Source organism: Centruroides sculpturatus, unplaced genomic scaffold, assembly GCF_000671375.1.
Source record: "Centruroides sculpturatus isolate CEXI.00-Female unplaced genomic scaffold, Cexi_2.0 scaffold465, whole genome shotgun sequence".
In the NCBI taxonomy this organism is placed as follows: Eukaryota; Metazoa; Arthropoda; class Arachnida; order Scorpiones; family Buthidae; genus Centruroides; species Centruroides sculpturatus.
This window is the reverse complement of record NW_019384663.1, coordinates 483729-555817: the sequence shown is the minus strand read 5'-3', so window position 1 is coordinate 555817 and position 72089 is coordinate 483729. Positions and strand designations below refer to the sequence as shown.

Here is a 72089-nt window from a genome sequence, read left to right as displayed (position 1 = left end):
CCCTGCATAAATCATTTGAAGATTTTTGTTCTCTGTTCTACAGAATTTTCAGTCTGTTTTTTTCCCCAGAAATAGTGACATCCTTGCAAAATGTACTGAACTTTTCTCTTTCACAAAATGTTGTGTGCTAACCGAGGGGGCTGAAGCGGAGAGCTTCTCCCCACTTACCGGCTTGGCTGTCAGGAAATGGCTATAGGAGGGCTAAAGGAGTGGGAGGCGTAATGAAGTCATGATGAGATGTTGGTAGTACTTAACAGGAGTCATTAAATTAGGAATAACTTATTTAATATAAACATAAAAATAACACAAATACATTAAAATTACACATTAATTCTAAACAATATGTAAGCGATAATTATAATAAATTCGAGTAGCGACAATATCGGACAACCGATGTCTGTCTATCCCATAAGTGGGACCGCCGAAGGTCCTAGACACAAAATACTTCTAAGACCTATCAAAAGGTACAGAGCAAATAATTTCTAAGTCCCGAGTATACCGAGAGAGAGTGAAGTAAAAACAATCTAAGTATTTACCTCTTTAGGTCGGCGATCAGAAACCTTGAAGACCTTCCAGAGTAGACGCTTGTAGTCTTCTTTCTCCAATGATCGCCTCAAGACCTCCGATCATTCCCCTTTTATACTATTTTAGTGTGGGAAATCTCGGGGACTCCGTTGATGTAATATGTCACTTCTCCCGATTTTATGACAGTCTCCCCCCGTCATGGGTGATGACAATGCAGACATCACTTGACCAATTAATGTTAAATTCGTCATCACCTGGGGAGATGACTGACCATTTTAGGTAATGTTTCTCACCGTAAAGGTGACCCTTGTAGGTGACCTCTTGTCTACTCTCCACGTAGGAACACATGGTTGTCTTTTGCGGTCTAGCCAATTAGTAAAATAGTGCAATATAGTAGTCTCCTGGGGAGAGGGGAGTTCTTCCACGGTCGCCTCAGACGACTTCCCAGGGAAGACCTTCTTGACAGACGAATTACGCAGTTCGTTATCCGGAGTCTATTCCTCCGGTAACGGGGTGAGAACGGGAGAAATAACGGAAATAATGATGAAAGAAGAATTCCATAAGACTCTCTATTAATTAGAATCCTTCTAAGAGAGTCAGATTTTCACAGTTGTTTTACCCATGCAATGAATACATTTATAAAATAAATTTTTGTTATTGTTGAAACACACTATAATTACTGATTTGGAATTTTAATATATGAGAAATTTATAAAAAACATATTAATCATATCAAAAAATATAATTTAAATTGAACCATCTTTAGGAATTACATATTGAAAATGATATCAATCAGTCTGGTACAGATGGTATTTGACACTAATGTAAGGTTGTGTGTGTTGATTCAGGCACAAGTATTTACTATGGCGACTGTCTCCACATTGAACTGACCAGCTTAATGAAAGATTGAAGTTGTATAGGTTCTGAATACTATTTTATGAAAATTTAACTAATATTAAATTCTGAATGAATAAGATTATTACATTCAAGTTCTTTGAGAAAAATTAGCATTTTATATTTAGATTAGATTGCAATGTTCATATACAGAGACTGAGAAGACTATGATTCATGAGATCATAATGAGGTCCAAAAAGATTTAGTTGTTTTTTCCTTGCACTGAGATTTTTTTAAATAGTTTTAACTTTGAATCTAAGAAATCAAAAATATTTTTTTTGTTTTAGAAGTAAGTATTTCAGTAGTTCCATGTTTGTCTTGTTAGTTTTTGTAATAAAGGAAGAGTTATTCTTTTTTATTCTCAGATCCAATGTCTTAGATATCCAAAAAAATTAATCTTTTTAGTGTTGCTGATTCTTTTATTGATTGATTTAGACTAGGAGTCCCAAAGTAGTCTATTGACCACTTGGGGCCGATAAGAGTTCTCCAGGGGTTGATTACTACAGGAGGGTCGATTAATTCCAAAGAGAATCAATTAAACTGTCTAAAAAAGAATAGAATATTCCAATAAAAATTCGAAATACAGATATGATCAGCATTACTGACTACCCTAGTTATAACTTGAGTTTTGCCTTAACCTACACCGCTTTAAGCATGTGTTACTGTTTTCATGCATCTGACAACTGTACTAGAGTTGCAAACATGTTATGAATGCTGGTAGTTCAGAAATACGTTGCACTGTTACTCTAGTAGGGTTGTCACTCTAAGTATTTTATATCTAAATGTAGATATTTTGTCCTTTACAGGGAAAATATCGTAATATATCGAAAATTATTAATATAGTACAGAAGCATTTGTAAGGAAAAACGTTACAATTGTTTAAGCTCGAACAATCATAATGACCTTTCAAGCATGGAAAATGGAGCAATTTAAATCTTCACTGGCACGATCCGATTTTAAATATTTTTCAAACTTGTGAGTACTAAAAAAGAAAAATAAAAAGATTTCCGACTGATTTGCAGACATATATTAAACATCTTGATAAATTAAGAGAAAACTTTAAAACACGTTTCGAAGACTCTGAGAATATGCATGTTCCCAAATGGTTTGCTAATCCATTTGATGTAAAAATAGATAATGAAGGTAGTGAACCTGCTTAGAAGATGAACTGATTGAAATATGTGTAGATCTTGAAGCTAAAGCGTTGTTTAAAAATAAAAACCTCAGTGAATTTTGGAGCAATAACAATATTGCCACTAAATATCCCAAGCTCAGAGCAGAAGCCAAACCTTTCTACTCGCATTCCCAACTTCATACATGGTTGAAGCTGGTTTTAGCCATGTGAACACAATTTTGACAAAACAGAGGAACAGATTGAACTTGGAAAACCATAGTGATTTGCGACTAAAACTTACCAATTTTCATCCGCATATCAATAATCTTGCTGCTTTCCTTCAGACATTCATCCCACTAATATCAACTATTTTAATAAAAATAAAAGGTATGTTAATATATTTTTAAGGCATTCAGTAATAGTTGCAAAATGACAGTAAGATCTTTTTTTCATCCAATATTATGTTTTCAAAGATGATTGTGTATTTTACGTATTATGACCACGTATAGTTTACGAACCATAGGAAAATTTCCATCTATCCATAAGTTTGCTATTATTTTTTAAGATTATAAATCAGTAAAAAATACATCCTTTTCCTGTTAATGTTATTGGGTGGATTTTATAAGATATGGAAACTATAAATTCTTTTGTTGGGTTGTTACAATACAAAAATGATTTAATGTTACAAATGTTACAGCAAGCCATTTATATATTAAAGATTTAATGTTTTTGTTAAATACTTAATCTGGGGGTCGATAAGAAGGCAAATATTCTATAAAAGGGTCGACGGGAAAAAAGTTTGGAGACCCCTAATTTAGACTAAAATTAAAGTTGACAAGGAAAATTAATTTTCCCTTATTTAACTGGTTTTTTAAAAGTCAATTTTCTGTATTTTTTTTACCAGGATTTGAATCAGCCGTTGTTTCTCTTTATGGAAATATTCTAATATTGAAGTTTCTTTTTTATGCTGGATAATCAATATCCACATTTTAAATACAGTAAGACCCCGCTTGATGTTGATTTGATATAACACAATCTGCTCAAAGTCTAAAAAAAGCTCAACATTTATGCTGATTTAAATTATCACGGCATTTCATTGATTCGTATATAATGTGATTATTTACAAACACAAACCAATCAGAAAAGGGTGTACTTTCTTTAAATCTGTGTTTGTTTGGTGCAATTTTGGAAAAAATATAACATCATGGATGCCCATAGGCAATATCGGCTTCGCTTGGCAAGAATTAACCAATAAATGCACAAATGAAGTGTGGACGAAGTTATGGCTGAAGGTATCCAAGAATTCTCAATGAGAATAACCTATCGCTGTATCATTAGGTTGACTAAATTGCCAATCTAATTAATACAGCACGACTAGGAGATGTAGATGAGCAGATATTGAGGAGTTACTGCAGGTTTCTGGCGAGTCTTACAAATGAAAACCTTCAAGAACTGGCAGGACATGGAATTTACGTAGAACTGGAATACAGAGATCTGAAAACGAAGAACCCTACAAATTTCCTTAGTAAAAATTTGGTAACAATAACCGAAATCATTGATCAAATTGTAGCAAATGATCTAGATTTTGAAAGGCGTGCAAAAGCAAAATGAGACATTTTGGATGCAATTTTCTGCTACCGACATTTGCTTAAGGAAAGAAGAAAAATCAATAAATGAAACTTCACGACTTTATTGCAGAAAACAAGAATTTCAGAAAATTCAAAACCTTTATCACAAAAAATGAACTTTACATTTCTGTGTGCATATGTTTGTGTGTTATTTCACATATATTATTATGCATATCAATATAAAAATAACTTAATTAAAATTAAAGTAAAATTTGATTGTTTTTGGTCGCGTGTTCCCCTATTCCTATTTACTATGTTAAAATAACCTTGTTTAACACTGTTTTGTTTAGTGCTTTGTCATCTAGGAACGCATCCCCATGTTAAGCAGGGTCTTACTGTACTTTTACTTCTAGGAAGGGGGAAAAAACTGTTGTTGCATGGAATTGATAAAATTGGAAAGTTTTCATTGTAATGGATGAACAGTTGGAACTTAGAACTTGAAAAAACAGCATTAGGGGATTTGAATCCTCACAAATATCATTACAAAATTTGGTATTAAATATTCAATTGTTTTTTTATTTTTAATTTATTGAATATATGATGATGATGATACACATTTAATAAATGTCACATATAATTTAGACATCTTATAATACTTATGTCAAATACACAATTTTTAAATTATATGTGACAGCTATTTTTTTATTTTATTTTAAGCATTAGTCTTAAAGTTTGCAGTAATGCATGAATATGTGTTGTTCGGGTAATAAATCCTTTAAAATATGAAAACAATTAACTGTAAATTATAATATTTTGTCTGTAAATATAAGAAAATATTAGATAAGACTTAACCTTTAGCAGTTTTTATTACTACTAGAATTCACTTTAAAAAAGGCATTTTTTAGGTTTTTTTAAAATAGTAGACTATATCNAATAGTTTTTATTTAAAAGTAATTAAACATAATAATCTACTTAACAATAGGCACATAATAGGTATATAATAGTAAAATATAACATAATTTATTATTAATAAATAACATTAGATTAATTGTATTATTGCTTTCAGATGATTGATGAATTGGCATCGTGTCGTATACATTGTCAAAGTTCAACTAGCTGCAGAAAAATGATGGAATAAATCTTCCATTTATTCTTTTTCCTATATACAAATACTGTACAGTACAATAAAGATACGTACTATATACAGGATATAACATAATTTATCTTTGAAGTGTGCACAGATATTTGTTAATATTAATTTCATTTTTCTTTATCTAGGTAAAACTTGAGAAAAACCAAGTAGGGAAACCATCTCGCGTAGTTCATATCCGTAACATTCCAAATGATGCTACTGAGACAGATATAATTCATTTGGGTATGCCATTTGGACGTGTAACTAATGTACTTTTATTGAAAGGAAAAAATCAGGTAAATATAAATATTTAGTTCATTATGTTAAAATTATATTAAACAAATACATTAATTTGTTTAAATACAAGCTCAGTTTAGATATTAAAAAGTATACATGCTGTAATACTAACATGGAATATAGAATAGTATTTGATGTATAGTAGAGAATTTAATATTTATGAAAACACAAAATATATACAGTGCAGTGCCATTTATGTCTCTTAAGGATTTGTACCAAAAAGACAAACTAAAAAGGTGCTTTACTGAAAATAAAGTTAACAAGTAGCATAAGACTGTAAAACCAATAGTTTTTTGTTTTTTTTTTTTTTAGACATTTACACATTTAAGACATATGGCATTGGTAATGGTAGCATACTGTCTTTTGTAATTTGTTTTTTAAAAATAATAACCATTATATTAGAATAATTAAGTATTACAGTAGAACCTCTATTATCCGGATTGTTCAAAATAAACAAAAATTTTACGAATTTGCTGATTTGCACTTGGCGAATTACGACACTGTTTATGTACGTGATGGAATGCATAACATTTTTTGTTTCAACAACGTCTCACCCGGCACAGTGGTCGTAAACTCTTAAATATATTTTGCGTCGTAATAAAAATATAACTTGACATACGTATTTATAAATAATTTATATTCAAATTACATCATTTCTATGACCAAGGGCGGCGTAAGGCATGGACGACGTGGGCCACCGCCTATGCCTCGCGGTCCGAAGGGCCTCGCGCCTCGAAGGTTTATGCATTACTTAAAAGCCGCGAACGCGACGAAAAAATTTTACTCGTCATAAAACGATAAATAGTTTGTCAAATTTTTATTCATAAAAATGCAGTTTCAACTGCTTTTTATTTTATAAAATCCGTCTTCTTGCGCCACCAGAGGGCCTTTTAAACAATAGGTAGTCTGTTAGCCTGGTCAGTAGTAGTCCAAATTCAATACGAACGTTTGTTTCTCGAAAATTTGATTACGATTTAAATACAGTATTTATTTTTAATATTACCGATATGTCATCGAAAAGAAAACGTGTTGTATTAACATTAAAAGACAAATTAAAATATTTGTTTCTATTATCCAGATTTTTCTTTATCCGGACTACCTTCATCCCCTATTAGTCCGGATAATCGAGGTTCTACTGTATATGTTGGAATAGCTCCTGAAATAAATCTGTTAAATGAATATTTTACTTATGGATGTTTTTTAGTTATAGGATAATAAAAATATATGAAGTTTTTCCATATTGTGATTACTTCACTATCTGTTGGATGATTGATAAACCAATAATCTGTTGTTTTCTCTCCAAGATACAATACACTTGATGGGATAAGTTTTATTACAGAAATGTGAAGAGTAAAATACAAACTGACAGTTACAATTACCTGATACCAGAATCACAGGAAAGATTAATTGTAAATGCTGCTTATAAATACAAATATGAGAGTATTTATAGTGACAGTCAAGAACAGGCATATTTAACTATGAGCATATGTAAAGAAGGAATCCCTTATAAATTTAATGTTTTGAATAAAATTTGATTTCTTAATTTGGTAAATTTATTCTTTTACTCAGCATGTTGGATAAATTCTAGGACAATGCATTATTTGAAAAAAGCATTACTTTACTTTATTTCCTGAAACAGCTATAAGTTTTCATAATAGTCTGCTTAACTATAAACATTACTCAGAATGTTTAATGAAGTCCTTAAAACACTGACTGTACTGAATATTTCTGAAGTTATTGTCTTTATTTGGCATGTTGCTCTTTTTTGAATGGACATAATATTATCAAAATGATGATCATTCAAAACCTTTTTCATTTAAGAGGGAAAAAATAGTATAGAGTCTGGCAAATAAGAAGGATGCTTCAAAATTAGCACTTATTTTCTATTTAGAAATTCTTTCATCTGAACAATCCTGTGTGCTGAGACATTACACAACCACAATCAGAATAATAAGAGATGGTGCGTAAGAAGGTGTAATTTGGCACTAAATTTAGGTGCCTAACACCTAGTAGAAAGTAATTTGGCACTAGATTTAGGTGCCTAACAAGAAAATCTAGTGCCAAATTACTCTGTATTTAATAATTATTTGTAGCAGTAATGTAGCCTGATTTAATCCAGTAATTGTTGGGCTTTAGCAATCAGATCTTCTGGGAAACAGTATAGATACCTAAATTTTAATTTTATATTGATGAATAATTAAAAGATCTAAATTGATTATATCTGTAATGTAAAAGTATCTCATTTTTATATGTTTTTTTAATTCATTATAATGTAAAAAGTATTACAAAATATTTTCAATAATAATAATTTCAATTTTTACAGGCTTTTTTAGAAATGACAGATGAAGTTTCAGCAACTACAATGGTGAATTATTTTGTAAATTCTGGCTCTCCAGTCGTTCGAAATCGCACTGTTTATGTTCAATTTTCAAATCATAAAGAACTTAAAACAGATAGTTCACATTCAAATTCAGTAAGTGTTTTACAATTAATAAGAAATATTATCATATCAGTAATCAAAGATGGATTTAAAATACATTATCAATAATTTTATTAGAAATACTTAAATTTAAATAAAGAGTAATTTATACATCTTCCTAAATTATAAAAAAAGTGCAAATTTATAAATTCACTAACTTTTTCACAAAAGTATTAAATTAATGTATCTTAATTTTATGTATACTAATACGTTGATTTTTGTGTTGCAAATTTTAAAAATCAATAGTAATTAAGATACATATAGCTAAATATTTTTATGATAGTACTTTTTATGGTTGTACTCTGTAGTTTCTTATTAGTGGATAATAATGTATAGTTCTAGGTATAAAGAACATTTATACCTAGAACTATATGTTCTTTGTGATTTAAAGGGATGAGCAAAAAGAGTTTTGGTTACTAAGAAATATGGCTATTTATGTGAAAATAAAAAATAAATAAAGTAAAATCAAATGAGAGAAAATAATGATGATTGCGATTTAAAGTATTTTCCATTTTTGATGCTGCTTTATTTATCCATTTTGAATTTGATTTAAAATTAATAATACAGTAGAGCCTTAATTATCCAAGGTAATGTGGACCGATGCTATCTCATTACTCATTACTGAAAACTGGAATAAAGCAGACAACCAGTCATTTTTGATTAAAAATTACAAATATAAAAAAAGATTTATCTCTATATATATATATATAAATGGAGATGTATGTCCCTATATTTCACTTTTTCACCAAAACTACACATCGCACGTGAATGGTGTTTGTATGTGGTGGTAGCCCCAAGTCTCCATTCGTGCATAGGGGTGGTTGCGTCTCGATAGCTATAAGGGTGCGGGAGATATGAGGCTGAAAGTGGTTGAAAGTGGCTTTCTATTTCGAATGTTTTGTTCTAATTTATTCGAATTAAATTCGAACATAAAATTCGAATATTGGTTCGATTATAGAATGATCGTAAACATTCCAGAAACGTTGAAAATAGTTCGTTTGACTGGACGTGAACAGGAGACGTTCAGAAATAGAATCGGGACCAGGAGCTGTTAATATGAAGCGGCATGCAAGATTTACAGGCGGTTTTTTGCGCTTTTGCGGGAAATTGAACATATTTTTATGCTCGTGTAAAAATTCTCTGGAAACGGGAGACCTAATTCTTGCATTTTGTGAAAAATGGGTAAGATTGGCTATAATGTAATTATCTTAATCTTCACTATCGTTACTTTTTGCCCACAAATAAAAACCCAGCGAAGCGGGTCCTTGTAGCTAGTATGGTATAATCTTAAGCCTCTTTTTATTCTTTATTGAATTTAATCATACATGAGAACAACATTTTTACATTTTAGTAAAGTTGACCCCCCATAACACGGGTTCCTATAGTTCGGATTCCTGTATCATGGCGAAAAAATTGCAACAGTATTCATACAAACATGCTAAAAAAAACTCTTATAATTCGGTAAAACGTCATCACCGACTCGTGTCACGACAGGATTGGTCAAATCTAGACCAATAGTGGATATTGTACAAACGGTTGAGTTTAAATGAGCAGTGGACCTACTAAAAACCATTTATTATCATAACATCCATAAAAATTATATTTATATTAATGATGTCTCCAAAGTTCAGTGAATTTTTCACAAAAAAAAATAATTTATCAGGAAATACACGCCCGCCGTTCGATGCACTGCTCCGCAACGAAAACAAGCTTAAGCAGTGGCGTAGTCGAACGGTGCAATCTCGGTAAGTAATCTCACAATTTTTTGTTTATAGCATAGTTTATATGGATTATTCCCAAAAAATTATACATATTTTGGAAATGTTGAGTCAAATTAGTCTAGAATCGATTAATTTTATGGAAGAAACATTTCAAACAGCCATAGTATGTAAATTGCATATGTTCTGGGCTGTGATTGGCTGGACTCGTAGAAAATGGATTCATAAAAACTGGAACGTATCTACCGTGTTATAGGGGGGTCAACTGTATTTAAAATATCTACTCAGACTTATTTTATTAACAGGACTTATTATACCAATATCTTTGTTTAGCAAAATTTAAGAAAGCCTATCAGAAAAAACAGTCTTTATTTTATTTTTTTCTGATTGGTTTTCTTAAATTTTGCTAAACAAAGACGTTGATATAATAAGTCCTGTTAATAAATAAGTCAGAGTAGACATTTTAATTACTAAACTATAAGATAAGGACACAGAGGCATATGATTTAACATTTTTACATCATTTATTATATAGATTATAATAAGTACAAAAGCTTTCAGATTAAAAACGTATATTATAGTTACAATTTAAACGTGAATGATTTGTTTCACATTGTTTTAAATTTTCTTTGCAATTTTGAAAACAATTATTTGTATGTATTTTAACAAAATATCTACATAGTTAAAAGTGATTATATCTGTAATGAAATTTTAATTTTTTCAGCATGCAACTACACAAGCAGCTCTTCAAGCTGCTCAAGCATTAATAAATCAGACAGAGACTCAAGGTGGACCAAATACTGTTCTTAGGGTCATAGTGGATAATCAGATCTATCCTGTAACTCTTGACATTCTTTGTCAGGTATGTGAATATTCTCGTGAATTTTATTAATAAAGAACATGGATATTTAATTAACTTGCAATCATACTTGCATATGCAATGCACTTATTTCTTTAATATGCATAAGGCAGTGATTTCCCCATTAGTATTTCACACAGTTATGCTGCACATAATTGCAGTACCTCAAATTGATGATTTTGAAAAATCTTATATGTCTTCTTTGCACATAACACATCTCAACATTATATGCTATTTTGTTTTCAGAACAATATATTGGTGTTTCAAATTTATATAGTGTCCTTAAAGATCATTAGAATCAATAATTGTTTGTTTTTGAACTACATGACAGTAGAGCCTATTATGATTATGTTCAATTCTTTTATTTGGAAGGCTAGAAGTTTTAAGATAATGTGTTTTTTGTTCTAATTACATACATAATTTACTTTAAAAAAACTTTCAAATATAATTAAATTAATAAATTTTTACATTTAATTCAAGTGTAAAATAAGCAAATTAGATTTTATGAAAATGTCCATTATTTAACAAAATTATTTTATAGACTCAAATAATTTAAATATAAATTGGAGTTTTCTGTGTTTGGATCGTACATATAGCTGATTTAAAATGCTGATAATTTAATGACCATTCTTTCCTTACTTAATAATTTAATAAAATTTATCTAATATAAAAATAGTATATATTTGTAATAATAATTGTTTTTATTTTTTTCCAGATATTTTCTAGATTTGGGAAAGTTCTGAAAATAGTTACATTCACAAAAAATAGTAAGTGCTTTCTTTCTTCTAATTGTGTACATTTATATTGGAATAATTTATAATAATTAAAGTTTTATATAAACACAAACACTTTTACTTTCTGATTTCAGTTTAAAAAAAATTGTTATGGGAGAAATGAAAAAAAGGTCTTTATGAACTACACAATATTTTTCAAAGATAAACACAAATACTAACATACAAAATTATCAAGAACAACTTGTTAAAATTTGAATCAATACTAACCTACTTCCAGAACATTCAATTTTTTTTATATTTACTTTGTAAAGGAATTCCTTTATTAATTTTACTTTATAAGTTTTAGTTTTTATATAAAATATAGTAATTTGTAGTTTGAGTGGTGATAAGTCTAGTTAAATTACAAAGGGTTCAGAAAGATAATCATGCTTTGGTTTGGTTTGATAAGATAAAGTAATGCAACACAAGTGCAATCTGCCAAGGAAAAAGTACTTTCCAAGTGGATTTCTATGGCAAGCCAATTCCCATTTAGGTATAAGTCACTTGAAAGAAACTTGAAAAACTCCATGCAGCCAGGTATTGATCAGGTGTGAACCTGAGACCAATTACCATTATTGGTGGATTTATCTACTTGGCCACTGGTGGCTAAGAATATTTGACCCTGTTCATCTTGTTTGCTTTTTATTATTTTGCATATTATAAAAAGCAATAGATATCAGTTCACAACTGAAAAGATTCAGCTGATTTACTAAAATATGAGGAATTTCTAATGAAATTAATTTTTAAAAATGCTTTTGATAAACTTAATTTCTATAAAATGATAGATCACTCACTAAAACTATATAATTACATATTATTTTATCTCAGATATCTCAAAATTTTAGTAAGTAGATTATAAAATAGTTATCCATTTGATTATATTAGCTGTTAAATTCTAGAATTTTTATTAAATTTTTGTAGCTGTTGACTTTTAAATAATCAATGAGATATAAAATATTACACCATTGTTACATGAATTACTGTTAATGAAAATTATTATTCTTAAGTATTCATCCAATTATTTGAAAAGTTAAAATTATATAACCAACAGTAATAATATATGCAATAAATGTAAATATTAGAATGAAATTTGTGAATTTTTTTATTGTAATTAATTTGTAAGTAATAAGAAAAATATATTTGTTATATAAGACAGCATACATATAATTTTTACAAATTCTAAAATTGGACTTTTTATATGGAATTAATTGTAAAATTTTTTAATATTGTTTGATGAAATTTTATTTTTACAATTTTAGACACATTCCAAGCTCTCATACAGTATCCAGATGTTATTACAGCACAAGCAGCAAAATTGGTTAGTCATAATTTACTGTTAAATAATTAAATTGAGTGTTTGTTGGAAATATGATCAGTTGTCTATCTCTGTTTTTACTATCATTTTTAGTTTATAATAATCTATTTTTAGTCCCTAGATGGCCAAAACATATACAATGCCTGTTGTACTTTGAGAATAGAATATTCCAAACTCACAAATTTGAACATTAAATTTAACAATGACAAAAGCAGAGATTTCACCAATAATAATCTTCCTTCTGGTGATGTAACATTAGATTCATTAGGTATCACAGGAATAAAATCAGGTTTGTATATTATTTAATTTTTTAATTTAGCATGCTAAATTGATCTTAACATTAGTGATATATTGATAGGTTCTATGGGTATGCTTGCATCTCCTTTTGGCACACCTGGTTTAGCATCACCACTTTCAGCTTATGCTGCTGGAGGTAATTAGCATTATTAAAATTTATTTTATTAATATCATTTTTAATTTGTTTTTGTTGAGTATTTACTATAAAATCTAGAGAGCATGAAATTTATATTGCAATAAAAAATTATAATAGAATACATCGTATTAAGGATTGTTTTTAACTACATTAATATATTTAGTTTATTGATTTAGAAGAACCTATCCTGTATTTTGGTTTAATTGTTAAGATGTAAGGATATAAAACTAGATAATTGTTTTTTATAAAAATATTGGTTCACTTATTAAAAAAATTGTGTGTTCAGAGAATCTTAGTGTAAAAATTTAAAAATTTGAATTTAATTATATTGTTTTTTATGATTTCTAAAAAAAGTAAGAGAAAAATGTCATTTTAAATAAGATTGCGTAGTTCTATATTCTAAAATTTTTTTGAATTAGTCCAATAGTTTATAAATTGAACAATATTTATTTTTTTCAGTTTATTTTATTTAAAATAATAATAATAATAATGTTACAGTAGAAAATGAGAATTGCTAGACTAGTAAAATTGTACACTTTAAGATAACTTTTAATAGAAAGAAGAATGATATAAGACATTTGAATTGACTGACTCGTGTACTTGTTAGTGAAGTAGATGCTCCATAATATGTATAATTCCATACAAAAGAGATACACACTATATGAAATATTATTTTCTGTATAACTATNTTATCTATACTAATATTATAAAGAGGTAATGTTTGTATGTATGTAAGTTTGTATGCAGCAGGTAATCTCTGAAACTACTCATCCGATTTCAAAAATTCTTTCACCAATATTTAGAATGAAACTTCAGGGTGGACGTAGGCTGTATATTATTCCATTAAACATTCATATAAATTAAAAAATATAATCTAGATTAAGGCTTTTATGTCAACAGATGGCGCTACGAGTACGACACACTAAGTTTGCTTTTCTGTGAAAATGAACTAAAGCAGATCATCTTCTATCTATCTATATAAATAAAAATGTAATGTTCGTTTGTTCCTACCGATTCCTTTGAAATTTTGACACAACGCTGCATTCGAATACGCGCGTGTTTTTATATAATATGCGTGTCGAAATTCAACCCCACTGAAGGGAAATGGTTAGGATTAAGGCTTACGGTAAAGAACTCTGCTTCTATTTATACTATTTTAGATGCGGGTTTTTGCATTTTAATAGGGTACGTCAAGAGAATGTACACTAAGAAGAAATTTTTTGAAAAATTCCCCCCCACGGGGGAAGTGTTATAAATTTATAATAGATACATTTTGAGCCACAACAACGCGTGGCGGGGTCTGCTAGTATATATATATAAAGCAACTTTTTATAATTTGTTATATTTCCTGTCTTTGTTTTTTCAATTAAAATTTTATTATTATTAACACTTTGCATATTCTGTATTAACTTGAAATTTAGAAAAACAAAAATCTATGCTAGGAATCTCAAAAATAAGTGACGGTAACCTTGTTCTGTTATTTTTATTGAATAAATTTTAAAAAATTTAAAAGAAAATAGTTTAAAAGCTATATTAGGGTTGATTTACACACGGTAGTGAAGTGAATGTGCTATCAGTGACTGGTCATGGACTTTTCTGAGGATGAATTGGCTATGATAGCTATATCTTTCGATGAATTCACTGCACTGTGCCGGCACGTCACTGTTCTGTGTAAATCGACCCTTAAAAAGATTAATTGCAAGCAAGTTGTTAAAATCACCAAATTTTTAAGTTTTGTTTGAATAAAAGTAAAAATATAGTATTTTTTTTATTAGTGTTTTTTTAATTATCAAGCTTAAATATATGGGTGATTTGAATGTTAACTATAAATAAAAACCAAGACATTTCAAATTATTTAGTATTTAAATTTATAGCTTAGTCATATTTTGATCATTTTGCTAATACATGGATTAAAATTTACAAAATTAAATTTACTGAAATGTTTAATATTTGAAAAATATATGTAGTATAAAATTTTATTTAAAAAATAAAATATGATATAATTTATTTATTTCACAGCTCTTCCTCTTGGGAGTTTTACACTGCCACCTTCTGCTGCAACAACTGCTGCTGCATTAGGTCTTTCTGGCATTAGACTTCCTGGGCAGTCTTCTGTTGGCAGTGTACTTTTAGTTAGCAATTTAAATGAACAGGTCAGTTATGAATATTAAAGCTTTCAGTTTTTTTTTAATTATAGTGATTCAATAACTTTAGTTAAGTTTAATTTTTGGGATTACATACAGCAAAACTTTAATATCCTGAATTTTATATATGTATATTTATGATTTATAATTCAACTAACAAATGTAAGATTTTTATTAGGTGTTACTATAAATAAATATCAGTTTTATTAAATAAGTTAAATTAAGCTTTTTTATTGTAGCTATGTAATAAATATATATGTGTGTGTTTTTATGTATTTGTCAATAGTTTTTAATTACATTTTGGATAGTGAATGCTTTTATAATGATTTTTTGATTTTTTTTATGTATTTGGTTTTTAGTTGAAAAGTTGGGATTGTATATTCTTTAATTCATAGTCAGTCATACAGCTTAATAAAACATTATTGCAATATTAAAGCTGTTTCATTTTATGTTGTCAAAATGAAATAATATGCATAATTTTTTTAATTACAAGAAGAAAATTCTAATTACAGAGAACTTGCAACTTAAAAAGCTATAAGTGCTCTGTAATTAGAATTTTCTTAGAATGTGTGCTTAATATGTAGATACATATTAAGTACACACTTGGATTAGGCATTGATGTAAATAACATTTCTGTAGGATGATTTATTTTCATGTAATGTTCAGCAAAAATACTTTTTTTCCTTGCACATAACTTTTACTTGATAATTTTACATTTATGTTATAAAGGAAAATACAGTAGTCATGTTAAAAATGTAAATAAAAACAAAATTTATCTTTATAAGTGTTATGACAATTTGATACATAAAGTTTATTAAGTCAAATACTTGTGCTGTACACCTATTTGCCAGTTAAACTAAAAAATAAACAAATTGAACAACATTAAAAATTTCTTTAATCTGTTTTTCTTAACAACAGATTTTACTTGAGAATACTTGCTATTTAAAATTCAATTTCAGTATACTGTTTTTTTATTTTAAGGTTGAGAACTAATACTAACAAATTTAGTGTTGCATTAACTAAGAGAGATATTGTATAAAAGATTTGGATCAGGCAAGAATATCAAAACTTCAAAGCTGTAGTAAAACTGAAAATTTCACTATATTTATTCTTGGAATTGTCAAATTAACAAAAAAAATACACCTAATATTATACACGTATTTTCTTTTAGAAAAGTTTCAAACAATTTATTGGATTGAATGATTTAAAGTTATTTAATGAATAAAATCCAATTTTGTTTTTTCCTACTTTAATTATTAAAATAATTTATTCAGCCATTATTTTATAAGAAAAAAATCAAATGCATTTATTAGAACATAACTATTCTGCTATTGACATGATGAAAAAATAATGCAAGTTAACTATTATAATTCAATTAATTCTTTATTTTATTCCACATCTAGAACATTGAAATTTCATTATGTATATCATTGTATTTGGAGGAAAAAACTCTAAATAGAACAAAATTTCATATTATATGTATATAATAAAAAGAAATTTTTTAAATGAATAAAAAGTTTTATTGGAATGCAATGGATTTTTTAAAATAGGACATTTAAGTGATTACAATACTATACCAATGACAGATTTCGTTTATTTAAAATTATCATCATTAATGTATAATTTATTGCTAATATTATCCTTATAATACATACTTTTGTACATTAACTGTTTTGAACACTTGATCATTTATAAACATTGTGTGTCTTCTCAATTTTAATTTTATAATTTTAACTCTTAATTATAATTTATACTTAATTTTTATTAAGGATTCTTGTTTATTATATTTAATGTTTGGTTGACTGAAATGTTTTGACTTATATAAAAATTACAGTAGACTTCATAATTATAAGTCATTTTGTTTATTACTCATGAATTTCATTTCAGTATAAAAAATGAGATGATGATAATTTATTTAAATTATAATTTGGTTCAAATTTTTAATTGCAAAAATTTATAGAGAAATTTCTGTTAATGTAAAGTATCTTAAACTTTAACATAACAATATAATTTTCCACAGTCAGTCTCTTGTTGACATTAGTATATTGGAAAGTATTTACAGTCGACCCCCGTATAAGATCATTGATTATTCCGTTTTATATGAATTCCATGTTGTACGAGTCACTTAGATTTTACAAATACGTGTACCGGGCTGTGAACGGCTCACGTATTTGTAAAATTTAAGTGATTTGTACAATATGGAATTCATATAAAACGGAATAATCAATGATCTTATACGGGGGTCGACTGTACTATAATTGAAATAATGTTCCTTATCAAAAATTAACAGGAATTTTTCTCCAGGTGTACAAATTAATAATTAGATAAATTTTATAAAGGTATTTAAAGTTTTGCTGTATTTGCATAATATAATGCATGTTTTTTTGATAAAAGTTTTATAGCATGTTAATCAATATGTAATTATTAAAATAATTTTATAAAAAAAGTTTTATAAAGAAATTTTGTTGTTCTAAATCTTTTTCCCTTTACCAATTGCATGTATTTAAAATGCTTTTTTTTATGCATGCAAGAAATTATTAAAATTATTTTGATTTTTAATATTCTGCTCTTAATTAATATTTATTTAAAATTTCAAAATACAAGCTATTTTATATGCAGTTTAGAATATGGACCATATTGCTGGGGAATTCCTATTTTCCTCTAGATTCATCTTATTCAAATAGATCATCAGCTTAAAACTTTTTATCACAATTAAAAACATTTTATTTCTATACTATCATCATATTTTTATTTATTTTTTTTTCTCTTATTAATCATTATAAACACATTATACTTATAAAGTACCATTATTCTTCCCTTGTTTACAAAAATGTACACTTTTTTTAAATAAGTAAATTTATTTTAACTTATTTGTGATGCTTTATTGTTTTGTAAAAATACATTTAAAAAACTGTGTCAGTATGCATAAACGAGTGAAGAAAAATGGTATTTGTAATGTTTCCTTCATTGGCAGTTTTTCACTTAAAATGATTATTATTATTATTATTTTCTCTCTCGTCTGCTGGTGTTTATCCCCATGTTGGACCTCTTTGTTCATTCGTTCGCTCACTCGGGGTCACTGATTCCTTCCATCCTTCTGCTCTGCCGCTCTCCTCCGTACCTGTTGCTCTGAAATTGTAGATGATCACGCCCGATGCTCTCTTTACCCTTTTTGGTATGTTTTGATCAAGCACTCTATTTCAAATTTTTTTTTTTTTTGTTTTTTCCCTGTTAATCTATTTTAACCCCTTTTGGGAATAGTTATATTTACATTTTCTCTTTTGACTCATTTTATCAAAATGATCCATGCAAATTTATACTTCTAATTAACATCATTTATTTATTTATTTTTTATTTTTTTTAGTTATGAAATATAAACTTAACATTTATTTCTTCAGGCTTGATTAATGAAACAGATTTTTGGTATTCCCTGCATTTAAAGAAGTCATTATGATATAGTCATTTAGCATTGTGAAATTTAGCTAGATGATTTTCAGTGAGTTATTAAAAATACAGTGAAATTATATGCCATATTTTATGTTATATTACATGTTGCTTATATATTATTTAGAATTAATTTGAAATGAGTAAATGTATTTTTAATAGTTATTGTTTACAATCAAATTTCATGTGTATAAAAAAAAATTATAATGAAGCTGTAATAGGCAACTGTATTGATATAACAGTTATTTGATTAATAAATACATTTAAATTTTTAATTATAACTTATGTAATTGGTAATTAAATGAATATTTAATAATTGAAGGGGTGTGCGTGCGTTCATGTATGTACTATTATATGATGATATTGTATTTTAGTATGTCTTTATTAATTTCATTTAGAATCTTTGTTTTTTTGTAAATTTTTTATTGTTTTTATATTTTTATTTAATTTGAAGATATTTGTTTTCAGTTAATTTTTATCAATTATGAAAATTTATTTACAGAATATTTTTAAAGTCATTTATAACATTCGAACAAACTGTTTGAATTTAATCATGTTGTTTTATATTAAATTATTTAATTTTTTGGATTTTTACATATTTAGATTTGATATTTTATTAAAATTCCCACACTACAAAAATTCTAAAATTTGTACTTATTTTGGAACTGGTAATAGTAAAAAAAAAAAAAAACATTTTTAGGGAAAATAAAATGAAAATTACAGTATATTTGACTGCGTTTTATTTAATTAACAAATGCTACAAATGTTTGTATTTCATATCATTATTTATGTTTTATTTTATTTATAAAGCTAATTCCAAATTAAAATTTTTATTAATGATTTAAAAAAACAAAAGGTATACATATATATGTATAATACATATATATATATATATATATATATATATANTACAATATTTTAATTTTATACACACAAGTGTCTGTCATGTTTGTATATATATATACACATACATACATAATTTTTAATTTGGGAGATCAATTAAAATTTATTTTAATTCAATTAATCTCCCAAATTTAAAAATTTTATTAATGAATTACTAACTTTCTCTGGATGAATGGCCTTGGGTTGTATCTTTCAGGTGAAACTGTCAAAAACCTAGAACTGATCTTTATAAGACAAATTTTTTTGAATTTCTCAACCAAGTCTCTGTTAATCCAAGTTTATCAAAGTTAGTTACCGAAAGTAATTGAGCCGGCTGTATTTCCAAGACCTTGGCAATTCCAATTAATGGTTTTCATATTTCTATATATATTTTATTTAGAAATGAGTTTATCATCTTTGCCTAAATCTGATAGTTTTAATGAAGATTGTGATAATGATAAATGTGAGTTTTCTGTATTCACCAAATAGTATATACTAATACTATACGTTAATTTTCCCCTTTCATAGAGGAGATAATCATCATGTATCTTGACTGTTAATCCCTGTCTTTTAGGAAGATTATAAGGAATTTCATGAGATTTTTCCCCATGATTCTTTTGTAAGGTCTGCTAAAACTTTGCATATCTTGCCAATAGCCTAAAAGATGTTTTTTTTGCTCAGGTGAACAAGGAAATAAACTGGTTTATAAAAGGAAACTGAACATTATTTTACATGTTTCTGTTCTGCATTTTTAATTGAAATATTTCAGTTATATCAATAACTTCTACCTGCTCAATTTTCAATGGGCATTTCATTAAATGTTTTTCAAGTGGTCCTGAAATTTGAGACAATTAAATAACAATTTTGTTTTGATTATTAGTGAAAATTGAAGAATACTGTTTAAATTATAAGTTTTCTTTAGTTGCAATTTTTTAACTATTAATATCTTGTCTAGCACATTAATTCTTTTGTCAACTACCATAAATTGTAATTTAACTTCATTAATATTTACATAAATGGAATTCAAATTCTCTTTAACTAGTTCTATTTTGTTAGTAAATCTGTAGATTAAATGTCTTTTAAGTTTGACTGATTGTAGTCATTCCTATGATTTCAAAAAAGTTGGCTTGCCTAAAATTCCAATTACTTTTATTTTCTTAATATTCAGTTCCATTGTTCTTGTGTCAGCAGAAAAACATAATGTTCAATCTTCTCAAATATTTCTTTGGGTCATTGACTTGTTTTTAGCAACAGAGATCATGCTCTAGGTGATTTTGTCAATGGATCGGTATTTGGCTCAACTCCAGAAATAAGTAACAATATAAAAAATGAAATTGCTACTATATTTTACTTTCCTTAAATTCAATAAAACAAACTGCATTTTTACTTCAACTTCTAAAAGTTTCACTTACTCTGATTTGATGACTAGCATGCCTCCACGATGATGATAAATATAATCATTTTTGTAATTTCAATTTGTATTTAACTTAAATATTAAAACAAACTTTACTAAGTTTAAATACAATTTAACTTTTAAATTTTATTTAAAGTTAACAATTTAATTGTAGATTTTTTTATTTTTTCTAAATATTCTTATCAAAAAGAAATCAAAATGGTAAAGCTTAACAGATTTCACTTTGATCAGAGAAAAAGTTTCTTTAATAAATCTTGCAGCAGAATATTGAAGTTTGTATTAAGTTAAAAACTAAATAAAAATAAATTACCTTATTTTTAGTGCTTTATTTTCAAACTAACATTAAAACTTGCCCTTAATTCCTGAAAATGAATTTTGAATTGTTATTTTTAAGAACACTTTTCTTCATTTCACTTTTTCATTGGCTTATCAATCTAAAAGTGGCAAAGAACATTAAAATTTATTATTTCTTAAATGCATTAAAATAGCTTTAAATATTTTCATTAGATTTTATAAAAAAAAGTTTCTTTTTAAATACAAACATTTGTGTGAGAAGAACTAAAAATACTTAATAAACTAAAATTGAGTTCCCAACCTAGTTGCTAGCAATTGTATTTTTCAATTGCTTTATCATTGAGGCTGATAAAATAGTTATGGATCATTTAACAGTAAAATTATCTTCTAAATCTAGTTTTGTCAATATAGTTTGATAATTTGCAATAAAGAGATTATATTGACTATTTGGAAAAAAATGATAATTCTAATTTTGTTTTTCTAATTTCAAAAATATTCCAAAAAATTTAAATTCTGAAATTATCTTTTGGAACTTGTCTATATTTTCACTTATTTAGAACATACGTTTGTTTATTATAAGCCATTTGTTCTCTTAGTATCAGTAAAAGATGAAATTTGGCATTTAAAACATTGTTTATTAAAATTAATAAATTCTAAAAAAATTTTTCTTTAAAAAATCTTTAAGAAGTGAATTTCACTTGTATTTCACAAGTGAAATTCAGTTTTTAAATCCGATTTCGATAGAGTTTATAATTAATTGTCTAATTATTTCAATATAATTTGTATACATCTGCGTGGATGCATTTATTTTGAATGTGTTGAAAACATATTTTAATTATTGTTTGTCAAATTACTTACTAATGTGTGAAATTAATTTATTATTTTGTTAATTCAGTCATTTGCAAGATTGTGAATTAATTGAATTTGTATCATTATGCATTGTAATATATATCCCAGCATAATAGTTAAATTTATATTCAGAGACTCCAGCTCCTGTGAAGAAAATATGCAACTTTTCTGAAGTAAATTTACATTATTAAGAATCCTGATTAAATCCAACAGTTTGATTCCTTATTTGGTTTTAATCATAAATAGACTTGTTATACATTAACTTAAATAATTCATTTATTTTATTTAGTTTTAAAAATTATTAATTTATTAATCTTATTTTTATAGAAACATTATAGAATGTATATATTAACCTTTTAATGTTATATTAAGATTTTAAAGTAAGTAGTTTATTATTGGTTTTGTTTTTTAATTTGATTACTAATTGTATTTTTCATTTTTATTTCTTGTTTGAACTGAAGATAAACCAGTAAAGAGTGCATGTTGAAGTGGTTTTTATATATTAATCATTTAGCTGCTCTAAATCTTTTAGACTTAAGACGACCTTGATTTTTTCACCACTGGTTTTAGATTGAATGAATTGAATTTTGCTCATCATCATCATATTTCAATTTGACAGTACTCTTAATGTCATGCTACAAAAGATCCTCTTGCTATTATTAGGATGGAGAAATTGAAAAACAAATAATGAAATCAGGATTTATTTTAATTGAATATTAATGGTGTTCTAAAATTTTCAAAAAATTAAAAATTTGTATAATTGGAGGAAATTAAACAAAGAACAGGTGTCAAAATTCAAAATAGCTGTATATTTAGCGCTTTATCTCAAACTAACATTTAATTAAGAAAAACGGTCTATCCACATTAAATAAAATTTAACAATATTAAAACTTTGTGAACTTTAATACATTTAAATTAATATACAGTGGTACCTCAGGATACGAAATTAATCCATTCCGAAACTAGATCGTATCATGAAAATGTCATAAGGTGAATCATTTTTCTCCATATGATAGCATGTAAAATCAAATAATTCATTCCAACATGAAAAAAACACTCAAATTAATGCTAAGTAGTACATTAAAAAAATTATAGTAAGGAAAACACTGAAAAATGCATTTTGTAGTTGTAAATATATAAATAACCATAATAGAATAATAATTGATTAAAAAAAATGTAGTTTTATTTGCACTTTACCTTTGAGGATAGATGATGGTGGAGGTGTAAACTGATGGCGGAAGAGAGGGAGAAGGGAAATGATACTAAAACTTAACTTACATAACATAATGTAACAACAATAACTTAAAAAATAACTTAGAAAAGATTTAAAAAATTAGTGTTGTTTTATATATATATATACATACATACATACATATATACATACAGTAGAGCATTTATTATCCGACCCCCGATCAACCGTCACAACGGTTAACCGACCACATTCTAGTCGGCAAATTCAAATGTCCACTAGTGATGTGGCACTACAATATTTGGCTATGTCTTAGCTACTTAAATATTATTTTTGTTAAATTTTTGTGTGTTTAGCTGGCAACATGTCTCAACCATGGAAGGGAGGCCACTATTTAAACGAGGCTTAATTTTCTAATTTTAAATGATGCAATAGTGACGATTATTATTTAAAAAATTGTTTGTTAAGATTAACATCGATGAAAATTCAACGCGAAGTAGGTTAATAGCGATATACTAATTACATAGGATATACTATACTAATAATGTATTTTTTCATTTTTTTCGGTTATCCATTTTTTCAGTTGTCCGATCAACCCCAGTTCCCAATTGAGTTGGATAATCGATGCTCTACTGTGTATTTTTTTTTTTTATTCACTGCTTTTTGCTTTCTTTCCTTCACTTCCACCAGCACTTTAAGTGGATACAGGTCGCTTGGTAAAATATCTATCCAAAGAGGTTTGGCTTTGCCTACTTTTTAAAATGTTTCTAAAATGACTTAGGCAAATGTCATTACTCTGAGCAGCAATACAGCCAGTGTGAATCTTTTCGGGATGTTTCTTTTCAATAAAATCAGTCACTTTTTGATAATACCTCAAGATTTCCTTTATCAAGTGAGTTCCTTCCACGGCGAAGCAGACTGAGACCAATGAACAGAAGTGAATTAAAAATGGCACTGCAAACTAATGTAACGTTGTATGGTGAGTTTTTGTTCAAATCGTGGAGCAAAAATATGTTCGAATTTTATGTCGTATCCTGAAAATTTCATATGCTGGGGCGTTTGTATCCTGAGGTACCACTGTAGACAGTTTTTCATTAATTTTTATAACTACATATGCTGTTCTATTCTTGTGTAAATGTTAACTGTTATTTACTGTGAGTACTTTAATTACAATTATCCAGTATGTTGAAATTATTGTAAAGTTGTCTTGATTTTTTTTGTACAAGATCATAAACATTCTTTTTATTTTGATTATAGTATGTAAACATGTCTCTCTTTTAGGAAGATTTTGTTAAATTGAAATTATATATATTGCATATTATTGGAAGCAAAATATGAAATCTCTGTCCTTTCAAAATTTTGAGTTATGCTACTTCTAGTTTTTAAACAAACATATTATTATTCTTGTCTGAATTATATACAGTTTAGATTAAGTACACAAAAATTAACAGTTTAATACATTGAAAAATTAGATATAAAGATAAATGAATTTTGTGAATGGGTTTATTTTAATTACCGTATTTACTTGCATATAAGATGAGATTTTTATTCAATTTTCACTGCTTCAAAACCTAGGCTGTCCTATATGCACGAACAAAGGATTTTTTGTGCTTTTGCAATAATTTCTGTGAACCGTGTATACTTCATGCTGTCATTATAGGTCTATAGTCTATTTATCATAAGTTGGCACCTACTGTAAACAAATTAAGACACACACCCCTTTGTTTATTGGTTTAATCTTACATCCATCAATTAAAAACTGCATTGCATCTCATTCATTTGCAGAAAATAGTTTCTCATTATTTATAAAAACATTAATGAAATACAGGTCTGTGAGCCCGCGGATTTTTACGGGACTCTTAAAAATCTAAATTTTCTAATAAGTGTAAATATCTTCGGAAAAAACCCAAGGAATTTGAACTAGATCAGATGTCACCGATTGTACTAACAACTAGCTGGGAAAGTTTACACTTAGGTGTGAAGAATGCACCATGGTTGTCAACAAAAGTCAATCACGTGTCAGTTTTCCCATGCAAATGATATAAAAGCTTGAATCTCTGGAAGGTCAGGGCGATATCTCAGAAGTTATACTTGTCGATGTGTGCATTTCGTCTCCCAGACCTCCATATAACTGACTCGACTTGACAAAAGGAGAAGATACCATATAGAAGACCATAGGAACTTCCACATAACACTTAATCGTCACATAGAGTTCTCTTTGACGTAATTATTTGAACCTGCGGATTCTCTCTTTCCCTAAGCGTATTTTTAGTTTAACCCTTGGAGGAAGGACTATAGTATGTTAGCCACATTTATTCTGAGTTGTATCTAACCACATTTAACCTATATATTGTTATCGCCTTATGTATCATAGCTTATTCATTCAATGAATGCTTTGTTATTTTGTTGAACCTGTTTCCTGTCATTTAAGGACACCTGTCAGCTTCCTCAACCCCCTCCCCACTTGATTTGCCCTCCTAGCTATCCAACAAACCCCGAGATCAGGTTTTACCAGCCTGTGCAGAGTAAGTAGTCATTTGGGGATTAACCAGTGACCCACTGCTAATCTCACAGGTCACTTAGCAATGGTTATAAATGTAGTTATTTTATGTTAGTTAAATTGTTATTTTTTAATGAATATTAGCACATTCTGAATCATTAAAAATAAACTTTTTCCAGTCACGTACACTATAATGTTTTGGTTTTGTTTTCCATTCATTGTGTATTAAGGCAAACATGGGTTGTTTGCCTTTATATGTGCATTTGATAATATTTTGTGATTAAACAAAATAAAATTAGAATTATATTAATAAATCTAATTTTGTTTATTTTGATCTCTAAAGTCACACCTTATCCTATACGTGAGATTGTCTTATACCTGAGTAAATATGGTATGTTGTTTTTCTGTATTAATATAATATCAAGGCAAGCATTTATAAATGACAAATTTATTGATATTTTGAATTTTAGTAATCATGTCATATTTGTCTGAGTGAGTGTCTGTGTATATATATAATATAACAAACATAATGATTAAAAAAATTATTTTAAGCAAACAATTATAATTCATATTTCAGTCATGTATAGTCTTTATTGCAAGAAATACATGAAATGATGTTCAATAGTTTGTATTTAAATACTTCTATTCTTCCTTGGGAGTACACAAATGATTTTGTATAATGAATTCAAAATTTTAAATTTTAATCTGTTGGATTCTTAAAGAATTACAAATGATTTGAAAAAATATTTAATGTATGAAATCTGTCCTAAATAAGACATTGAGAGTAAATTGGAAAGATATAAAGATTATTTAAGAGTTTTTTTTTTAAAATTAAATTTAATGTTAGTGCACTATTAAAACAATGCAAATCACAAGAGAAAAGTATATACAGTAGACTCCTGTATATGGATATATGGGTAGAATTTTTATTGCAAAGAAAGTGAATTTACAAAGAAAAGATGGATAAAATAGCACCCTTAGAACACGAACTTGTATAACATAATGAAAAGTTTGCGAAAAGGTCATACAGCACAATAAATTGTCCCATATAACACGTAAGATAGATTTAACATTTGCACAGTTTCAAATTTTTTGTTTAGAAAAGTAAAAATATACCCTTACCATTAGTTAAAATGTATTATTTCCAATACAAAAAGGAACATAGTACAAAAATTAACAACTGCTGTTGTTAATTGCGAACCAATTGCTGTTCGTTCGTCTACCAATTTTTTTGGATTACAAATACACTTACCAGTTGTTTGCATATGAACAGTGAAGCCAACAGTTTAATTTAACCACTTGGGGCTATATAATTTTGATACAAATTTAATTAAATGTAAAAAATACTTAAAACTGAAAAAGAATCTTTCCCCAGGATGTTCTCATCTACTCTTCAGGGTAAGATGGATTTTGATGTAGGATGTGCACTAGCTTGCTGTATATTTCTAAATATAACATAAATTTTGTAATTTTTAGTGCAACCCCCATGTATTTCCCCTGCAATTTCCTGCAACGTGGAACACATCCCCGTGTTGTATGGTAGTCTATTGTATATAAGTGGCAAACAGAGTGATTCCTGGATATAATCCATTTAAAATAGACAATTGTTTTTATCAAAATTCACAAATGCTCAAGTTTTCAAACAATGCAACAAATTTTAAAAGTACCTTTTGAAAATTTGTTGCATTGCTTATTGAAAGTTTAAGTTTGTTTGGAGTTTGTTAAAATCTTGCATTTGAAAAGTACTTGGGATGTAAAAAGTTTAACTTTAAGTATTTTAGATTTAAGATATTTTAAATGTTGTTAATAAAGTCAGTTTAGATTTAATTGAAATAATTGGTGTTAGAAACTTAAAAAAGTAGACTGATTGCATTTCTGTAATCTATATAATAATTTAAGATCATGTTAAAATTGTCTTACATGTTATGAGCTGCCATTTAGCCTGTAATTAATATCTACATGAATCAACCCTGGGGCTACACCAAAATTGAAATGTGGCCATTTTAATAGAATGTTAATAAATTCTATCAGATTATTTTATGTATTTTGTAATATATGACTAAATGACTATTGGTTAAATTGAGCTTTAAAATTATGCTTTACAGTTATTTTGTTACATAAAATTTTTCAGTTATTTTACTATTATTAATTAATCTTAACAAAGTAGCTTTAAATTTATATAAAGTGTTAATTATTGAAAGAAACCTTTTGTATTATTGGAAAATAGTTTAAATAATTTAACAAAATTTTTATTTATTACAGATTGAATGGCTGACACATTAACAAAGAATTTTTATTACAGCTGCTTTTAAAGTTTCAGTTAAATAGGCTAATCAAAACTCATAAAAGCACTAAATTTTTAATCAAACTAATAAATTAAATTAATTTTTAAAATAAAATTTAATTGGTATACTAAATTTCACTGTATTTTTGAAGAGTTTTGCATTTATTATTTTTATTATGCTAATCATATCAGTAAATTAATTTGTTGCAATGTAGGGGTGTATGGTGATGTCTTGCGTGTAAAGATATTATTCAACAAAAAGGATAATGCACTGATACAGATGGCTGAACCACAACAAGCTCAAATTGGTATGTACTGCATATCATCTATAAGTAAAATATTCAATGTTTAATATTAATAATTTGATTTTATATTTTATTAGCAATGAGTCACTTAGACAAGTTGAAAGTTTATGGAAAACCAATTAGAGTTGCCCAATCCAAACATCAAGTTGTGCAAATGCCAAAAGAAGGCCAGCCTGTAAGTTATTTTTGAGTGAAATAAGATTTAGTTTTAAAATGTTTTTGATAGACACTGTTAAAATTTATAGTAGAAAATTTTTAATAGTGTAATTTTAAGACACATGAAAAAAATCAGTATCTTAAGTTTTAAGTTGTAAGATGGATGATGTGGTTTTTTTTTAATAAATTTCTTACAAACAAAAAAATGAGTAATGTGCTTATTATTAAATGATATAAAAAATGTTAATAAATTTGTGAATAAAAAGGAAATTAATGAATATGTATATGCAGTTTGAATGTGTATATTCATGTATATACAGTGTATTGCATTTTTATGTGTGTATTCTGAGATATCTTTCCTAGAATAAATATTTTCATAATTATGTAGCATTTAAGAAAAATTAGGGGAAAAAAATCTTGAAATGTTCTAATGATATATGTCTTTTCATATATCATTAGAGAAAGAACTTTAGTTTGATTTCAAATAATGGAAATAGTTTGTTTTGCATATTTTGAAACAATAAAAATTTATTTGGAGTTTTCCATACATAAATTGGTAACAGATATATTTGTCTCAAATAAGAGAAATGGAGATTTTGTGCTTTTAGATTACTGTACTTCTTCAATGACAAATTTTTGAAATTAAGCAATAATTGCTGCTTATGTATGTGGTGGAAACTTATTTTTATTTTAATTTTATTAATAATTCTAAGGGATATTTTTGATGTTAATGTTCCTTTAATTATAATAAATATAACAATAGTTATGTATTATATGAATATTACAAAATTTAATGACTTATTTGTATATTAAATTTTAGGATGCTGGTTTAACCAAAGATTACACAAATTCACCATTACATAGATTTAAAAAGCCAGGATCTAAAAATTATCAGAACATATATCCACCTTCAGCTACATTACATCTTTCAAACATTCCGTAAGTAGATATAAATTTTGTCGTTAAAATTCATTTTTTCTTATTTGAAATAAAATGTGAAATGTTTTAAATTAACAGACTAATATCTTAATATATTGATATCAAAAATAGCTACAACAGATATGTCTAATACTCCATTTTTTTAAAAAAAGAGAAATATAAAAATATCTAGACTATTAAACTGAAAATAGGTTCAGGAACTGAGTTTTTTGTGCACTGTTCTGCAGAATACTTACATCACTCCTAAATAAATATAATTATTTCTGTGCTTTCAATTTATCTAGAAGACTACAGTGATACCCCGAACTTACGCGATAGGTGGGACCGAGCGATAACCGCGTAAGTCGGGGTATAATTTTGCAATTTGTGTAAAATCCAAGTCGGATGTATGTAAGCTAACTATTGTTCTTGTTAATCCTATCTCGTCTTTTGATTCATTCACGGTTACAAGAAATCACCATATAGAGTCTCTCGAGTCTCCGTAGATATAACAAACACAGAAATAAATTGTAACTATGCGTCAATTCCGCGCGACACATCCGAACATGTAAGCTGAACAATAGTGTGGGGGGGGAGTTAGTAATCAAGAGCTGTGTGCCGCTCAAACAAAAGACGAATCAACAAGATTTGAAAATCGCGTAAGTCGAGGTATTACTGTATATTATTTTAGATTAAAAGTAAAAATGGGAGTTTAAGTTTTTTGGCAAATTTAATTTTATTTTGCTTTTTGTTTTTTAGTTTTGTGTAAGCTTATGCTATATAGTATTACTAAATGAATATAAATTTCATTTTGTAAGATTATGGATAGCAATAAACTAAATAAATGGATGTGCAAAATTATCTTAAAGTTTAGAAAGTTTATATTTTGTTAGATAGACTAGCATTTATTAAATAAACAGTTAGTTTTCAAATAGTTCTCTGAAATTGTTACATACAGAAGGGAGATTTATGAGAATTGTTGTTAGCATTCAAGATACAAGTGCAAGGAGGGTTGTTTAATAATATCAGAGCATGGAATTTGGCACAGAAAATGAACCAAAGAGGACTACAGACATGGCATCTGTATATTTGCCTTCAATTATTTTGAGAAAAATTGTGATAGTAGATGAATATATCTTTATTAAACAAAGAATCTTTTACATTCTGTAAAGATGCACTTAGTGATTTTTGATAAAGGAGATGATGTTTGATTAGTTTGTAGTTAAAGTTAAAATTAACAGATAACCCATAATCTGTGTTATTTAATTTGATACATTTTTTAATCAAAATTAAAATCTTTTTATTTAGATATTTATTTTTAGAATAAGTTATTGTATTGTATTGTGACCACAACCAATTTACTTTTTAAAAATTTTCTTGTTTCACACAGATCAAGTGTTGATGAAGATCACATTAGAGATGCGTTTGCTGAAACAGGAGGAACAGTTGTTGCATTCAAATTCTTCCCGTAAGTTCTAAATTTGTAGTGTTCTTACATTCAAATCTTTAACTTAATTTTTATGGCTTGGTTTGGAAGGTGAAATATTGTACATGTTTTATAAGATGTGACACGTGTTGGAGTTTATTGTTCTGAATAGTAAAAAAATAACAACTCAGTTTTTTAAAATTTTTATTGTAATTTTTGAGTATAGAAATATAGCCAAGCAAGATTTCAAGCCAAATTGCTATTTAAAATCTTACTAATATTAAATGAATTGATTTATTATTAATATGTTCAATTGAATTATTTAAAATATATAATTAAACTTTAATTGAAATCTTATAAGATTTCCATCGGATGGCTAATTTTTGTTTGTAAAAAAAGACAGTTGATCCAAAACTTCTTTTCGAAACCACCATTTTATTATGTGTTATAGAATAAAACTTTAGACAACTAGACCTTCCTTTATAGGATACTTGGCCGTCCAGTTAAACCATTCCTTAAAAACACAAAAAAAAAAATGAAATCTTATTTTGAACTCTGAATTAAAAATTAATCAAATTATCAAAATATTGAAAAAACATTTATTATAATAAATACAGTTAAACTTAGTGTAATAACATGATTTTTGTGAGGAAATCTGTATTCTGATTTTAGTTAAGACATATTTTCATGTAAATATTCATGGTTATAATCAGTTTACTTCATAGAATATTGCAAAAGTTTTTAGTTTTTTGAAATAACTAATGAGTGGGAAAACCATTATCACCTAAGTGAAGTGTCTACTAGGTTGTCGAAACTATGTTAAGAGTGTTTTATGAATCATTTTTACATTTAGACTTCAGTTTTCAGTTCTTATTTTCATGATAAACATGATACCTAACAAAAAAGAAATGCATTTTTGATTTGTAAAAAAAAATTGAAATTATCTGACAATTATATGCAGATTAAGTAAAAATTAAGTAATCTGCAGAGTGCAGATTAAGGAAGATGGAAATTTTACATTACATGATTCCACTATCTTTGACATTAAAAACATTGTGGAAGATCAAGGATGTCAATTTAAATGCAACTGGAAAGTAACATCTCAGACACAGAAATTTAGAAATTGTATTCTTTCAAGTATTGACAAATTATTAATTCATTGATTTAGAGTTCAAAGAAGTAACACATTTTCAATTAATGGGCCAATGTTAAAAGCAAAAACAGCAAAGTTTGCTAAGGAGTTTAGACTTAAACTTAGATTTTGTTTACAACAATGGATGGCTCAATTGTTCTAAAAACAAATAAAATATTTTCCTATGTATAATACTGTATCAAAGAAGTTGGTGTTTTTTAAGAAGAGTAAATAACACATTTCAAATAGTGATAAATGGGTTAGAAAGTTTGTTTGTAGCATTTTAAGATTTTATTTTATTGTTGTGGCTAAAGAAGCTTAAACACCAAAATGTTACTTATAGTCATAAACTCTGATTTGCTATAGTCATAAGATATTTGGTGATTTATGAATTGGCTGAAAATGTTAGTTATAATTTTGAAAAAATAATAAAAAAGAAAAAAAGGAAAAGTTATATTTGGATTGTTGCAAAGATTCATTTAATTACTATATTAAAATTCAGTAGTAAATTGATATTTTTCCTTAAATATAATATCAAATTTTAGAAAATTAAATAATTTAATGCAGAACAAAACATTTTAATAATTCAGAGTGATGTTTTTATAAGGAACAAACATTTTATCTTAGAATGTTCATCTTTAAGTTGTAGATTATAAATAATTTTAAAATACAAAAGTACAGAACATATGCTTATGGTAGAAGAAAGATAAATATTATTTTTCTTTTATTATGTTCATATTTTCCTTGGATGAATGATTACTTGAAAGTGGTTGTTCTTAGCTGGCTGAAAATGTATTTATTATAAAAAAATTTATTGCTGGTTACAAGAATTTCATTTAGAATTATTCTTGGAATGTTTTTTAGAGATTTTTGTAAATTGTATTTAATTTACAACATTTTTAGTGGACATAAATCTTTAAAAAATAATTAACATTTTTCATTATAGAAAAGACAAGAAAATGGCTCTTATTCAGATGGATTCAGTGGAAGAAGCAGTATCAGCTTTAATTGTAAGTTGAAATTTTAAAAATTTAGTTGTATTTTATTTTATTGCACTAAAACTTTTATCTTTTTATTTCTTAGCAAATGCACAATTATCAGTTGAGTGATTCAAGTCATCTAAGAGTTTCTTTCTCCAAGTCAACAATCTGAGCTTGCATCTAGGAATTCCAGCCGACTTTTGTCGACTGCCTTGGTCTGTGATACACAGAGAGCCAGAAGAATTAACATATTGCTGATTTTGATAGAAATTAAATATTTACTAAAGAAACAAAACCAGAGAAGCAAAGTGTATCTGACAATTTCCAGTTTTCTGAATGAGCACACCACAGTGCAACATACCGTCTACTGTCAATTATAAACAAGACAATTCTGTCACAATAGAGAGATTAATACTCTATGGTTTTATACACCATATTTTTCTCTTCCTCATTAATATTTGTCTAGATGAATATTTTCCAGATAGTAGTGTGCAAGAGCTTGCTTTGTATCACAAACTGAGGAGACCCCTAATTCGTGTTGGTGACAAAAATAGGGGAATTGTTGTATTGTCTTTTATAAAGTATAAAAATGACCTGTATTTTTGCAAGCTTTTGGTCTTTTCTTAATGGCACAAGTGATGGTGACATTTTGAAAAAATTCCATGTTTGTAATCTATTTTTGCATATTATATCCAAGTATATTCCTCTACCTGTTAATGTCGCCTATCGTGTTTTTACCAGTAGCATTTAAATCTTACTTTTGTTGTTTGTATAAACAATGATTATCCTATACTTCAGTTTAATGCAAAATATTGCTTGTATTTTTGTCACCATGTTCATCAATTGGCCAGTCTGCCAAGTGATTGGAAAAGGTAAATTGGCAGCCAGTATATACCTCTTACCAATTGTGAATTATTTTTCTTACCTATTCTAGACTATGTACAAGGAAATGTTTCATAGATCCTTCAAAAAGCAAAATTTAATCACAATTTGTGTACTTCAATGTGTTTAAATGTCGTGTTGCAAATTTTAAAGTCATTCTTTGACTTGACGAAAACATCCGTGGAATACCACTTGTTCTTTTTGATATCATGTTATTCTAACAGTTTTTTATGTATACATCAATATATGTAATAATGCTTTTTAAGTTTGACACACTTTCTCCTGTCAGGTATGGTTAGTCTACAAAAGGAAATTCTTCCTTGTGCATATTAATATTTAGAATTAAATTTTAGTATATTCATTTATCATTGCATATCTCGACAACCATACCTGTTAGTAGAAATGCACTATTAAGAACGTATTGATAAACCAACATTTGATGTCTAATGGACCATTTTCAAGATTATTTTTGTCTCTACACTACTATTACCATTCCTTGTTAAGATTTGTAATCACCATTTATGTCTTGATTTATGTATATTTGTAATCCCGCCTCTTTATATATTAGATGCTTTCATCATGGCATATAGGGTGTGTCTTTATATACCCATGCCATATTGTAAATTGTGCCTTGGTTATAAGAGAGTTCCAGTTATACACAACTAATCTTGGGAATTCAATTTTTGTTTCTAAAATGGGGTTGTCTACCATATTGAACTTCATATCAACTTATGGCTCAAGTTACAAAATATTCCCATCCCCAATTGTTAAGAGCCATGAGTTGATTCTTGTCAGTTTTTCTTTTTTTTGTCAAGCAAAGAAATTGACTTTTTGCACCATACTGGATCAATTCATATCATGCCTGCTAGAAAATAGATTAAGATGAGAGATCTTCAAACTCAAGCTGTGCCTTCTAAAAGGGGTGCCTATATTGTTGTAGCACCCAAAAATCCCTCACACAAAAAAAAAGAAAACCTATGACAAGAAAACTTTGGAGATTTTTTTAAAATTGTAATATCATTGTCATACAAACATAATAAAGTTTTTTAATGTTAACTGCACTGCTGCCAAAGCAGGAGATATTTCAAAACCTGCAGAATTATTCTTTTGTAATAATATGAAAAAAAAAATCTCTAAAATTGAAAAAGTAAATAAATAAATGGAATCAATGAATTCTATCTTTCATTAAAGAATTTTAAATTTAATAAAAAAAAAATTTCTCAAGCCCTAAAATTGATTGAATCAAAACTAACTTGCAGAAATATTTTTTTGGGATCAGATGTGGGATCATACAACCAGGAACATTTTATACAAGAGATAGTTTGTGTTAATCTAGTTGACAGATTAAATTGAATAGTTTCTCACTAAATAAATAAATTGCTTTAGTTTTTTATTCTAGTTTTTTTTCTTTAATGAAAGAGAGTTGCATGTAAGTAGTTACAGTAGAAATCTTGTATATTATTGAACATTTCTCCTCTGTTTTATCACCCCTCTTGTATTCTCTCACTACTTGTATCTATTTTCTATATCTATCTATGTAATGCCATGTTTGTTATTAAACAGTAGTCTTTACTTTTTGCCTTTTTTTTCTTGAAACATCAATATTCTGTTCAAGTACTATATTTGCTGTCTTTCTTGCACTTCTCTCTCTATGCATCTTAATATAAAACAAATCTTGCTTATTGGATTAATTTGCTTAATTAATAATATGCAGTGATAACTAAAATTCTCCAAAAATTTTTTAAGATGTTCTAATTAAACTTAAAAATAGTAAAAATTTTAATGAGAATTTTTGAAGATTTTTATCAAACTTAGATACTTTGAATTTTCATTAAAATTGTTGATATTTCAAAACATTATTTTTTTTACCAGTCAAGAAGTTTACAAAATACACTTTCATATGAATCTTTTAGATATTTTTCAAGATGAATTACAAATAATACTACTATTTATATGAGGATATTGCCCAGTATGTCTAAATATAAGGATATGCTGCTACTTTGCATTGCAATGCTTAATATTTAAAAAATTATACATCTGTATTATTTTATTAGTTTTCAAATATTAAATTACAAAGAATTTATTGTTGTCAATTCTTATTTAGAATAGTATATGACAAATCATTATAAAATATCAAATTCTTAAAAATTTAAAGTTCTCCAATGATTAGTCATATTTTCTCAAAATGAGTTAAGAAATTGAAAAACATTTTAGTCTAAACAGTAAAAAATATCAATTTTTTTTAATCAGTGATCTGACTGAATAACAAGATATGGATGAAAGTTTAATGAAGTCATACAACTTTTTCTAATTCATCAACATTTTAAAATTATATTGAATGATGAGAATCACAATAATTGAAGTAATTTCTCATGATAAATTCTTAGCTGAATAGGTCAGAAGATATTTCACTTAAATAGTAGTGTTAAAAATTTACAAATATTTCATTACTTTCCTTCTTAGACTAGATAATCATAAAAACAAAAACACCAAAATGACATAAGCAGTTAAAAATTTAAATCATTTTATAGAATGTTCTGATAAATAACAGATAAAAGTTTCTGGTACATTGTCTTCAGCCCATTTATTGTTCATATATTCTGTTATATTGCCAGATAATCTTGTCATCTATTGCTATATATATATATAATTTACTTATCTAAGAGAACTCTTACATTTATTGCTTTCCTCCTTTTTTTTTTAATCTTTGTCAAATTTTTCTACTAAGCTTTTAAACATCATATAATTTAACCTGTCCTCCAGCTGATTTACTTTACCTCTCTGAAATGTTTCCAATCTTTTTAGTCTATATATCTGAATTGTTACATTAGAATATTTTAATCAAGCATTTAATAATTCATTTTCTCACAAAAAGTTTTTTAGAGAACTGATTTGTCTTAATTTTTAGTTTTATTTGTGCTACTTCATGTGTGTAAACACTGAAATAGCACAAATATTGGAATAGAACTTTTGATTTTTTCCATTTAATTAAGGTTATCTTGAAGCCATCAATATTCGTTTTCTTGGAATTCCTTTTGCAATAGAGATATTTATTCAATGATGATTTATATAGGAGTGCAAAATATATTTTCTGGGGATAAATTTTGTTTGTATTAACTTTAAAAAGTTTTTATTTATTTATTTGAGAATAGAATAGATTCAACTCTTAAAATAATATTTTAATAAAAGTGTTTTAATATCAAATTCAAATATACGGTTATGAATTTTTTTTTATTATAAATTCTTAACATAGACTTAAATACTTTTATATTAAGAAATGAGCATTGGTGAATTTATTTACTTAAAGGCTTATTTGTATCTAAAGTTAGGTTAAAGAGATTGTTCTTTAGTACAAGAAAACTGAATGCTCTATTCTTTAAATTAAAAAAAAATATATATATATATATATATGTAGAGTTTTCCTTGGAGTGTGTTTAAAAATTCAAGGGTATTTTGGGAACTGAGAAAGATGATGATTACTATTCTAAAGCATCAATATTCATGTTTAGTCATTTTTGCTATTGTGATTTATTTATTTGTTGCATTTTAAAGTTGAATCTGGATGTTTTTATGTAGGTGCCATTTTGATGTGCAACCATTGCTATTATCTCATATTAAAGTTCATAAATTTAGTTTTGTATTATTCAGGCAGTAATGACATTAGCCTTCTGCTGTGCAGAACTTGGCTTCATGTAAACTGAAACTTCAAGGTTTTCATTGATAGTTCGACTTTCGTATCTTTCAGTATTCAGCAGTTCTCATTTTATGAGTCTGGTTTAATCATAATGACTAGTAGTAATAGTAGATAGTTTTCTCTTGGTGTATTAATCTTAAGAATCAGTTTTCAATGTTTACATCAGACTGATCCACAATAACAATTTAACTCCATTGCCAAAATTTAGACAACTTTAAGTGGATGTGGAGGGGGGATAAAATGTAATAAATTGAGAAATAACATTTAAATAGGACCTTAAATTTTTTCCTACTATATGGGCACTAAGAGGGCTTCTGTTTGTACCAATTGTGAGTTTGACCAGGGGTATGACACATCAAAGAAAAATTCCTGGGACTTTTCAATCATCCATATCACAGATCTCCCATAGTAGTAGACTGATGCCTTGACCATTTCACTGATCATTATTAGGTTTTTTTCAAAATAGGATTGAATATATATGGGATAATACCGGCATTCAACTTAATCACTGTTCTGTTATACTTCGTAAAAAGTCAAATTTTGGCTTGTTCTCACAGTTGAAAAGAATTACTTTAAGGATCAGTTTTTATTATTATGTTTTTGTTTTATTTATTTTTATTTTGTAATGGATATTAGTGAATGTGGACTTAACATTGATATGGCTGCTGATGGAAATCAACAGTCAAAATCAATCTTAATTTGTGTATTTTTTAGTATTGATTTTCTACTATTTCAGTTATGAAGTATATTTTACTCCAAAAATTTGGAATGAATATATACTCTAAATTGATGCCAGTCGGATTGAATTGATTAGAGAAGTGGTTCTTAACCTGAGATCCATGTATCTTCAAAGGTGTAAGACTTCCAAGATGGCTTTTTTTTGGGGTGAAAAATATTTTTATTTGAACTTTTTAAATCATTTTAACTTTTTTTTTATTTATTTATGTTTTTTTGTTTGTTGTGAAGTGAATTTTTTAAAATAAGATGATAAAAATGTACCAAAATCAAATTAAATGTACTTCTAAATATCACTTTTGGTAACTATTATTACGATCTATGTATGTATGTCTCTCTAATCCAAAATTAAGTTCAGTAGACTATCATTACAGTTTTCAGGTTAGACACTTCTTTTATTATTTATATTGTTTTATTTCCACATATGCATTGCACTGAAGAGGGGCTTAGCATTTATATAAGTCCAAAATGCATATGTGGAAACAATAAAAGAAGTGTCTAACCTGAAAACTGTAATGATAGTCTACCAAACTTTATTTTGGATTAAAGAGAGATACATACATAAATTAAATGTATATTTTCTTCTGTATACACCTAACCTAGACCTAAACAGTATTTTCATTAATGATCAATCATCAATATGAATTTTCTTGATTGTTTTAAGCTACACCTTAATATAAAATATATGTGAAAAAGTGAGACATTTAATTAATTAATGAATGTCTCACTTTTTAAATGAATTTAAATGAAAAAGTTAGGTCTTCAGGTATGGGAGTGGAAGAACAGACAAGATTGAATCACTGATTTAGTTTATTAATTTTGTCTTTCATGTATATATTTGTATGAATGACATACAGTATATACAAGGAAACATTTTAATCAGCCAAAACTTATTCCATTTTTTTGATCATATATTATGTCATTTGATTTTTATCAAAAGCTTTTTGTAATTAATAAAACATGAATACTTTTACATTGTACAAGTTAGCATTTTATTATTTTATAGAAGTTTACTTTTTCTTTAGTATCTCTTCCAAATATAAATTTCTGGCTTTTGCTCCTGCAGTTATTTGTCCTGTTGGTATCTCATTCAGCTGGATTGTCTCCCTTTTTTTGTATAAAAGTACATCAACACATTGGTCATTTCCTTGATTTTATTTCTAGTGTTAAAGGTGCACAATTTCAAACTGATTTTACAGTTCTATGTATATATTGTCTACTTGGAACTTGTTTATTCATAGGACTTATACTGGTGAAGTTTCTGATTAGCAAAGAGAGGTATATAGAGAGAGAGAGAGAGAGGAGAATAATTCCTATTAAACAAGGTCCAAGTAGACAATATATACACAGAAATGTAAAACAATAAGGACAAAGAGACAAAAAGAAATAATGTTTTCATACAGTTTTTGCTATTCTGTTTGGTCAGCTGTCATCATTGGATTTTTTTTTTTTTTTTGAGCTACTTGAACATTTGGAATTTTCACTATTCTGATTTTTTATTTTTATTATGTTTTCATTGGGTCTGATTTTGTAACCTTGTCTAATAATAAGCTTTCCTAGAACAAGTTATGATCAGAACTGTGTTCTAAGGTTTATGTATTGATGGTTGAGGAGTATTAGGTAATTTTTTTAAATATATGAGTGATTTACTTGTTATATTTATTTCAGAAGCTATCCATGTAAATAGTTGATATGGTTGTTGTTAGACTATTTTGTCACTTGTGAAGTTGTCATCAATGGCAGATTATAAGGCATTTTGTAAATTTTTCAAAGCACATTTTCCTATGAATATGTATAGATGATCATTTGTAGTACAATATTTAAGTTTGTAAGTATTAATTTTATTTTTAAAATTGGATTAATAATGTTCTGAATCCATTTCATAGCATATAGAAAATGAAATTTGCTTGACTGCTGATAAGAGTTAGTACAGGGGTGGCCAACGGTTTTTGCCCCTGGGCTGAATCGGAGAGAGAACTTTTTTTCATGGGCCACACCAGAGGCTGCCCTAGGAAGATTTTGAGGTAGTGCGAGAGCTCATTGTGGTGTCACTCCATAGAGACTAAATTGTAGATAGATATTACAGATACATTTTTCACATTATCATGCTTTATCAATGTTCTACGCTGTACTTAAGAGATTTGTAATGGAGGGTTAACTAACCAGACAGTGAGTAGTTGACCCTTATTTATTTTTGTTTTTAGGCATTAGAAATTTTCACGGATATATTCTGACTTGAGTAGCTAATATTGAAAGATTAATCGTGGGCCACATGCCTGAGTTAGTTGGTCATTTGTTATCTTTATCAGATGTTTTATGTTTTTAGGAAAATGTGCTATGTAATTTCAGCAGATCCATTCAACATGTATATAATGTAATACATATTTTCTAAGCAGCTACAAATTGGAATTTTAAGTTAATGTGAACTGTGCCATACAAATTACTACTAAATCCTGCAAATTTTCCAATATGATTGGAACTAATACTGCCTACAGTCTACTGTTTTCACATTTTAGTAATAGCCAATCATGTGTTTGGAAATCAATTTACAAAGCAACATAAACTTAAATCAAAATTATGGACTAAAATAGCTTGAGATTAACCCACGTGTCAGGTTTGTTTACTTTTTGTGCTGCAGTAGCTCTTTGTAACTAGGTTTTTCCCTGTTGCATTCATCTTTCACTGAGTTTCAGAATACAATAATGTTGGTTTTGATGGTCCAATAATAAGATTTCCATGCAATGTCTGTCCATTTAACTCTGCATATGGCTTTAATCTCTCTCAATTAAAAGAAATTTCCTTTGTATGTGTATTAAAGATTTTACTTTGATCATACTCATATCTTATTTGTTAGTCCAGTATTGCTATTTAGTCAATTAGAATTATAAGTTTCTATTATTAATAAATTATAACAATAGTTATAAAGATGTAAATTTTGTCAAAAAATGTTTAATTTCATTCTGCAAAAAAAAGTTTATTATTTTAATTTCTTAAAATTTAGAAATTTTCAGGGAGACAGATAGCTACAATGTCTACTCTAACATTCCAATAATCTCTTTTTCATGTAATATTTCATCCAAATCTATGTTTATTCAGTCTCCTATCAGATGATTTACTTATCCTCATATAACTAGCAATAATAAGATGTTAGTCACTTCACTTTTAATACTAAAAATTTTGTGAATCTCATCTGATATAAGAAGAATGCCATAACAAAGAAAAACAATTTGCTAGCAATCTTCGTCATTTTACTTTAATTTTGCTAAAATGTAACATTTTATATTTCTTAATTTGGTATTGGTATTATTGATAGGTCATTTTTTCAAATAAGTTTTTAGTTAGTTATATATTGAAATGAGCAGCTTTTTGTTAAATTTAAATGATAAAATTAACAACATGCATTACGAAATTGAACTTATTGTAATATTTATGTAAACATTCATGTGTCTATGCGCACAAACAAATTTTTAATGAATGCTTCATAAGAAATATTTAGTATTTTCTACAATTCTTTTGTGAATTTTATGTTTATATTAATATAATTAGTACAACAAGTGAAAGCAATAGCATGACTCTCTAAAAATATTAATGTTCAGTATTAAATCTTGGAAAAAAACTGAAGTACAAAAATATAAACCATATTGCCTTTTAAAAACAAAATTAAATAATGTGTCTGGCTTCAGCTGGAAGCCAAAAAGTCTTTGATTATTAAAATCTTTGGTATTTAAAGGCAACGTTTGTTGATTTTTAAGTACAGTAGAGTCCCGAAAACTCGGCCTAATGTGGATCGAAGGGTAGCCGAGTTTGTGAAAATGCCGGGTTATCGGAAATGGGGTTAAAAAGAATAAGTACGAGTGTTTCCTCAGAAAATAATATACTGTACTTGTATGTATTGTTTACTTGAGAATATAACAGAGAATAAAATGCCCAAATACCTTTAAACAAAGGAAAAGTACGTACTTTATGAAGGAATAGAGCCTTTACTACATGAAAATGAAAATTAATGAATACACTGTGTACAGTAATTTTCCTGATAAGACAGACCTGAGAAAAATACTGAGAGGCATAAAGCTGTCTATAATGAAAATTAACTATGGGTTTTTTCGCCCTGACAGGGTGTGGCCGAGTTATCCGGACTGTCGGGTTATCGAGTGACGAGTTTTCGGGACTACTGTATTTTATTATATGACATAATACAGAATGCGAAATTAATTTAAAATTGAAATTTATGTGTGGTACAAAATGTATTGCTTGAAAAAATATATATAGGCTATATATTAGATGAAAATATGTGCTCGTATTTTTATACTGTTCTAATTTCATACAATATATATTAAATGTTTAAGATCGTTAACATCAATTGCATAATAGTAGGCAAAAATGATTGTTTGTTATTGTTTTTTAGATCAGTCTAGCATAATTAGTTACAAAGTTCTTATAAATTTTCTATAGTATTGATTAATATTGTTGATTATGCTGGACGTTGTATGAAATTGTATTACGGCTTATACAACAAATGCTGTATTCATTTTCTTATCAATACTAACAGATGAAATGCGTCTTCACAATAATTTTGGGATATTTTATTATTGATAAAATTCACACTGGAAGATATTCTTGCAACAAATATGTAGCAACATTTGCTGTGGAAAATTAAAACTGCTGTCTGCTGGTAAATTTACCTGTTATAAGCACTTTATTACTGTTTGTTTCTCTGTTTGAACCAAAATCATTCATTTCAGTTATTTTAATCTAATTTGTTGACTTCTCTCTCGATGAATGAATGCTCTCCATACAGTTGATTAAAATTAAATTTTTTGTATTTAAAACTGCCATATATTTATCCCTTAAATATATCATATAAATTTATCTAGTAATAAATGCGGCGGTTTAGAAATTGTATTTAAATCCAGTATTTTCGTAAGCTATTTGCATTTTTTTTCTGCTTCGAACGTTAAAAATTTTGTGTACATACTGTATATATTAACGGCGACGTATTAAAATAAAAGGTATCAGAACACTTCTAAGTCAAATATTTCATTAGAAACTAAACCGGTTTATATAGTTTACTTATATTTCACACACAAATAAATGAAAAGCAATCAGAATTAAAATAGCATTAATTGTCAATTTAATAAATAAGTTGTCGATCCTGTTTGAGAATTTCTGTACAAAGCTTTCCGCCTGAAATTCAGCAGTAGTACAATGAGATCAAGCCACGTCTGTACTGTACTGTACGTAATAATATGGGTTTCACACTTCTAGGATGGACCGCGTAGTTTAATAAGCAATAAACTTGCAATACGTTCAAGAACGCGGGATATTTTTCTGTTGTAATCAAATTTATGTGACGATGAAGATTTGATTTGTATCAGCACCTAAACAATGCAATTTTTCAGATTGATTTGAATTTCATTGCTCTGGTTCAAAATTCGTGCTTCTAGTCGCTTTATTCCATAGAGTAAGTCAACCCTGCTGAACGTTACTAAACCAAATCATTCCTGAAAATCGCGTATTGCGAGAAAAGAAATGTATGTAAATTATTAAAATATTATTTTAGAATAAAATATAAAAGTATTATAAGGATATTTTAACCTAGGGGTCCCCAAAGTGGTCGATATCGACCCCTTGGGGTCGATAAGAGGTCTCCAGGGGTCGATTAATACACGAGGGTCGAAAGGGGGTCGATTTCAACCCTTTACCATCGCCATCTTGTTTACGTTTATTTCGTAAACTGTCCAACGGCAATATAGGTCAGTCAGGCGATATTATTTTAAAAAATTCACCAAAAATCAAATTATCATTATGTTCATATGATAAAATCACGTACATTTATTAATATCTTTAGTTTAATAGTTTAGAATAATTATAATTCCTTCCAATTCTAAATATCTATTGTTAGCAAAAGGCGGTGTCGGGATGGAATCGTCTGGACGTACGTTTCCCGCGCTTTTTCTCTTTTTCAAACGAGCAATGGTTGTCGCCATAGAAACTCGGATCGGGAAACGACCGTTAGTTTTGAAAGCAGGATAGATGATTGGCCGCCGAGCATCGGACCACCTGCGGACCGACCAGAGCGCTACGAAGCGCTGATTGGTCAATCAGCGCTATCTTCAATCCATATAAAAAGATAGAGTTTAGGCGGGAGAAATAAGTTCGCCTAAGGTCGGATAAGCGAAGTTATTGCTGCTGTTTTGTTGTGCTACAAACGTATTGTGTTTTTCATATTAAAAATCTGATTTTAATTTAATATCACAATGTCGGCTAACAATGCTAAGAAGAAATGCAGACAATATTCACAGGAGTATTTGAAATATGGTTTTGTGCCATCGTTTGCTAATGAAACTATTCCTATGTGCTTATTATGTGAAAAAACTTTCAGCAATGATGCTATGAAGCCGGCGAAAATGAAAGACCACTTGGAAAGGATCCATTCTGACAAGAAAAACAAAGATTTTGAGTATTTCAAAATACTAAAAGAGAAATTGAGAGTTCGGCCAAATTTGAATACATATTTGAAGTCATCCGCTAGTGTTGATAGAGAAGGAGGACTGAAGACATCCTACAGCATCTCTCTTAATATTGCAAAGAAAGGCAAACCGTATACTATTGGTGAAGAGATTATAATACCAGCTATAAAAGATGTAATTGAAAATGTTATGAAGAAAGACTCCCAACTAGTTTTAAAATGCATACCATTAAGTGCCAATACTGTGCAACGACGTATCGAGGAAATGGCCGATGATGTGGAAAGAACTTTGACCTCTGAGCTCCAGCATTGTAAGTTTGCTATTCAACTTGACGAATCAACTTTCGGAAGTTCAAATCTTCTCATGGCTTATGTTAGATTTCATAGTCCATCCCTGAATGACACTGTTGATGAATTTCTATTTGCTAAATATCTTGAAACTGATTCAAAAGGTGAGACAATTTTTTTATGTTTGCAAGATTATTTGAACAAGCACAACATTCCTTTCGGGAATATTACCGCAGTAGCTACTGACGGTGCACCTGCTATGGTAGGCCGTTACAGAGGATTTTTCGTCTTTCTGAAGAAAAAGGTTCCCAAAGTACATACTGTTCACTGTGTCCTACACAGGCAGCATCTTGTAGCCAAAAAACTGAGTGGCGAACTTCATGATACTCTAAAAGTGTGCATCAGGTCAATAAATAAAATTAAAGCTCATCCTCTCAATTCCAGACTGTTTGCGAAGTTATGTGAAGAAAATGATGACACTTTCAACCAATTACTTTTGCACACCGAGGTAAGGTGGTTGTCAAGAGGTGATAGTTTGCAGAGGCTTGTTGACTTGTACGACTCAGCTGAAGAGTTTCTTAGAAATGTGGATCCATCACTATGTGACCAGTTAAAACAGTGCAAGAACCATCTGTTTTATTTGGCAGACCTTTATTCGAAATTTAATATAGTACAGAAGCGTTTGCAAGGAAAAAACGTTACAATTGTTCAAGCTCGAACAATCATAATGGCCTTTCAAGTAAAAATGGAGCTATTTAAATCTTCACTGGCACGATCCGATTTTAAATATTTTTCAAACTTGCGAGTACTAAAAGAAAATGAAAAGATTTCCGACCGTGATTTGGAGATATATATTAAACATCTTGATAAATTAAGAGAAGACTTTAAAGCACGTTTCGAAGACTTGGAGAATATGCATGTTCCCGAATGGTTTGCTAATCCATTTGATGTAAAAATAGATAATGAAGGTAGTGAACCTGGCTTAGAAGATGAACTGAGTGAAATATGTGTAGATCTCGAAGCTAAAGCGTTGTTTAAAAATAAAAACCTCAGTGAATTTTGGAGCAATAACAATATTGCCACTAAATATCCCAAGCTCAGAGCAGAAGCCGAACCTTTCTTACTCGCATTCCCAACTTCATATATGGTTGAAGCTGGTTTTAGCCACGCGAACGCAATTTTGACAAAACAGAGGAACAGATTGAACTTGGAAAACCGCGGTGATTTGCGACTAAAACTTACCAATTTTCAACCGAATATCCATAATCTTGCTGCTACTCTTCAGACACATCCATCCCACTAATATCAAGTATTTTTATAAAAAGGTATGTTAACATATTTTAAGGTATTCAGTAGTAGTCGCAAAATGACAGTAAAAGGTTTTTCATCCAATATAACTTATGTTTTCAAAGATAATTGTGTATTTTACGTATTATGGCACGTACGGTTTAAGAATTATAGGTAAATTTCCATCTATCTATAATTTTGCTATTATTTTTTTAAGATTATAAATCAGTGAAAAATATCTCCTTTTTCTGTTAATGTTGGGTAAATTTTATAAGATATGGGAACTATAAATTATTTCGTTGGGTTGTTATGCAGGTCTCCTTATTGCTTAATATCAGAAACGCAAAAAATTATTTAATGTTTTGTAAAATACTTAATCTGGGGTCGACAAGAAGGCAAATATTCTATAAAGGGGTCAATGGGATAAAAAGTTTGGGGACCCCTATTTTAACCCAATATGTGTATGTATATACAGTTGAACTTATCCCAAACATATATAACTCGAAAACCTGTCTCGAAATTTACTTTTTTCCCAGCATTTTCGACCTAAATTCGATATATTTTCCATTTTATATCTCAGATTGTGGATTGAAGTGTCAATTATAAATTCAAAGCCAGTGCCGTCTTTAGGGCAGGCCCTCAGGCTGTAAGGGGCCCCTAATTCGAAAGTAATAAAGTTACAGATAAAAAATAGGTTAATTAAAATAAACAAATTATTAAAAATATCAAATACTTTATTTCTCCTATACGTAGTTAAAAATGATCTTAAAACTAAACAAACTTACAAAATTTTTGATACTTATTCACCACACCTCGGCCGAAAACGGTNCCGTCTTTAGGGCAGGCCCTCAGGCTGTAAGGGGCCCCTAATTCGAAAGTAATAAAGTTACAGATAAAAAATAGGTTAATTAAAATAAACAAATTATTAAAAATATCAAATACTTTATTTCTCCTATACGTAGTTAAAAATGATCTTAAAACTAAGCAAACTTACAAAATTTTTTATACTTATTCACCACATCTCGGCCGAAAACGGTACTTTCTTCCTGCAGCGCGGAAAGAAAATTCCACTTCCTGGCGAGGGAGGTGAAAAATCGTATATACTCCACGGGAGGAAACAAATAATGCATCCCTAGGTCTGTAATATACTATTGTTTCTGTTTCATTATGGGGTCCCCATCTTGATCCTGGCCCAGGGCCCCTTATGTTCTAAATACGGCACTGTTGAAAGCTTGGCTATTACAATTTTATAGCGCAAACTGTAGTTGAGAAAAATCTCTTGCAATATAGTATATAGTTGAAATTAACGCTGCTTTTCTCTGGCCACTAGTTTGGCCTGCGTCTTAATAGCCGAAGAAAGTCGGGCATCAAACTATTGACAAAATATTTCTGTTAAGGTATTTCAAAAATCTTTTATTTATACCTAATACAGGTGTGTACTCTACTTGCTATTGTATTAATAAAATATTTGTTACCGTTTACTGTTGACAGGTTTTGAGATATAGAGGTTCCTACGTTGGATTTTTTCTCGTTCCTGTGAGTTTCAAGATGGACAGGTTCAACTATATTTGTTTTTTATAAACGAAAACACGTCAAATCTTGCACGCAAAGCGTGTCATTTTCGTTTCTTTTTCGATAGATTTTTCCTGTTAAAATAATTTATAAGTCTATTAAATGTAGATATATAGAGTGCATAAACCGCGAAACTTCAATTTAGTGCACCATTTATTCACCTCTGAAATTGGCATAGAATTAAGTGTGGAGCTAAATTTAAATTGGACATTGTGACCTACAAGTCTGGATTTTTTTTATGCGCAAATGATTCGGACACCTAATACTCTGTACCTACTCACCTACTACAAATATCAACTCTCGACATGTACTGTACTCCTTTATACCTCTATGCTGGTAACATAAAACGGCAGTACGATTTTATAGACAATAGTGGCAATTTCCATTACTGGCCACTATTGTCAATGAAGTACAAGATGATATTTTTGTGTATATTGAGCATTTGAAATAGCTTCGCGAGAATATGTAAGTTCGATTCAGTCCTATTATAAATATTTCAGATTAGGTGATAGATTCATTTGGTGTGAATGCAATTGATGCTGAAACTGAATTACAAGATAACTCGTAGAGCTACGAAATAAACAAAATTTCTGGTTATGTAGCGAAATGGCAAGTAAATTTCCACACATTTGGAAGAGGGCCAATTTATATTTTATCCATTTATATTATGTCCGGGGATTAATCATAGTTTAATGAATATTTATTAATAAGAGTATTTCTGTTTAAGTTTTTAAAAGTTTATTACAGATTTTTATTATTCATTTGATTAAAGGGTGAAGTTCGGTCTCTAACCGTTGTACATGTAAGTTCGCCGACTTCCTGGGGGAATCGTTAATCCCGCGTCAGAATGATCTACGGTCGTACGCGTGTGGGTGTGGCGGAGGAGACACAGATGACAAGAATCGGACAAGAATCTGTTTAATTTAACAGGAAATAACTTACACTATGCACAAAGTTCCTTAACCAATTAAACGTTCGTAAGTTTTAAACGTCGAGGATGTTTTTCTATCGTCACTCCGAGATGGGCCCCGGGACTGCGGTAGGTAAGGAGACTTGTCGGGAAGCGTCGGCGGCACGGCTGTCTCGATGGACACTAGTGCGGACTCTTCGTCTTCTGTGCGTCGACACACAGAGTTTTCGCTTCGGACTTTTTGGAGTGCAGGTACTCCGTAGCACAGTTTACGGAAGAAGTCCTTCTGTCCTTGAAGATCGGGGATTATATCAATCTCCGTTCTCTAACTTGTTTATTCTGATTGGCTCCCTCGTCTGTCTCTAAGCGAAAGACGATTCCTTTTCGAGTCACGAGAAAGATCCGCCTTGAAGAATCTACTTGACACCATCCATTATTCTGGCTGCAAAATGTTGATGGAACTTTGAAACTTGCGCTCATATTTTCCACCATTGTTGTCTAGTCTGTGACGTTTTTGAAATTTAACGACAGGACGCGATGTCCTTTTTCGTCATTAATCTTTCCTCTTTTCAAAATTTCTATGTTCTAATTATATGCATATGAACGACTTTTCAAAGGTCCATCTCTAATGGAGGTCGTTTGTTTACAATTATTAATTAATCATTTAAAATTATTACGTTCTGTTTACATCAATAAAGTTTTTTTTCTCTCGTCGCGGTTTCATATGACTAACGCAACTAATTTGATCTTTGATCGGTTTTTAACAATAGACGATTTTTTTTAGTTTCGTTTTAATAAATTTCTAATAATAAATATTTAATTTCAACTCATTTTTTGGAACCTCACATACAGTTACTCGTAGTTCATGATTATGAATCACCAATAAAAGTTACAAACTAACCAATGGTCTAAGAAATTTTAAATCAGTCAGATATTAGATAAGCCCAGTCGGCCGAAATTGGATTTGGTTGTTTTGTTATGAATGTCTTGTCTATAAAATCGTAATGCCGTTTTTTATGTTACCAGCATAAAGGTATGAAGGAGTACATGTCGAGAGTTGATATTTGGCACAGAGTATTAGGTGCCCAAATTTGCGCATAAAATAATCCAGACTTGTAGGTAGTCAGGGGACCGAGAATTGAATCAAAATAAAATACAAAATGGCGACCCTCTTCTTCAAACAGGCAAAACAGCCACCTCACCCCACCAAAGTCAGGTAGGGGAGAGTACCACCCACAGTCGTTCTAGGAAGTGAACTCTGACCTTAGGACCGAACACGTAGTTTATTCTATGTTAAATAAAATTTGTAATCTAATTTTGTAAATTTGGGAATGCTTAAAATATGACGTTAAAACGGTTTTATGTCGTTACAAGTGGGGTTTTTTTTAACATTATCTAGTATAGTAAAATCGTGGGACCGATAAAAATTTGACGTTATATTAGGGTTGTCGTTACATCCGATGACGTTATAATCGGGTTAAACTGTATATTGTTTGTGCAAAATAAAAAATAATTTTGGACGATACAATAGCCACGATTATTTTTTCAAAAACGGGAGCTTTTTATTACGCATCGACAAAAATTCAACCCGGGCCGACACGCAACGGAGAGAAATTTCGAAATTGGATAAGTTAATTTCATGGAAAATGTATTGTGGGCGGCGAAGTTTGAACGATCGCGCCCAAAAGCAGCGATACCAAAGAAGATTGGAGAATGAGAATGAGACCCGCCTTGAGCGTCAAAGTGATTCCGCTTAGTAGTGAGTCTCCGAGACATAGTCCTGTCCCAAACACGGCCTTGCCGTTTTACTTGTTTTTATCTATTTTCCTTTGTTGAATTTTAAGGTTGGGGGCAATGGCACAATATTCTTATATGACAGTTAATTTATTAGTTCTTCCACTCTGGAAAACTCGCTTTATAGTCGAAGGATTTTTTCAAAATAACAAATAAATTTTACGAAACAGTTAAGCACATTCTCTTCCGATACAAAATTATTTAATAATTAAGTAAAAAGTTAATTATTGAGAAATAATTACAAAATTTAACAATAATTCATTCCATTCAATTAATTAATATTACTGTTAAATATTGAAAAAAAAAAAAAAAATCTGAAGTTCCACTCGAATCCATCATGGATAGTGTAGAAATCATTTGTAATGGTGTATCTAAATTAACTATTTCAAAATCTATTGTGATGGAAAACAGTGAAGTCCTACGTTCCATTATTGAAAACTATCCAGAAAATACACCATGCCGAATTTCTACAGACTTTACTTATTCAAACATGGTAAAAGTCATTAAGTAAGTTTTTTATCATCATTTTACATATTGATAATTACGTTTTAAGTGGAAATATTTAGCCTATATCTTTTATTATATTTAATTAAAGATACATGGAAACAAAAGAGGTAGAATTAATTTCTTTCGAAGAAGGAATTGAAATATATGAAATCGCTCGAAACGCTAAAATTGTTGGTCTTCAGAGTGTCTGTCGTACATATTTGATTCAAACAATGGATGTTTATTCTGTCTGTAATGTATATAAAACTGCTCGTAAACATGGTGATTTATTATTACAATATAATTGTTGGAAAACATTTTCTTCCACCATGTCAGAGATGGTTAAGAATGCATTCATAATCTGTGATGATGAAACACTTTACAGAATTGTTTCGCGTCCAATATATGAAGATTTATCAGAAATAGAATTGTTCGATGCTTTAGTTACTTGGGCAAAACTCAAAATTTCACTTCTGGATACTAAAAATGAAAATAAAAAAGTGTTTGGCGAAAGGATTCGAAAGTTTATGGAACCGCTTCTCCCTAACATCAGATTTTTGGCAATGTCTTTAGACGAATTAAAACAACGTGTATTCCCGTTATGCATTTTAACAGATAATGAAGCAAAATCAATCGAATCTTATTTTACGAACAAAAATTTAACTAACTACCCAAAGAATTTTTCCTGGAATAACTATCAAAGAAAGAAAGAAACATATACCTCATTATTCCTCTACAGACACCGGAAAAGTCCAAGCACTCGATGTGAAAAGAAGATGATAAAATTTACACAATTCACATGCGAAGTACAAGTGAAAAATGATTGCTTCATAGTTGGCATATCTCTTCCCATAAAGTATACATCCGCGCAAGAGAAAACTGTATTCGTGAATGGCTACGTGGATAAAGAAGAAAGTGACATAACCACTCAACAATCTTTTTGCGATCGCCATGGAAAAGTAAATTTTTCTGAATTAATATATTTAAAGAGCAATTCGATTTGCCGATTATTAGCCAACATTGTGGATACTAAAGTCGCGGAACAGAGCGATATAATAATTTTAGAAGAAGCTGATTTTTTTTCTTCCGATAAAGATCAAACGAAAGAAGACATTTTCGATAATATATATTTCGATGTAAAGCTATATTTTTAAAAGAGGATAGACCTAATTTAATTTTCATAACTTTTTTACTTGTGTAACAAAAATTCAAACAGATAGCAAAAGTTATCTTAATAAAATTAAATAATCAATCACTGTATAATCATTTTTAAAGTAAATGCATTTCGGGAGTTGCTATCCCCTTCTCGGCCAAGCTTACACACCGTCCTCAATCGCAAGTACTTATAGAACGTCTGAATATAAGTCATTACAACAAATCGTAAAGAATATCATATTAAATAGAATATTTAATATGATATGCGAATATAGATCTCTCCCTCTCTCTCTGCTGGTAAGATGTACGGTACTTTTAAATATATTTTCGGACTAAAATCTATAAAATTGGTTTGTATCCTTTAAATAACACGAGTAGAAACCGTTAATGCTTGTAGAAACCTCCATCAGAAAGAAAGATTAGGATTTCTTATTTCCTTCATCATATACTGGCCACTGTATAACTCAAAAAAAAAAAAAAAATTCGCCTACATCGTTGAAAAAGTGAAAGTGTAGTCTTAGGCTGAATCTATTTCCGATATTTTGTTTGAGTTTTTTTACTGATATTAGCTCAACACTATGGTACAAGGGGGAGTACTAGAATCATCCGCCATTTTGTTACCGGAGATGAGTTTGTAAAGCGTGGAATGGTTTCTTCCCTCCGGGTAGTAGTTTTTAGAGTTGATGTGATTTCTTTCAACGTATCAGTGTTTCTATCTCCAGGGACTGGATGTCATTCGTGGTTTGAAAAGGTAACTCTAGCCTGAGAAATATTTCTACCCAACCCCTTATTTTCTGAATGTTTTCAATGCTTCTACAATATGGAATATTTTAAAAGAAGAATCTTGTATGAGAGATGTTATTGATATTACCAATCTACTTCAGATTAAACGAATAATAAAATGTCGAAAATTNTATTTAATATAGTTCTCAAGTTCGATTTGTAGAACTTGAGAACATTTTTTCACTTTGTTTTAGAATAAATAAACACATTCATAAATCTTTAATTTAAAAATACTACAAACTGCAAAAATAATATGAAAACGAGCAATTACAGTCGACCCCCCTATAACACGGGTTCCTATAGTTCAGATTCCTATATCACGGCAAAAAATTTGCGACAGTATTCGTACAAACATGCTAAAAAAAACTATAATTCGGTAAAACGTCATCGCCGACTCGTGTCGCAACAGGATTGCTCGAATCTAGACCAATAGCGGATATTGTACAAAGTGTTGAGTTTAAACGAGCAGCGGACCTACTAAAAACCATTTATTATTTAATGTCCATAAAAATTATATTTATATTAATGATGCCTCCAAAGTTCAGCGAATTTTTCGCAAAAAAAAAATAATAATAATTTATGAGGAAGCACGCGAGCGCTATTCGATGACAAGCTCCACGAAAACAAGCTTAAGCAATGGCATCGTCGAACGGTACACACTCGGTAAGTAATCCTACAATTTTTTGTTTATAGCATACAGTAGTTTATACCAGTGTTTTTCAACCTTCTTGAATACGCGATCCCTTTACAAGTTAAAAAATTTTGGCGACCCCCAGGGCCATATTAAAACTATATCAGTGATTTTAAAAACTACGTATTTAATTTTCTTTCTGTTGAGACCTAAATATCGATCGAAAATCAATTGTACTGTAAAATAAACAGGCACAGCCTTCTCACTGAAATTGTAGTTTTTTTTTATTGTAGTGTAGGACCTACAAACACTTGTCCTTTTCTTTTACCCGCGATCCCCCGTGTAAGGCTTTGCGACCACCTGGGGGTCGTGACCCACAGGTTTAAAAACACTGGTTTATACGGATTATTCCCCAAAAATTATACATATTTTGGAAATGTTGAGTCGAATTAGTCTAGAATCGATTAATTTTATGGAAGAAACAATTTCAAACAGCCGTAGTCCGTAAACTGCATACGTGCCCGGCTGTGATTGGCTGGACTCGTAGAAAATGAATTCATAAAAACCGGAACGTATCTACCGTGTTATAGGGGGGTCGACTGTATTTTGTAAAAGAAATTTAAAAGTACTATTAACAGTACTTTCCACTATACAATTGTAGTTATATGCAGAACTACTGTATGTCATACACTCATTATACCTTACAGCCTATTAAGAATAGAATATAAGTACAGTAGAGCATCGATTATCCGACTCAATTGGGGACTCGGGTTGGTCGGATAATTGAAAAGTCGGATAACCGAAAAGTATGAAAAAATCCATTATTACTGTAATATATTATTATATCCCACGTAATTAGTATATTAGTATAACGCTATTAACCTACTTCGCGTTGAATTTTCCTCCATGTTAAGCCTAATAAATTTTTTTTAAAAATAATAATCGTCGGTAATGTATCGTTAAAAATTATTTTTAAATTATTTTATTGCTCACAAAACAACCACTCATAATTCCAAAATTAAGCCTCGTTTAAATACTTCCTCCCTTTCATGGTCGAGTCAGTGTTGCCAGCTAAAACACGTAAAAATACTATTAAAGTAGCCAAGACATAGCCAAATATTGTAGCGCGACACCATTAGCGGACATTTGAATTTGCCGACTAGAATGCGGTCGGTTAACCGAGGTGACGGTTAATCGGGGGTCGGATAATCGATGCTCTATTGTAAATATTGAAATCCTACCGTTGAAAAGCCTTCGTTTGCAAATTTTTGTAATTATGCTAAATGGAATAAATGGAAATGATTAAAATCTTTTACATTTTCTTTCGTTAACCGTTTGCAAGATGGTTGGCTATTTGTATGTTCACTGATACATGACACCAATTTCGGGATCTACTTGAGGAAAATAATGATAGGCCGGCTCTACAAAGTGAATTGTATTGATAATTATCCTTCCGATTAATATTTTTTGTAAATAATATTCTGTCGCTTTCGTATCATTCCTTACTTCAAGATGTCACTTGAAAAGTATTTGCCTTACTTGTTAGTAATTTTGTAAATAGAACTGTTTGATGTTATTTTCTACGTCCATGGGTAACTTCGAGTCTAAATTTTGTAGTTTGTAACAAATAACGAATCAAATTAAATTAACGACTTAAAAACAGTTCATCTTTAACTGTTCCATACGAATTTGTTCGGTTCATTTGAGTATCGTTTGATATTTTCGAACAGAATTTAAATTATAAAAATTTTATTTTATGCGTGGAACTGTAAATATTTATAAATTTTCGGTAACAATTTTTAGATGTTTTTCTTTGGTATGGATAAGTTTGCGCTTCGAAGATTTTATTATCGTTTCCTACATGTCGCTTTGAAGTATCAAACTTTAGCAAAGAAAAACTCCTAAGAAAAAACATTTGACTTCATCTAAATTGTCATAATTTTTTACTTGGCGCAATTTTTTATCAATACATCTCAGATGTTTTTGTTTGGATATCAATTGTTTTTCGGTTAATGATTGTGTTATTTACATAAAGATCCAAGACGATGACGTACTGTACAGTTCGGTTGGCGTTGGCCGTTAGTAAAATCGTTATAAAAAGTTTTAATTGGCATAAATTTGAGCTTTTGTTATTCTGAGTAACATTTTCGATGCAATTTTCTTTGACACCTTTCTTTATAAAACGCATGTGACATCATTGAAAACTAATTAATTTTTATGTCTTTTGAATCTACCTCAAATTTAGCAAAGAAAGTCACTTTTGCGTTGTTGTGGTGGGATGAGTTCTGTTAATTAGTTTTTGTAAAGAAATGTGCCACATCCAGGAACGCCCGTAATCGGGACACGTTTCCCACTTTTCGTCTGTTTTGCCTTTTCCAAGCAAGCTTAAATTTCTTTGTCAACAAACAACAGAAAATTCATGACATTTAGTCTACTTTGTAAATATAAAAGAAACTAATGAAAGATATTTGTTCATTGTCCCATGCATCTTCACCGTATGTTGACCTAAACTTGGCTTTAAAAACACGGAACGTTTCTTGGTTTCAAGGCTAAGTTAGCCCGATTGCAACCAATGCCACTTGTAGGAGCGTCGATCCGACATTGAATTATAGTTTGAAGCGTCTTGCATAATGTATGATGCCCTTGTATAGCTTGTGCCTCTTTTTTAATGTTCTTTTTTTATAGATTGTGCTCCCTTTTGTATAGTTTGCATGTGCCGCTGACATTATCACATACCTCCGCTCCCGATAAAAAAAATCACATACAGTATAAAAACCTGTAAAAATGTAGACTACCTGTAGCAAAAACAGTGCAACAAATGTCAACTAAATATTTCATATTGTTACTGAGATATTAAAAAAGAGCATTTTTATAGCACTTAAATTCTCTTTATCTCGAAAATCAAGCTTTTCGAGCTACTGACTTTTTACTCCCGAAGTTTGGCCAGTCTTATCGTTAACGCTCTGTATATACAGTATATTGCTTAAGTTAACTCCTTGTACTGTACATATATGTGGAAACTTGTTCGTGCGTAATTAATCACTACAAACAAGGTCACATACAATAAAAGATTAAAATTTATTATATACATGAAATATGGCGCGACTGTACAAGTTGAACACGGGAGCGATAATCCATACGTCTGGAGCGAGGTCCGAATTCGAAAGGAATGTGTTGTCATAGGTCAGGTTGCCAGGTCTGTTCAGTTCAGGGGTTCCTTCTGGTGGCGACTTTGTGATTTGTCACCAAAGCTGTCGCCACAATATACTTTAAGATATACGGTGGTGCCTCGTATAACGTACTTAATCCGTTCCAGGTGCACGTTAAGTGAAAAGTCCGTTATATCCCGTAGAAATACATGCTAAAACATATTCGTTCCGCAGCATAAAATAACCGTACTGTACCATAAAAAAAAAATGAAAATGATCCTCCAGTCACCAATTATACTAATCCTAGTCACCAATTATGCCGGGTAGTCAAATGTTATGAGGAGGAGGTGGAGGAACACTTTCTTCACACATTCACACAGATACAGACTTTTTACACGTTGCAGCAGGTCTCTTTTTATTGTTTTTTTAATCGGAGTCAGATTCAGGAGAGGCTACTGGGGCTTCCAGGGTCAACTCTTCTTGTTCCATCCTTTGTTTTTTGGCAGCTGGCTTCTTGAAAAACATGTCTGAGGTGGTCTGTTTCTCTCTCTTCTTCAACACCTGTCGGAAATGACGGGAAAGGGTGTCATTGTAGAGATCATTGATCCTGTTGGCCTCAGTTGTGTTTGGATAGTGAGTGTTGGTAAACTCCTGAACTTCTCCCCATTTGAGAAGGAAGTCCGTCTGATGATTTCTTGCTTTATTAAAATTGAAATCACTTTTGTTTTTTTAGAAGCCATGATTTGCACAACACTTGAATAAATGTAAATACCCTGCACTGAGGTGATGTCCGTAATAAACAAGAAAGCAAGCCGAATCCCAATGGGAGCTCTGTATTTCAGATATACTAATAATATATTCTAATAATATTAACATATTATAAAAATAGCAGATTGTTATTGGCAACGGCAAAAGAGTGGAAACATCATTATCACTTGTTCGCCTCACTTAACTGCCGAACGGAAAGACCGTTGTTCGCAGCGTCCGTTATTCGAAGCGTATGTTATACGAGGCACCACTGTATTATATCAAGTATTTTTTACACCAAAAACTTAAAATTTTGGAAAAATGTTCAAGTTTATTTTATTATTTAATTTATGGAAACAAACGCAGAAACATGAATAATTTTAAAGTAGAAAAATCAAAACAAAAAAAATTTATTGAAAATAAAAAAATTAACAATTTACAATTTAATAGTGCGAAGTGTATTTCATAAATAAATAATGTAAAATTAATTAATGTTATTCCATTTTTTTACGTTTACAGAAAAATTTTGAATATTTAAAAACGAGATTATCGTGTCATCTCCCACCACCAGAGTGCTCGGACAGAACAAATGGCGCCAAAGACGAAGAGTGATAATAGCCGTCTTCGACGATGTGATCGTTTACCGAAAAATAAAAATGAACACGAAAAGTAACGTATTTGTAATGATATTTACATTCCATATATAGGCTTCAAAGCTTCTATATTCTGCATGAAATGAAAAACTATGCCTTTACTAACATTATTAATGTATAGTTTTAATCATGTGTTGTTGCACCGGTCAATGTATATTATCTGAAATATTCTCGTAGCAATTTATTTTGGTCGGTTATATTCTAACTGTTTTCATAATTTTAATTGGTTATGATCTGTGAATGAGTAATCAAAAATGTTGGTCAAATAAATGATTTCAAGTGCTATACCTTTATATAATTACGTCAGTGTTAATCTTGGCAGTTTTTATAATTAGCAGCAGCTTTTGTTCAACTGACTATTTTTAAATACAGTGGAGCACTCATTCTCGATGTGTGCTTAGCAGGACCTGTGGGAATTCAAAGAGGACCGTGAAATGAAATAAATGAAAAGGAAGCCTTGAAAGCAGAGATATATGCAAGATTTAGTTTTTTCATAGGTGATAGTTACAATAAAATCTATGTTTACTACTGGTAATAGTTACATCATCGCTAGTAGTGGACGTACTACTAGTGATGGAAATTTTTTGGTGAACAATCAATTTTTTGATTAATTGATGATTCTCTATTGATTATATTCTAATTATAGTGCCTAGGTCTAAATGTAACACACAAAAATAAAAAGAAAAATACTTGCATTCATGTGATCCTGAATTTACCATACAGAATTCACATACTGTGAGAGGAATTTTTTTAACAAGAAGTTGCAGTAGCACGAGTAGGACCTTGTATTAGAAAACAAAAAAACTGGTAAACAAAGCAACAGTAATAGTAAGCAACTGATTTAAGAGATTAATCCAGAAAGTGCAAATTGATAGCATTTCCGTAGAACTACCAAAAAAAAATACATTCTCTCTCCTTAAAAAAAAGGGCAATGTCAAAATTGCAGTAAATATAAAAATCATGCATGCAATGAACATTCGTATCACTTATGCATAATTTGTTGAAGTACAAATTTTTTTCATTTTGTTTTTTGCAGTTAGAATAATAAAGTTCATAATCTATTCAAGTTTGTGTTTATAAACATAACCAGTAACAAAAATAAAAAATAATTTAAATCAAATATAAGCATTTTTGATAATTAAAAATGGCTATTTTCAGCCATTTTTACTGATTAGTTTAATGAAAATGTTAGTCATTAAAAGTTTTTTGTGCTGCTTATAAAGCTTTTTAAATTACAATTGAACTGTACACACAAGTACTTTTCTTGGCCAAAGTAATTGTGGGTAACTTTAACTACATTAGCAGCATTATCAGTTGAAACAGAGAGAGTTTTTTCTTGAGAAGTTTTTAATAAGATATTCTGATGTGTACCTTTCCTCTAATACAGAGGTCACCAAACTTTTTTTCACAGAGAGCCAAATAACAGAGAATGATGAGCACAGGCCACATAACTGTATTTTGTTCAATACAGTAATACAGTAATACATTGAATACACAAAAAAGTGAAGATAACCAACATATTTATTTACCAATACACAAACACGATCTCTGCAACAAGCTCGTAATTGCTTTTCTTAGAAACTTCATTGCAGCTACTTACACAAAAAAAATGTTCTGATATTCAAAGTCACAAAAAGTTGCTGAATTGTTTACTGATTTTCCTAAAAATTATATTACAGTCAGATGCAAAAATCAGATTGGACCAATTTTGGCATTTTTACTTACACTTATTTTAATTCTTTCTACATAGTAAGTTTATCTACAATTTTTGATATGATATTTTCATATAAATAATTATATTTTAGCTCATTTGTGGCACAGTGCAGCAGCAGGCTGTAATTTGATGACCTGTGCTCTAATACAAACATTTCAAATGTTTCAGATTTTAAGTTCTCATTATAAAAATAGTGAATTGAAAAAGCCATGTAACTTTTGCAGTTTAATGTCTGTGCAGATGTCAACTGAAATCAAGTACAATAATGAGCAACAGTAGCAAGCTGTTCACAAGTTGATGCTTTCAACACTTGATATTTTTCTTGTATAAGCATTTTAGAACTTTGTACAGAGGCACTGTTTTGTTTTCATTAGGTGGGAAAAGCCTTCATGTTTCATAATTGGAAGAGGTAGCCTATCCTTCACTATCATAAATATAATAGTATTTCGTAATGTTTGCTTCTTTGGCACCACCTAAATCAGTTTACAGAATTTTCATATCTTAAGTGTTAACTCTTAACAACTTACTTATAATTGAAGATATTGAATTGAAAGCATTATCAATGTGGATCTGTATTGACATTCTTTTGTCAAGTGAAACTCCACTTTCATTTTGGGATTTTTCATTGGTATAACTGTCATCACTAGCTACATTGGTGACCTAAGAAAAGTATTATAAGTTGTTTTAATTGTATACTTTGCAGGCTTGAAAATATTTGGCTACATCAATATCATGTCACTGAGACCTCTTCCATTGCATCTGTTGTTTTACAAAATTGCATACTGTAATATCTAGAGAATTAATTATAACATTGATCATAATGTTTACTTTACCAAAACTATTTTGTTTTGTGTTTAATATTTTGATAATAGTTCATATCTTTGACTGTGTAGGCTTTTCTACATCAATATTGCCTTTATGCATGTTCTTTAAGTGATTTTTTAAATTGGTTTTTTTTTGCACATGTGTTACCAGTTTTTTCACATAGCTTATATTTAGCAGAAACCTTGTCAATTTTCAAATATTTCCACAATTCTAACTTTACAGATTGCATATTTTTTGCTGTTTCATCACCATATGCAAGAATTAAGCACCAAACAAGCAAAATAACTAACATGCTTTTCAGATAAAACATAATTGCAGTATCACTGGTTGTCTAAGAATATCTCACCATAACTGTCAAAATATCTAGTCCAAAAATAGTTCAAATCTATAATCATACATTAATGCAAAATACAAACATACTCTAAAATAACACCTTTAGTACCTTAATTCTCCAGTATGAAACAATAATAAAACTGACAAATGTTTTTGATCTAATACCAAGATCTTTATCAAGTCAATTACAAGGGCTGTTCAGAAAGTTTGCAGCCTCAAATAGAACAACAAACAAAATAATGTTAAAACTTTTTTTATTTTTTGATGTAGTCTCCTTTGTTAGCAATGCACTTATTCCAGCAATGTTCTAGCTTTTTTATGCCATCACAATAGGTCGATTTGTTAAGGTGTGCAAAATACTTGTTCACTTCAGAGATGACTTCGTCATTTGAGTGGAATCTCTTTCCAGCCAAGAATTTTTTTAGGTTTGGAAAAAGGTGGAAGTCACTGGGGGCAAAATCAGGTGAGTACGGTGGATGTGGAACTAATTGGAAGCGAAGTTCGTTTATCTTTTGTTCAGTGATTCTGGCGGAATGTGCAGGTGCATTATCGTGGTGGAACAGAACTTTTTTCTTCTTCAAGTGTGGCCTCTTTTCTTCGATTTCTTTCTTCAGTTTTTCCAAAAGTTCACAGTAATAGACAGCATTAATGGTCTTTCCTCTTTCTAGGTAGTCAATAAAGATGATGCCTTTAGCATCCCAAAAAACCGAGGCCATCACTTTACCCGCTGATGGAACTGTCTTTGCCTTCTTTGGTGGTGGCGAACTGTGGTGTTTCCATTGCTTCGACTGTTCTTTTGTTTCAGGAGTGTAGTAATGGATCCACGTTTCGTCAGTAATCACAAACCGACGCAAGAAATCCTGTGGGTTTTTCTGGTAGAAGTCCAAACACTCCTTTGATATCAAAGTGCAAACGCGTTTCTGCTCAGCGGTCAGCAGACGCGGCACCCACCTTGCTGAGACCTTCGTCATACCCAAATTTTCGGTTAGGATGTGGTGCACTCGGTCGACAGAGATGCCTGTTGTCTCAGCTATCTCACGCGTTTTCAAACGGTGATCTGCTAATACCAAATTGTGAACTTTGTCGATATTTTCTTCGGTGACAGCAGTTGACGGCCCTCCGCTGTGTGGGTCATCTTCCACACTCTCTCTGCCATAGTTAAAAAGGGCTGTCCATTTTTTCACAGTGGTGTACGAAGGAGCAGACTCTCCCAAAACTTCATCCATGTCAGCTTTGATTTGAGATGGGGTCAAACCTTTTTTCGTCAGGTATTTTATGACCACACGAGTCTCCGTCTTCTCCATTTTTTACAAAGCATGTGCACACTGACTATCTGCGAAGCTGTTGTGGCAAAACTTTATGACAAATCAAGAGGAAATTGGTATCGTATCTCTTGCACAGATGACTGAATTATTCCTGCCAAAAATAAAATTGATCGCAGTGCCGCATATAGGCAAGGCTGCAAACTTTCTGAACAGCCCTCGTAATGTCCAATATTCAGAATGTCGAATATTGGAATGTTAATTGACTTCATAAAAATCTTGGTATTAGATCAAAAACATTTGGCAGTTTTATTATTATTTTATACAGGAGAATTAAGGTATTAAAGGTATATAAATATACACATTAATCGAAAACCTGATATGGTAAGCAAATACACCTACAACTGCCGTAAATGATTGGGCTATAAACACATACGCACGGTAAGCGGGAATTGCGGGTTTGAGTTCTTCAGGCCAATTCTTTTCTTCCAGTTTAATTTAAATTAATTAATAAAATATTATAATTATTAATTTTAATAAGAGATGGAGCCTAATGCCTCACTCTAGTGCCAAATTCATTTCTAATCTATAATTATATATCAAAATTATAGTCCGATCATTTACGGCAGTTGTAGGGGTATTAAAGGTGTTATTTTAAGGTTTATATCTATCCAGTTTTCATTAGTAGAGAAAGACATTACAAACATACTATTATTATATTAGTAATTTGTTATGTGACTAATTTAAGATGCATAAAACTGCTAGTGGAAATGTTATTGTGATTACAATTACTCACAATGCTGGACAAATTGTTCCTCAATACATACACTATTAAGTTTAATGACTATTATGTTTTTGATTTAATAATACAGTGGGTGATCGGTTAACGAACATAATTAGTTCCAAGACTTTGTTTGCTATCCGAATTGTTCGTTAACCGATTATGAATTTACCATAGGTTTGTATGGGAATTTGATTAATTCGTTCTGGAGACATCCCAAAATAAAAAATATATACTTTCTTACTACGTTTATTTATATGTATACACAGATGTGCATTTTTATTAGTTATGGTTTTTTGTTTGTGGGGGTTAAATAATCTGTCTAATGTCGATTGCTTTTCTCTCTTCTTCGGGATTTTTCAGAAGTAATTAATAGCATTGTAATTGTAGAGATCCCCAAGCCTACAAACCTCAACCTCATACAAACCTCAACCTGGTTTGTATGCCATTCTAAGACCGTTGATCTGACATCCCCCATTTCTTCAAAAGATCTTTAATTAATAGCAGATATCGGCATTAATCCTCTTTTTCAGAATAAAACATATCTTGACGAGTTTCTTGGTGTTCTCTATTCAAGAGTTCTTGACGTTCTTCTGTCGTCAGATCCGTTTCAGGTTCCATTATGAGCTCTTCATTGTTCTTTATTTCTCAGATGTGATTTTTGTTATTCCTTTAGCTGCTTGAGTCTTCTTGATAATACAGTATCTTTCTTAGATAAGATTGAACTGCGGCCTACTGTAGACCTGTTCAAGCCATACTGTCCAGCAACATCAGACATCTTTTGTGCACTCTCTTACCTTTGCTATTATACTCTCACCTTTCGAAAATAAAAACCAACACAAAACTTAATGAGTGCCCGCCCGACAGTCTCACGAATACTATAAAAGAATTGTTTGTCAGAAAAATAAAAGGTTGGAATTACAAGGGAGTATTTCAAAGTTTGAGGGATACTATCTAATCAGTATATTATCAGGTTGAGCGTCGACGTTGAGGTCTCCCGCGCTCCAAAAAGTTACCTGAAAACAAAGGAAAATCAGTCGGTATTTGCTATTTCCATCGCTTCTTTTTATGTCTGTTCAGTGAAGTGTTTGTTATCCGATCATGTGTTCGTTGTCCGATCATAAAAATCTTTTGTGAAAGTGTTCGTTAACCGATCACCCACTGTACATCTTTTTCAGGTATTGTTGGCACTCTGGTCTTTACACCAGCCTCTATTCAGTGGTGACCTTCAGCATAAAAGAAAAAAATTGCAATAGTGCACACGACTATGGGTGCATCTGTATGCTTCATACATGACATGTTGTGATATATCATAACTATAGCTCAATTTTGAAAGGAACATAATTGATCTTAGCAATTAATTAATCTTGTTGTGATATATCATAACTATAGCTCAATTTTGAAAGGAACATAATTGATCTTAGCAATTAATTAATCTGTGTTATAAAAATATTGATTATTTAACAATTTTAATCATAATGTATTGACGTTGATTATAAATGATCAAATGACATGCTACAGACTAAGAACTTATGTTACTTGTACTTCTAAGTTTTTATGCTAAGTCTTTAATGTCTAATGTTAAGTCTCACTGGTGGTGGTATACTGTACATATGTTTTGACCTCCTAAGACAAGTTTGGTACTACCCGAAAATGAGGATCTCATCTGCACAAAAATCCCAATAAAGGGTACATGTGCAAGTAGTAATTATAAAAACTGAAGATAATAGTAGGCAAAGCCTTTTTAATTTTCTATACTATCTTTCACTTCTGCCCTATTTGTTGGAGTATACAGTGGTTGAATGAAATGGTAACAGTCAGTGTGTTCGGAAAAAATATTTGTGACAAATTTTTTTAGTCTTTTCTACTTATAAATATATACTTCATCTTTAGACTACTAAACTTTTACAAGAAGAAATTGAAATTGTCCTTTTGCTAAGATATTGTGTTTACTTATTATCATCATTATGTATGCACTATTAATGTTTAATTTGATTTCAATGCTTTCTCTTGGTGTGCAATTTTTTTTTGTGTGTGTGATAACTTATTGACACCTAAACAATATCTTCCTTTTTGAAGTTTTAAAGTGGCTACTCTAGTTAATAATGACTTTTTTTATTTATAGAACTATTAATTACTGAACTATGCATAATACAGTAAAAATGTTAAAAATACAGTAGAGCGTCGATTTTCCGAATCAATTGGGGACTGGGGTTGTTCGTATAACTGATATTTCGGATAACCGATTTATGTATGAAAAAATAGTTTAACGTATCCGATGTTAAAATTTTTATCCGTTGCGTGTTGCTTCGCGTTGAATTTTCGTCGATGTTAAGCCTAACAAAGACTATTGTATCGTTAAAAATTATTTTTTTATTTTGTACAAACAAAATAAATATATTGAAAAATATAAAAACAATAAAAAATTATACTTCAGATGTTAATTTAGTATCAAAAACGTAAAATATTTGAGTAGCCCAAGACATAGACAAAGATTGAAGCGCCACAGCACTGGCGAAAATTTAAATTTGCCGACTGGAATTCTTTCGGATGATTGACTTTCGGAAAATTGACGCTCTACTGTATATTTAAGTTTTTAATAATAATAAAACTTAATTATAAATTATTTTATAAATTGTTTCAAAAATTAAATGAAAATTATCTTTAATATTTTAATTAAGTTTATGTTAATTATTTTTCTAATACAGAAATTTATCTGAAAAGTCTGATACATCAAAAACTGTAACAACAAAAGTAGAAAATTCAAATTTAGACAAGAAGGAAAACAATAATAATAATAATAATATGCTATGTAATAATTATCCTGTGAGATGGGATGTTAGTACAGATGTTATTGCTGATATTTTGCAAGATATGGGAGTGGGAATCTTAGAAGATATTCCATATGATATTGCAGAGTACGAACCAACTCCACCTTCAAATGCTTGTGTTGCAATTACTCCAAATACTATAACATCTAAGGTAATAATAATTGAATATTTTATTTAGCAACAAATATAAAATGTTAATATTAGTGTAATGTGTTTTGAATTTAATACATTCATGACTAACTTTTAATCATAAATATTGATATTTTAAGATTGTCACTTTTGACTTTTATTTTCTATTTATTTAATTTTTGTCTCAACATTATATATTGATATTTTCTCTATTTGTCATATTTAAATCAGAATGATTCTGATTTAAATACAAACTTAAATATTAGTGTTGCAACAAATAGTATATTCGGCCTCAGGCCAAATACCGAATATTTGGCCAGGAGCGTGGCCGAATAGCCGAATATTCGGCCAAACTATTCAGCTTGATTAACGCACGTATTGCGTTAATCAAGCCGTGCAAACCGCATTATGGCAAGGACCCTGTTCTCTATTGGCCCACTGTCACTACACTTCACCAATCACGTTAATTCTTGACAGTTCAGAAAGAGCATCATGGCAGTATGCGATAAGTGATGATATCGAATGTGGATAACAATGAAATGACCTACACATGTAAATAACGGAAAAAGAACAGAAAAGAACAACAAAGTGAAAATGTGAAAATAAATATGAAATTGAGTTGATAACATAATCAAACAAGTCGAGGCAGCTTATTGGCCCGAAATTTGTGGCTGTGAATGCCAAACAATTGTTGTCATAGACTTTGGAAAGCTAAATGCTTGTAATGAAAGTCACTTAGCATGCACGGATGAAAGCCTGGGGTCGTTCGGGCTACCAAGCTGTTTCAAATTTGTGAAATCATAACTGTGACTTATACTGGCGTCCTATCTGTCTCTTTTCTCCGTTATCACCAGGCTATGAGTATGAGTCACGTAATTGTAAAATGAGAAGTCTATGACGGAAAAGCAACAAATCGAAAGTATCGTGAGGGTGTATTATGATGTATGCATAGGCATACGTGGACTAGAGCGATAGAGGAAAGAGAAGAGCAAAGATGAGCGCTTAAAAAGAAGGATAGGCAGGGTCAGATCCTCAGATGTGCGATGATTCTCGAACAAATAGGTGTATACGTGTGCTGATCTTTGTAATTATAAATTGTGAATACAAGTGACTAATATTATGTTCTTTTTTATTTTGTGCATGTTATAAGTTATAAATAAACAAACAACACTAACCCGATAACATTAAATCTAAATACCAAAATGATTAATTTACTGCGTTTTTGTTATTTTTTACTCCTGTTTTTAGGTATTCGGCCGAATAGCGAAAAATAGGCTGAATACTGAATAGTAACTGAATATTCGTTACATCACTATTAAATATGCATATACAAAACTTTACAATTTATTTAAAAAATAAAGAAATTTAGTCTACAAAAATTAGAAAAATGGAACGTTAAATAATTTCAAAATTTAAATTTTATGTACAGTATGTATATGTATACATGCACATGCATATATATACAATTAACTAAATTGAATTTATAAAAATATACAAACATCTCAAAGCCTGATGTTTTATTCATAAATGAAATGATTGCCATATTAAATCAGGCTATTTTATCAGTAAAATAGTCTGATTTAATTAATTAATTAATAAGAATCTAATTATTAATAGTAGTGGTAAAATAGCCCAATTTAATATGGCAATCATTTGGTTTATGAATGTATAAAAATTTTGATAAATTCATTTTCTACAAAATGTTTAATTTATTTATAATTAAATTTAGGTTAATGTATACCTAGGTAACTAAAATGGTGGCACTTCTGACTGTTCGTGCTCTGACTGATTCTTCCCAGAGGGGAGCTGCCAGCAAGCATCTGTGTTTAGCATCACTAGTTATTGATTCATGATAGTTTTGAACAAAATAAAAGAAAAAAGGAAACATCTACTAAAAATATAGTTAATCTAACTTAACCTAAACTAACTGAAGTGCTGCCATTTTACTTACCTAGACATACATTAACCTAAATTTATAATTAAATATAAAAAGTCAAATATATTTGAGGCAAAGTGATATTGAAGCCTCTTCTATGTGGCTAACAATATTGCATTCAATCTCAAAATTTGATTGATTGATTTTGATAAAACACTGCCATTTCCCATTTATTACACTGAGGAACCCAAAAATGTTATAAAAAATGGGAATCTATGACTGTTTTTGAGATACAAGGTGGTAGCATGAGTGCATTCAATAGTGTTAACACACAAATTGTGCAACTTTGTCAGGCAATGTCCCAAGGTCATTTGCATGTTTTCAATGGAATTCATTCTGAAAATTTGACAGGCCAATTTTGATGAAACTTTGCCATTTTCTATTAATTATGCATTGTGGAAACCAAAAATATAATGAGAGTCCATTTAAATATAAAAAATAGGGGTCCATGACTTTGTTTTAAGAGACAGTGGAGTCAAAATGGCAATGTCTGTGCTCCCTGATGCAATTGAGTGCACATAATGGAATTTAAGGAAGAAAAATAAAAAAACAACATTGTGTGCATCTAACAGAAAATAGGCATGAAAAATGAACAAAACACAAGTACAAAGCAATCGATGGCAATTGCTTTGTTCTTGGATTGCCTTTCCATGTTGGTAAGTGCAAGGATTGTCTCTCTGTACCTGACCAGTACAAGGATTGCATCTGCCATGGCTGGCAGCTATTGAGGTTTGCCTCACCTGAGGCTGGCAGTACAAGCAGGATCGTGGAAAGGCAAGGACAGAGGAGATATGTGCCCAGGATGCCAAAATTTCAAAATTGTTACATGTGCAAACTAAGAAAGTCATAGAAAACTGTCACACACAAGTATGAAAAATTATATTATGAAATATAATATGCATGATATTAATAAAAAGATTTTATAATTTTTAAATTTGTAACAGATTAATGAAAGGTTTATCCAAAAGGTGCCATATTTAAGTTTGCCCCTAGTTCCAAATGCTCTAGCTACATATATAAGTACAAGGATTGCCTCTTTTTTTTTGGCGGAAATTGCAAAGTTTACCTATCTGCTACTGTCGGGTACAAGGATGACTACTTATGTGCCTAATAACGGCAGGATTGCTTCTTTCTTTCCTACTCCACCTCAATGCTATTTCAATAGAACGAAGTTGTATGATGTCCTAGTTTATTTTATATACCATATTTACTTGAATGTAAGGTGCACTTTTTTAGGAATATAGGATAGCTGAAAATAGTATTTAATGTAATATATCATAATTTTTTTTTTACTCGCTGCTGTCTGGTGCACATCAATGTATTTCAGTCAATTCCTTTTCTGTATTATTATATTATGTTTTGTTATGCCTTCAATAATTGTGTTGCAGGCGCCATGTACTCTCACCTGTCTCCCCCACTTTGTTCCCCTTTCATCCCCTATCCTTCATCTCCCTCACTCCCATTTCACCAACTTTTCTCCTTCAACCTCCAGGTCATACCTATGAGTGGAACCGGAGGCACCCTCCTCTTTCAATTAAAATAAAATATATCATAATTAGTGACCTCTAGTGCATGCATCTTATTTCATTGCCATTACTTCCATTGTAGCAATGTAAGTATTTGGATGAAATTCCCAGAAAAAGTTGTGCAGCACTCTTTCAAGAAATTTTGCATTTCCAATGCTTTAAATGACATTAAGTATGATTGCACATAGGAAAATGTGAACATCAAATCTAGTATTGATTAGTGAAGTTTTACTGAAACTAGAACTAATACAACTCAAGAACATCACTAAAACAACATTAGTGTTGATTCAGAAAAGCCTAATACAGCAAGCAAAGAGGTTTCTGATTTTGATACCACAGCAGATAGCAAAATATAGTAGAACCTGTCAATGTGACCAACTTCATATAATGATCAATTTTATTTGGCCTGAAATTTACTCAATGAATTTTAGGGATACTTTTTCTCTGTATCATGACCACCTGTTTATTGTATAATGTGACTATTGTTACATCTGGTTTTCCTGAAATTTAACCTGTTAAATTGACCACTTTACAGAAAAATGCTGGTGGATTATGGGTTTTTGGATTACTGGTGACCCTCGTGGTGTAGGCAAGAAGAAATTCTCTTTTCAGGTTAACATCTACTCCCACATATTGTATTTATTCAAAAGTATTTTACATTACCAGAAGTTGATTCAATATTGTAATACAACAGCTACCATGCAAAACTAAATTCAATTTGCATTTCACTAAAAATTTTAAATAAATGTTCTAAAAACTGAAAAATGAGAAATAATTTTATTATACCTGTGAAATCTGCTTTTATATGCTTTTTTAGGTCAACATTAACTTTCTGTGCACTAGTGATTATAAATTTTAGGCTGGATTTTATAATTGTTTAGGCTGTAAAAATCAATGTCTAGCACCCTTGTTCAGGCAGAATTTAGAAAACTCTAGAAATATCAATAGTCAGCCAAAAAAAAGCAGCAAAGTCTAGGATATGTAAAGCATGTGTTAGCAACATTCATAAATGCAAGGTAGAATACTTTGAATGTTATTAAGACAATGAAAATGGAGAACTATTCCAGAAAAGTAAGAAAGAAAGCAAATTTTGAGATAAATGTTGCTGTTCTGAAATGGTTTCAGCAAATATATGACATGAATGTTCTTGTGTCTGACACATTTTCATAGAAGCTTCATATTTAGAACTTTAATGTTTAGAACTTAACATAACAGTGGAAAATTTCAAAGAGAGGATAACTCAATTTATACAGTTTTTGATGCAGTTAATGTGTATACTGTTATATAAAACCACAGCTGTCAATATTAATAGAAGTAAATTCATAAAATGTACAAAACAACGTGTCATGGGTTTGTATGAAATAATGTATGTATTCTTCATATACTGACTATTTATCTTGGTCCCAAGGGTGGTCACCTTAAGTAGATTCCACCGTATCTAAATATTTTTTATATTTATGTATAATTAGCTTATCCATTCAATGGGGATAAAATTCTCTTATAATATAACATGTGCAGTAGCTTTATTTGTGATATCAGATGTGTACTTCCTCTAGATGAAATCAGGTTTAGTTTCGCAAAACCATAAGCCAGATGATAACGACTCCTTGTCGAGACAAGCACGACCTCTCAACATACAGATGAAAGCAAACTCAACTTTCCCAACTAAACTGTCCATATATACACGTGCCGCTGGATGGCAGTCATTATTGGTCCAGATCCAACCAATCCTGTTAGACACAAGTTGGCCATGACAATCTGTCTCATTCTTTTACCGTCTTTTACGTGTTAAGCCTCTTTTAGCATGTTATACGAACATGATCACAATTTTCCACTGTGTTATACGAACTCATGTTATAGGGGGGTTTACTGTAATACAAATTTATAAATAATATTTAGGACAAACTTAAATTTCATTACAAAATTCAGCAATAACAATTTTTTTTTAACATTTATCAATGGAATTTATCACATGTTAAATTAACTGTAAATTTTTAATATGTGAAAACAATCATTTTGAATACTATGAATAAAATCAATAATAATTATCCAATATTCAATTATGCAATTTTTATCCATAATAAAAAAGACAATGAAGTATCTTTTATTATGTATCTTCATTCTTTTTTCACTACAATATTTTAATTAATTATCTCAAATAAAATTAATTTTAGAGAAACTAAACTAGCTTAGTTCTTCACTAAAAGCATTTGAAAACTTAAAAGATCTATTTTATATTTGATCGTAAAGAAATTTTAATCTATTTCTAATATAAACTTTGTAAAAACTAAACATCATAATAATTATAATTTAACTTTTAGAAGTTTTCAAGTAATAATAATAGTAGACACATTTAGTTTCAAAAATTTAAATTTCATGAATTGAAATATACAAATTTATAGTACCAGTATATACTTTTATTTTATATTATTATGATTCAATTTTCATTTTACTTGTTTAAATTTTGTATTAGTAAAAATTTTAATTGTTTTGAT

At 29.6% G+C, this 72089-nt stretch overlaps 4 protein-coding genes across 4 annotated transcripts; all 4 read left to right on the top strand.

Moving 5' to 3' along the window:
* The first annotated feature begins 5378 nt into the window (after positions 1–5378).
* Positions 5379–35074, top strand: LOC111626606 (polypyrimidine tract-binding protein 1-like). The gene is made up of 15 exons (XM_023370043.1): positions 5379–5528; positions 7853–8002; positions 10450–10587; positions 11300–11351; positions 12617–12675; positions 12787–12961; positions 13031–13105; positions 15125–15258; positions 18391–18424; positions 28321–28413; positions 28488–28585; positions 29387–29505; positions 30875–30952; positions 32989–33052; positions 33126–35074. Exons 1-15 carry the CDS (start codon positions 5478–5480, stop codon positions 33192–33194), a joined length of 1389 nt encoding a protein of 462 aa, XP_023225811.1. The 5' UTR covers positions 5379–5477; the 3' UTR covers positions 33195–35074.
* Positions 35075–43938: 8864 nt separating this feature from the next.
* LOC111626604 (SCAN domain-containing protein 3-like) lies at positions 43939–46781 on the top strand. Its single transcript, XM_023370041.1, has one exon. The coding sequence runs from the start codon at positions 44591–44593 to the stop codon at positions 46391–46393; it is 1803 nt and encodes a 600-aa protein (XP_023225809.1). The 5' UTR covers positions 43939–44590; the 3' UTR covers positions 46394–46781.
* Positions 46782–50876: 4095 nt separating this feature from the next.
* LOC111626605 lies at positions 50877–52382 on the top strand. Its single transcript, XM_023370042.1, has 2 exons — positions 50877–51160; positions 51249–52382. The coding sequence occupies exons 1-2, from the start codon at positions 50991–50993 to the stop codon at positions 52291–52293; spliced, it is 1215 nt and encodes a 404-aa protein (XP_023225810.1). The 5' UTR covers positions 50877–50990; the 3' UTR covers positions 52294–52382.
* Positions 52383–58129: 5747 nt separating this feature from the next.
* On the top strand, positions 58130–67985 carry LOC111626609. Its single transcript, XM_023370046.1, has 3 exons — positions 58130–58273; positions 65881–66154; positions 67878–67985. Exons 1-3 carry the CDS (start codon positions 58194–58196, stop codon positions 67983–67985), a joined length of 462 nt encoding a protein of 153 aa, XP_023225814.1. The 5' UTR covers positions 58130–58193.
* Positions 67986–72089: the final 4104 nt, after the last annotated feature.

Bases quoted from the DNA above. Each gene is read 5' to 3' on its own strand.
- LOC111626605 (XM_023370042.1), top strand. From the start codon at position 50,991: ATGGATAGTGTAGAAATCATTTGTAATGGTGTATCTAAATTAACTATT. The intron at 51,161-51,248 runs GTAAGTTTTTTA...ATTTAATTAAAG, and splicing joins AACATGGTAAAAGTCATTAA to ATACATGGAAACAAAAGAGG.
- LOC111626604 (XM_023370041.1), top strand. From the start codon at position 44,591: ATGTCGGCTAACAATGCTAAGAAGAAATGCAGACAATATTCACAGGAG.
- LOC111626606 (XM_023370043.1), top strand. From the start codon at position 5,478: ATGCCATTTGGACGTGTAACTAATGTACTTTTATTGAAAGGAAAAAAT. The intron at 11,352-12,616 runs GTAAGTGCTTTC...TTACAATTTTAG, and splicing joins AGTTACATTCACAAAAAATA to ACACATTCCAAGCTCTCATA. The intron at 18,425-28,320 runs GTATGTTTTGAT...GTTGCAATGTAG, and splicing joins TGCTCTCTTTACCCTTTTTG to GGGTGTATGGTGATGTCTTG.
- LOC111626609 (XM_023370046.1), top strand. From the start codon at position 58,194: ATGGCGCCAAAGACGAAGAGTGATAATAGCCGTCTTCGACGATGTGAT. The intron at 58,274-65,880 runs GTAACGTATTTG...TTTCTAATACAG, and splicing joins AATAAAAATGAACACGAAAA to AAATTTATCTGAAAAGTCTG. The intron at 66,155-67,877 runs GTAATAATAATT...ATGTATACCTAG, and splicing joins CAAATACTATAACATCTAAG to GTAACTAAAATGGTGGCACT.